The following is a 72,089-nucleotide window of genomic DNA, read 5'->3' as shown; positions in this document are numbered from 1 at the left end:
AAGCTAAGAAATTAGCTTGTCCCGATTTCAAGAATGCTAGTATAAGATGTGAGACTCATGGATCAGAGATAAAGGACACTTCATTATTCATAGCAATAGCTATAGCCAGAGTACCAGCTTTTTTTAAAACTAGTTTTCTTTAGTCCCAGTTCCTGTGGGCAATATGAAGATACCTACACACCTAACCTAGAAAATGTCTTGGAATAAAGTTGGTTTTTATGAGAAATAACTGTGTAGCATTTAGAGCTATGAAAGTTTCTTGTCATGAGAGGTATGATACATAGACTGGTGGTGACATGTTGGGGACATAGAGAAAAGGAGCACCAACACAAAAACAGACCCACAGATCAATGGAACAGAATAGAGAGCCCAAACATAAGCCTAGACATACATGGTCAATTAACATACAATAAAGGAGCCATGAATGAATATACAATGGGGAAATGACTGCCTCTTCAACAACTGGTGTTGGCAAAACTGATCAGCTACATGTAAGAGAATGGGACTGGATTACTGCCTAACTCTTTAGTCAAAAGTAATCTCAAAATGGATTAAATACGTAAATGTAAGACATGAAACCATAAAACTCTTAGAAGAAAACATAGGCAAAAATTTCTTCAGTATAAACACGAGCAATTCTTTCCTGGACGTATCTCCTCAAGCAAGGGAAACACAATAAAAAAATGAACAAATAGGACTACATCAAACAGGCATATGAAAAGATGCTCTACATTGCTAATCATCAGGGAAATGCCAATGAAAACCACAATGAGATATTATCGCACATGAGCCAGAATGGACACTATCAAAAGACAAAAAAAAAAGTGTGGTGAGAATGTGGAGAAAAGGAATCCTCCTACATTGTTGGTGGGAATGTAAATTGGTATAGGTACTGCAGAAAGCAGTATGGAGGTTTCTTAAAAAAACTAAAAATAGAAATATACCACCCAGAAATTCCACTTCTGAGTATTTGTTGGAAGAAAACAAAATCACTACTTCAAAAACATATATGCATCCCTATATTTAATGCAACATTATTAACAATAGTCAAAATATGGAAACAACCTAAGTGTTCATCAATAGATGAATGGACAAAGAGGATGTGGTACATATATACAATGGAATACTACCCAGTCATAAAAAAGAATGAAATCTTGCCATTTGTGACAACATGAATGGACCTAGAGGTGTTATGCTAAGTGAAATAAGTCAGATAAAGACAAATGCCATATGATTTCATTTATATGTGGTATCTAAAAACCAAAAAAAATGAACTAACAAACAAAACAAATATACTCAAAGATACAGAGAATAGATTGGAGGTTACCAGAGGGGAAGGGTCTGGTGGGGTGGGCAAAATGCCTGAAGGGGCTCAACTGTATGATGATGGATGGTACCTAGATGTTAGGTAGAGATCACTTTTTTAGTGTATGCAAGTATCAAATTATAATGTTGTATACCCCCAAATTATATAATGTTATATACCAATTTTATCTCAAAAAAGAAAGTTTGTTATTGTTGCAAACTAAGGAGGCAGTGTGTAGCCGTGATTAAGACTATAGATTTATAACAAAATTGACTAGATTCCTATCTAAACTCTACTGTTTAGTAACTTTTTGTTTTCTCTGTATACATCCTTAATCATTCTGTGACTTAGTTTTCTCATCTTTAAATTGGTGATAATATTAGTACCTTGGTAGCTGTAAGAATTGAATGAGTAATACATGTAAAGAGTAATACATGACCAGCATCCATCATAGTAATTACTCAATAAAATCTCAACCCCTGAGGAGGGAATTCAAGATGGCTGCATGAGAGGTGAGATGGATAACTCATTCCAAAACCACAAATAGTATGAAAATGTAGTTAATTGATACAACTAACTCTAAAACAGCAACAAGAAAGAAGGCTAAACCAGACTGCACACAGACCTCACTAACAGAGCAGACCTCATGAAAAAGGGAAACGTATGAAAACCCGAGCCCATCCCCCACCCCAGCTCAGAAACAGAGCGGGGGAGGGGGTGGAAGCCCGGGACTGCTGAACACCCAGCCTTGGAGGTCTGTTTTGGGAGCTGAAACTTAACACTGTGTGGTGCTCTGGACATTGGGGAGCTTGGGGACAAGGTGGAGTGCTTGAGAGACTGAAATTCTGGCCATTTGTGGAGGACAGGATCCACACCCAGCCACTCTGTGTCAGAGGAAAGGCAGGTGGTCTGAGAGGCTTCCTAGCAGGGAGAGGGCTGTGGAAGGGGTGGGGTTTGCATGGAGCTTGCTGTGTGGGGGAGGGGAGAGCTGGACAAGGTTGTCTGAGCATGCTTGGCCCAGCAGATTGGGAACTTTGAGGAACTTCAGGCACTCCATCCCCCTGGCTGCCTGCTCAGCTGGGACACCCCCCACTGTGACACACAGCCTGCCGAGCCTTCCTCCTGGTCTGCCGTCACCGGTTTGCAAACCAGCAGTCACTGTGCTGGCTTGAGGCCAGCCGAAGGGAGGCCCAGCCTACAACAGCTGGAGATGCAAAGCACAGAGGCTTACACCTGTGTGCTCTGCCCATTGGCTCTGACACTGGAGCTAGGCACCACAGATAGGAATCAGGAAACAGATATTTCCTCACCCAAGGCACCAGCTCCACTCCCCTACAACCTGCAACCTCACTCAAGGGGTTGAGCAGCTCCAGAGACTGGAGCTTCTGGGCACTAGTGAGCACCACACAGAAATATGAAATGTCAAAAGAACATGGTTTAGACCAAAATCTCACAATCCCCAGAGAAAGAGAAAAATGAAACTGAACTCACCTATCTTCCTAAAAGAGACTTCAAAATAAAAACCATAAACATGCTTATGGAGGTACAGAAAAATATTCAAGAACTCAGGAACGAATTTAAGTTGGAGATTCAATCATTAAGAAATTCCATATCTGAAATGAAACACATAATGGAGGGATTTAAAAGCAGATTAGATGTACTAGAAGAGACTGTAAATGGAATAGGAATCAGAGAAGACAAATATAAAGAAGCTGAGGCACAGAGAGAGAGAAAAAAAGAATCTCTAAGAATGAAAGAATATTGAGAGAACTGTGTGAACAATCCAAAAGGACCAATATTTATATTATAGGGGTACCAGAAGAAGAAGAGAAAAAGGGATAGAAAGTGTCACTGAGGAGGTAATTGCTGAAAACTTACCCAATCTGGGGAAGCAGATAGTCTCTTAAGCCATGGAGGTGCACAGATTTCCCAACACAAGGGACCCAAGGAAGACAAGATCAAGACATATAATAATTAACACGGCAAAGATCAAGGATAAAGACAGACTTTTAAAAGCAGCCAGAGAGAGAAAAAAGATCCCATACAAAGGAAAACCCATCAGGCTATCATCAGACTTCTCAACAGAAACCTTACAGGCTGGAAGGGAGTGGCATGATGTATTTAATGCAATGAAGTACAAGGGCCTTGAACCAAGAATACTATACCTGGCAAGGTTATCATGTAAATTTGAAGGAGGGATTAAACAATTTTCAGATAATAAAAAGTTGAGAGATTTTACCTCCCACAAACCACCTCTACAGTGCATTTTGGAGGGACTCCTATAGATGGAAGTATTCCTAATGCTAAATAAATGTCACCCAAGGGATAGACAAAGAGTACAGAACATGATTCATAACATACAAAGAATGGAGGAGGAAGAAAAAGGAGTGGGGAAAAAAACCCCAGAACCTTTAGGTTGTGTTTGTAATAGCACATGAACTGAGTTAAATTAGACTGTTAGATAGTAAGGGAATTACCCTTGAGCCTTTGGTAACCATGAATCTAAAGCCTGCAATGGCAATAAGTACATACCTATTGATAATCACCTTAAATGTAAATGGTCTGAATGCTCCAATCAACACACATAAAGTCACTGAATGGATTAAAAAACAAGACCCATCCATATGTTGCCTACAAGAGACTCACTTCAAACCCATACACAGACTGACAGTAAAGGGATGGAAAAAGATATTTCATGCAACTAACAGGGAGAAAAAAGCAGGAGTTGCAGTACTTGTATCAGACAAAATAGACTTCAAAACAAAGAAAGTAACAAGAGACAAAGAAGGACATTACATAATGATAAAGGAGTCAGTCCAACAAGAGGATATAACTATTACAAATATCTATGCACCCAACACAAGATCACCTACATATGAGAAGCAAATACTAACAGAATTAAAGGGGGAAATAGAATGCATCACACCACTCACTCCAAAGGACAGATCAACCAGACAGAAAATAAGTAAAGAGACAGAGGCACTGAACAATGTATTGGAACAGATGGACCTAACAGATATCTACAGAATGAATGCTCCATCCAAAAGTAATAGGATACACATTCTTAAGTGCGTATGGAACATTTTCAAGAATAGATCATACACTAGGCCACAAAAAGAACCTCAGTAATTCAAAAAGATTGAAATTGTACCAACCAGTTTCTCAGATCACAAAGGTATGACACTAGAAATAAATTACACAAAGAAAATGAAAAAGCCCACAAACACATGGAGGCTTAATAACATGCTCCTAAATAATCATGGATCAATCACCAAATAAAACAGAGATCAAGCAGTATATGGAGACAAATCACAACAATAATTCAACAACAAAATCTGTGGGATATAGCAAAGGCTGTGCTAAGAGGGAAATACATTGCAATACAGGCCTACCTCAGAAAAGAAGAACAATCCCATATGAACAGTCTAAACTCACAATTAATGAAACTAGAAAAAGAAGAACAAATGAGGCCCAAAGTCAGTAGAAGGAGGGACATAATAAAGATTAAAGCAGAAATAAATAAAATTGAGAAGAATAAAACAATAGAAAGAATCAATGAAAGCAGGAGCTGGTTCTTCAAAAAAAATAAACAACATAGATAAACCCCTAGCCAGACTTATGAAGAAAAAAAGAGAGTCTGCTCACATAAACAGAATCAGAAATGAGAAAAGAAAAATCACTATGGATACCACAGAAATACAATGAATTATGAGAGAATACTATGAAAAATTATATGGTAACAAACTGGATAACCTAGAAGATATGGACAAGTTTCTAGAAAAATATAACCTTCCAAGGCTGACCCAGAAAGGAACAGAAAATCTGAATAGACCAATTACCAGCAAAGAAATTGAATTGGTAATCAAAAAACTACCTAAGAAAAACTTCTGGACTAGATGGTTTCACTGCTGTATTTTATCAAACATTTAGTGAAGACCTAATACCCACCTTCCTTAAAGTTTTCCAAAAAGTAGAAGAGGAGGGAATACTCCCAAACTCATTCTACAAGGCCAATATCACACTAATACCAAAATCAGGCAAAGATACCACACACACACAAAAATTACAGGCCAACATCCCTGATGAACATAGATGCAAAAATACTCGACAAAATATTAGCAAACCAAATTCAAAAATACATCAAAAGGATCGTACACTATGACCAAGTAAGATTCATCCCAGGGATGCAAGGTTGGTACAACATTTGAAAATCCATCAAAATCAACCAGCACAGCAACAAAAAGAAGGACAAAAACCAAATGATCATTGCCATAGATGCTGAAAAAGCATTTGACAAAATTCAACATCCATTTATGATAAAAACTCCCATTGGGAATAGAGGGCAAGTACCTCAACATAATAAAGGCCATACACGACAAACCCACAGCCAAAATTATACTTAACTGTGAGAAGCTGAAAGCTTTTCTTTTAAGATCGGGAATAAGACAAGGAAGCCCACTCTCCCCACTTTTATTAAACATAGTTCTGGAGGTCCTAGCTACAGCAATCAGACAACACAAAGAAATAAAAGGCATCCAGATTGGCAAGGAAGAAGTTAAACTGTCCCTGTTTGCAGATGACATGATATTGTACATAAAAAACCCTAAAGACTCCACTCCAAAACTACTAGATCTAATATCTGAATTCAGCAAAGTTGTGGGATACAAAATTGATACACAGAAATCTGTTGCATTCCTATACACTAATGATGAACTAGCAGAAAGAGAAATCAGGAAAACAATTCCATTCACAATTGCATCAAAAAGAATAAAATACCTAGGAATAAACAACGAAGGAAGTGAAAGACCTATACCCTGAAAACTATGGGACACTCTTAAGAGAAATTAAAGAGGACACTAATAAATAGAAATTCATCCCATGCTCTTGCCTAGGAAGAATTAATATTGTCAAAATGTCCATCCTGTCTAAAGCAATCTATAGGTTCAGTGCAATTCCTATAAAAATACCTGCAGCATTCTTCATTGAACTAGAGCAAATCATTCTAAAATTCATATGGAACCACCAAAGACCACGAACAGCCAAAGCAGTCCTGAGAAGGAAGAATAAAGCAGGGGGAATTACAGTCTCCAACTTCAAGCTCTACTACCAAGCCACAGTAATCAAGACTATTTGGTACTGGCACAAGAACAGACCCACAGACCAGTGGAACAGAATAGAGAGTCCAGATATAAACCCAAGCATATATGGTCAATTAATATATGATAAAGGAGCCATGGACATACAATGGGGAAATGACAGCCTCTTCAACAGCTGGTGTTGGCAAAACTGGACAGCTAGATGTAAGAGAATAAAACTGAATTATTGTCTAACCCCATACACAAAAGTAAACTCAAAATGGATCAAAGACCTGAATGTAAGTCATGAAACTTTAAAACTCTTAGATAAAAATATAGGCAAAAATCTCTTGGACATAAACATGAGCAACTTCTTCATGAACATATCTCCCCAGGAAAGGGAAACAGAAGCAAAAATGAACAAGTGGGACTATATCAAACTAAAAGGCTTCTGTACAGCAAAGGATACCATCAGTAGAACAAAAAGACATCCTACAGTATGGGAGAATATATTCGTAAATGACATATCTGATAAGGGATTGACATCCAAATTATATAAAGAGCTCACATTCTTCAACAAACAAAAAGCAAATAAGCCAATTAAAAAATGTGCAGAGGAGCTGAACAGACACTCCTCCAAAGAAGAAATTCAGATGGCCAACAGGCACATGTAAAGATGCTCCACATTGCTAATCATCAGAGAAATGCAAATTAAAACCACAATAGATATCACCTCACACCAGTTAGGATGGTCAACATCCAAAAGACAGACAACAACAAATATTGGCAAGGATGTGGAGAAAGGGCAACCCTCCTATACTGCTAGTAGGAAGGTAAATTAGTTCAACAATTGTGGAAAGCAGTATGGAGGTTCCTCAAAAAACTCAAAATAGAAATACCATTTGACCCAGGAATTTCACTCCTAGGAATTTACCCTAAGAATGCAGCAGCCCAGTTTGAAAAAGACATATGCACCCCTATGTTTATTGTAGCACTATTTAAAATAGCCAAGAAATGGAAGCAGCCTAAGTGTCCATCAGTAGATGAATGGATAAAGAAGAGGTGGTACATATACACAATGGAATATTATTCAGCCATAAGAAGAAAACAAATCCTACCATTTGCAACAACATGGATGGAGCTAGAGAGTATTATGGTCAGTGAAATAAGCCAGGCGGAGAAAGACATGTACCAAATGATTTCACTTATATGTAGAGTATAAGAACAAAGAAAAACTGAAGGAACAAAACAGCAGCAGAATCACAGAACCCAGGAATGGACTAACAGTTACCAAAGGGAAAAGGACTGGGGAGAATGGGTGGGAAGGGAGGGATAAGGCAGAAAATGGGGCATTACAATTAGCACAATGTAGTGGAGGGGGACACGGGAAAGGCAGTATATACAGAGAAGACAAGTAATCACTTTATAGCATCTTACCGCGCTGATGGACAGTGACTGTAATGAAGTATGTAGTGGGCACTTGATATTAGGGGGAGTCTAGTAACCATAATGTTGTTCAAGTAATTCTACATTAACGATATGAAAAAAATCACAACCCCATGAGGAGGTGTGCCAGTTAATTTTATGTGTTAACTTGACCTGGGATAAAAGATGAGCAGATTGCTGGTAAAACAATCATTTTTTGGTGTGTCTGTGAGGGTGTTTCTGGAAGAGACTAGCATCTGAATCAGTCAAGAAAAGGATTGCCTGAGTAGAATAGAAAAGCAAGGAAGAGGAATTTGCTTTTATGCTTGAGCTGGGCATCCATCTTTTCCTGCCCTCAGATATCAGTGCTCCTGGTTCTTGGGCCTTCAGACTTGGACTGGGACTTAAACTATTGGCTTCCATGGTTCTCAGGCCTTTCTGTTTGGACTGCAACTATACCACTGGCTTTCTTGGGCCTCCAGTTCAGATGGCAGATCTTGGGACTTCTCAGCCTCCATAAGCTCTCAAGCCAGTTTCTCATAATAAATCTCTCTATATATATCTACATATACTCTATTGGTTCTGTTTTTCTACAGAACCCTGACTCACACTAATATCAAAATCCCTACTTTCTAAATGAAGAAGTTAAGGCAGAAAACAAGTCGCTCAAGAGTACACAGCTAGTAAGTAGCAGAGCTGGGATTTGAACCCAGGCACTGTAGCTTGAGACTGTATATCGATAATTCCAGAATATGAGAAATTTTGGTTAAATTTTAGTGGCACTGTCAAGATGAGGTCTAAATTGGTTAAAATATTGAGTGCTACATAATAAAAATATCTAAAATATGACCACTGCTAGTAAAAACATAGTTCAGCTGTTAAGCCTCAAGAGGAAAGAGTGCAAGTTTTCTACAATCATGTAACCTAACCCTACTTTAATAGAAAAAGGGAGAACATTGTTGTAAAGGCTGCTTTTAAGTGAAATGTGAACCAGTAGGTAAGGATGAGTGGTCTATGTCCAGTTCACTTATTTAGGAATATTAATCTAATAAAAATGAATAATTTCCTTCCATTATTTTTCTTGGCTCACAGGAAAGTCAATGAAGGTTAAAGTATAATAGAGTCATATGAGGCCAGATTGAACTGAGTGGGGGTCTTGAGGAAATCGTCTGAACTTTTGTAAATGTCTTTTTGGCTTCTCTCTGCTGGCTAGAGTTATGTTTATACTGAACTGACCATTTACAAGTTACATTTTGAAGTGTTTACTTCCTGAAACTGCTTGCTTTCTGAAGAAGCCCTTAAGCATGACACAGGACAGTGGGAAACTGCAGTTCTAACATTGTTGTATAGCCCAGTGATTTAAGAGCATGGTTGGTGGAATGGGATCAGACCAAGAGGGTTTCTGATCCAGCTCTGCTACTTGCTTGCTACATGACATTGAATTAGTTAATGGCTCTGCATTTCATTTTCATGTGCAAAAGGGAGATAGCAGCAAAATCCACCTCATAGAATTGTTGGGAGGATCAAGCATGTTAACACGTGTAAATCTCAGATGGATGACCAACACACAGAAAGAATAATGGGAAGGTTAGCTCTTGTTAATTCTACTGCTGGTGGCCTACAGACCTGCTCTGTTGACTTGGCTAATAAATCCACTACTGATGAACTTGAATGTATCTCTACTTCGGTTTCAGTGTAGAGGTTAACCTGTTTAAGTATCATGAGGCTTACTCAGATTTTTAAATTAAAATTAATAATTTTAAAAGCACATTGACTTTTTCTTTTTTTGGGTATCATTGATGTACAATATATTGGTTTCAAATGTACAGCACAATGGTTCAACTGTTAGACATATTATTAAATTCTCACCCCCACTAGTGCAGTTACTATCTGTCAACATAAGATGTTACAGAATCACTGACCAAATTCTCCAGACTGTACTATACCATCCCTGTGACCAATTTATATTATGATTGAGAATTTTCGTGGCCCTTTATCTCCCTCATCCCCCCTCCCCCCCAACCCCTCCAGTGGTAACCACTAGTCTAGTCACTTCTCAGTGTCTATGAATCTACTGCTATTTTGTTCATTCTGTTTTGCTTTGTTTTTATACTCCACAAATAAGTGAAATCCTATGGTATTTATTTGTCTTTCTCCTCCTTACATTTCACTGAGCATAATATCCTCTAGGTCCATCCATGTTGTTGCAAATGATAGGATTTTTTAAATGGCTGAATAATATTCCATTGTGCATATGTACAACACCTTCTTTATCCATTCATCTACTGATGGACACAGGTTGCTTCCATATCTTGGCTATTGTAAATAATGCAGCGATAAACATAGGGGTACATATATCTTTTTGAATCGTATTTTGTTTTCTTCAGGTAAATTCAAGAAGTAGAATTACTGGGATAAATGGTATTTCTATTTTCAATTTTTTGAGGGACCTCCATACTGCTTTCCACAGTGGAAATTCCCAATTTACATTCCCATCAACAGTGTAGGAGGTTTCCCATTTCCCCACATCCTCACCAACACTTGTTATTTCTTGTCTTTGGATAGTGGCCATTCTGATGGATGTGAGGTGATATTTCACTGTGGTTCTGATTGGCATCTCCCTGTGAAATGTGATGTGGCACATCTTTTCATGTACCTGTTCGCCATCTGTATTTCTTTGGAGAAATGTCTGTTCAGGTCCTCTACCCATTTTTAAATCAGGTTATTTGGTTTTGGTGTTGAAGCATATGAGCTCTTTATATATTTTGGATGTTAACTCCTTATCAGATGAATCATTTACGAATATATTCTCCCATACTGTAGGTTCCCTTTTTGTTCTGCTGATGGTATCCCTCACTGTACAGAAGCTTTTTATTTGATACAGTCCCACTTGTTCATTTTTTATTTTGTTTCCTTTGCCCAAGGATATGTGTCCAGGAAAAAATTGCTCATGCTTATGTTCAAGAGGTTTTAGCCTATGTTTTCTTCTAAGAGTTTTAAAAAGCACATTGATTTTATACGGAAAAATTAAATGAAAGGGATACCATCATATTTTAAGAACAGAATAAGGAAAAACAAGTGTTTAAACAAAACACCAGGAAACTCCCAGTCTCCAACCTTTCAGGATATCTTTTAAGATATCAGTTCAAGTTCAATCCCATTACCAATGGTTTCTAAATCTATTATATGATGCACTCATCACTGAAAAATTTTGACAACACTCCTCATGTGTCCTAGGTTAGTCCCTTAACATTTCTGAGCCTCAATTTTCTCATTTATGAAGCCAAGGTAGTCTTTGCCCTGCCTGACTCACCGGATAGTTGGGAGGGAGATGGGATGCTATGTGTAGAAACAGCCCCCAGTATATAAAATATCAAGCTGTTATATGTAGGGCAAAATATGGCATTATTTTAAGAATGATTATTGTCACAACATCCTCAGGTTTAAAAAAGAAAAGTAATCTAGTCCCTTAAAAATCACAAGGACAGAAAATAGACTCAAATATTATAAATATTTTCACTGTGTCAAAATGAAAAGATGTACTGATTGAACTTCATATATTTATGCCAATATTTCAGCTAGAGAAACTGTTAATTACAACTCCCGAGTTTTGTAAGACTATCACTCCACTAAAGAGGGGCTGCAAGGGTGTTAATTTATACTGGGAATTCCAGGATTCTAAGCAGGCCATGGAAAAAATGAGTTCTGGCCAGGAAGGCTCCTACGACTCTCATGCCATATCAGAAGGGTAGCCCCTTTCTCTGCCTGTGTGTCCTGAACTCCTGTTCTAGGTGCTAGACCCTGGAGAGGTAGGAGCAATCAGGATGAAGATACTGCTTCTATCTTTACATGCACAATGTAAAAATACACACTGACACAGAAATTTTTGTAATAATTGGTCCTACAGAAATACTTGCACTCACATGCATTGATATACAAATGGATCATGTAACATTGCTTGTAATACTGAGAGCTACAGATTGGAAAAAAGCTAAAGGCCCACTGATCTGGAGTTCATTAAATAAACTATGGTACATTCAACCTGTGGCATATTTATTCTGTGTAGTCAAAGCATTAAAAAAATCAAATAGATTTTCCTGTAAAGACATACAATGGTGCTCACAATGTATTAAGTGAAAACAGAGAGCTATAGTTCCATATATGCAGTATGATCCCACTTTTGGAAGAAATATAAGGCTTTTCTCTCCTTAACCATATGTAAGCATTTATACACATATATAAAAGCACAGAGAAAAGTGTTTGTGAAAAATGTACACCATATATTAATAATGGTTCCTTTTGAAAGTAGGACTTGGGAATGGACAGTTTTTTACTTTATGCATTTCTGGACTGTTTGAATTGTTTTTACAGTTAAGGGAGTGTTACTTTTCAATTAGGAAGAACATTTAAATATACAAACACACACACACTAACTAAAGCCCAGGTAAAGGCTGTAATCTCTCTCTTTAGCACCTTCCTCCCCATTATCCTTGTCCCGACCTGCAGGACTATCAACGGAGGTCGACGACCTGGAGGAGAGAATTGAAAAAAAAAAAAAAAGAATGGGGCAAGGGACACAAAGAATGACCAGCAAGACAGGGTGTCTGATCAAGCTGGCACAGTTTATTGTTTGCAGGCTCAATTTATACAGGTAGCAAGTAAGGGGTGGGTCAGGAGATAATTGGACCTTAGGTGGCGCCGGCGGGGAGGTGTAGAGGGGTGATTGGGTCTTGGTTGGCGCCGGCGGGAACGGAGGACCCGGAAGAGAAGCGGGGAGTTCGCCATTTTGGGGGTGGGGGCCCTTGGGAGGGAGGTTTTAAGGGAGGGGCTTTCCCCTGGGGCAGAGGGTGTTTCTTGATTAACAAAGGACAGAAAAAGCACATGTTGCGAGGTAGCCTAGCCACTAGCTCTAACCTAGGAGTTCACTAAATGCTTTTCTTAGTAATAGGGGAAAACTTGTTTCTAACGTGTGGATTCATTGTTGCTGACTTTACAGGAAAGACTTTACTCAAACGTTGCTGTTGTCTTAAGGCTTTTGTGACCGAGTCTGCCTAAAGGCCCACAGGTTTGCTCCCAACAATCCTTATGGTGCTTTAAATCAAAGTTCAGCTCTGGACTATGTGCACAGTAGGCTTAAGTTCTGAATACTGAACCAGGAGGATCCTTTAAATGTAGACAGGTGTGAATGAACATGCCCACCTCCTTTGTTCTGGGACAGATTTTATTTGCAGTTTGTGTAAAGGTCATTGTGACTCCCACAGCAAATTCCTTCCAACTCATCTCAGATTTTTTACCCCAGCACTCAATTTAGAATTCCTTGCACCTGCTGAGATTGGCCTTTTAATTTTGCATTTTTATATTTGTGTCTTTTCAAATTCAAAATGTTTGCTTCTGGGTTGAATTTTTGATTTTTTAAAAGAGGCAATGTTCGTATATTTTTACCAAAAATTTGCTTTGTAGCAACATGTTCTTTTGGTCCAGGTTATCAAGTATACTGATCCAGAAGTTTCGTTAGATTGGTGGGGCATCTGTTAAAACTGGAACTGTTCTATTTGCCGGACCTTCTCCAGTTTTGGACAGCCATGCGATGACTGGGCGTGCAGACCGAAAGCTGCACTACCAAATATGCTCAGCTCGCCTTCATCTCTTTCCATTTTAATACATGTCTTAAAATTTTCTCATGGTAAACAAATGCTTTTTTGGTCTAGAACCAAGAGATTTCCTGGCATTTAAATAAATAATAGCATGAACTCCTGATGTTTGTAAGGAATACATTTCAGAATGTTGTAATTCCCAAACACCATGATGGCTAACAATATCCCCCATAAGGGGGATGCGCAAGAAGGCATCACTAAAATCTTTCACAATTTCTTCAAAACCCTTCTCATTTTATAAATATGATACTGAAGTTATGTTTGGGTCATTTGAAATTCTTTACAGAGGTTTGAATTTTTGTTGTTTGCTTCTCATTGTTACAGATTTCAGAATCGAACCTTTTTATCACTTACTCAAAGTCCCTATGGACAAAAAAGACAAGTAGAGACAATAAAACAACCTGAGATGTGATTACTTGCAGACAGCTAGGCTCACTCACCAGCAAAGAGACTCACTCCCACAGATAAGTCTCAGTATCTTGATGCAAATTTGTAACCTTAGCAAGATCACAACCTGTCATGGGAATCAGAGTCACTTACAAGTGGTTAAACCATGAGGGTTAAATTTATGCGTGAAGTCCACTCTACTTAGGGTGAATTAGCCAGCATGAATCAGCCATTCTCTCTGTTACCACTTGTCATTTTGTGAAAGAAAAGCGTGTCACCATTACAGAGCTCCATCCCTGCCGGTTCCTTCAGTCTCCATGTTACCCTTCCAAACCTGTATGTGCAGCTTAGTGGAAAAGGGGGCAGATGGGACAATATATTTTCTTTGTTTTGGGGTTCATATTTCTATTGCAAACAGACCAGATTTGGAGTCTGGATATCTGCCATTTCTAAGCTATAATCTTGATCAGTTTGCTTCATCTCCCTACAGTTTCTATATTACAACATAACTTGTTAATCCAGGAGAGATTTACAAAGCTCCCATTTCAGATTTAATGTCCACTGACCTATTTGATAATTCAACTTGGGCATCCTTTGCATATCCCTTAAACCTCTCCAAGATAACATGTCCAAACAGAACTCTTAATTTCCCCATCAGACTTGTTCCTATCTTGTTCTTCATCACCTCAGTTTAGGTTTCACCATGTATCCAGGGTTTCAGACAAAAACCTAGGAATCCGACATCACCAAGATGACCGTGTAGGAGACCCCAGTCTGCATCCCCTCAGAAAGAGCACAATTAGACAGCTATCCAAGAACAAGAACAGCTCTGGGAGAGCTGTGAATTCCTCTTAAGTATCTTTAGCAGCACAGTGGAACAAGGAACCTGAGATAACTGCACAAAAAGGGAAGGTTCATTTTGATTACTCCCTTAAATGTGCAGACGTCTGTACAAGACTGTAAGATCATGAAGAATCAGGCATGCACAACTCCACCAAAGGGACACAGCAATCTTCCAGTGATTGACCCCCAGAAATCGCCTGACAAAGAATTTAAAATGACTGTTCTATGTAAGCTCAGAAGGTTCCAAGAGAACACAGATAAACAATTTAATAACAATCTTTGGAAGGTGAAAAATGCTTCTCAACCATATATTTGATAATGGATTAATATTCAAAATATATAAAGAACTCAGGCAACTCAATAGCAAGAGAAACAAGCCAATTAAAAATTGAAAAAGGACTGGGATGTTTTTAAAAGAAGATATATGAATGATCAGCAAGTACATAAAAAGGTGGCCGACATCACTAATCATAAGGGAAATGCAAATAAAAACCACAATGAGATATCACCTCATTTGCCTGTTAGAATGGCTATTATCAGAAAGAGAAGAGAAGTCAAATGCTGGCAAGGACCTGCCATATGATCCTACAAGGAACTATCACACCACCCAGCATTCCACTTCTGGGAATACATCTAAAGGAAACAGCACTGTCAGAACTACAGCTACACCCACAGGTTCATAAGGGTGGTATTCGCAAAAGCCAAAACAAGCAAGCTAGGCGTCCATCATGGATGAATGAATAAAGAAAATGTGGCACATATACGTACAATGAAATATTATTTAACCATAAAAGAGAAGGAAATCCTGCCATTTGTAACAACATGGATGGACCTGAAGGGCCTCATACCAAGTGAAATAAGTCAGATAGAGAAAGACAAATACTGTATAATGTCAGTTATATGTAGAATCTAAAAGTATCAAACTCATAGAGACAGAGAGGAGATGGTGGCTGCCAGGACCTAAAGAGTGGGGGAAACGGAGGTGTTGGTCCGAGGGTACACATTTTTAGTTCTAAGATGAATAAGTTTTGGGGATTTAATATATAGTATGGTGACTATAGCTAACAATGCTGTTTATTTACTTGAAATTTGCCATTAAAGTAGAGCTTTAATGTTCTTCCATAACAACAAAATGGTAATTATGAGAGGTGAAGTGTTAACTAATCCTATTGTAAGCATTTCATAATATATACATATCAAATCGTCACATTGATGTGTTGTACATTCAAGTACTTAAGTAACACTTAAATGTACATAATGTTATATATCAACTGTATCTCAATAAAGATGGGAGAAAAAGCCCCGAGGAGTCATCCAAATCCATTTGTTAATATTAGCTTTACCTCCAAAATACATTTGATCACTTTTTATTATCTCCACTTCTCATCATAACCAGGGCTAGCATGGGTTGTTAGCCTTCTCTTTATTCCACTGGGGTGGGAGGGATTTCCACCCTGGGGCTATAGGGATGACCATACTCACCCTGCTCAACACTGGACAAACGAGACTGACAGTAGTTTATCAATCGCATATGCTTACAGCCCAGGGGAGTCCACACACCATGCTGGGCTCCAGAAGAGTGGTCCTTGGAACAGAGTGACCAACCAGAGGCTGAGAGACATGGGCTCTGCAGTGGCAAGATGGTGGGATGTCCCCTGCTTCCCATGAGAGGACGGATTGTCTTGTTTGACTAATTATGCAGGCTGCTGGGGAACAAAAATTTGCTACTCAGGGATAAGCAGGAATTGCACCCAGTCTGTTTGATAAGGAGGAGGGTTTTTGGCTGGGGGACCTTATATATGGGAGCAGAGAGAGAAGGGAACCAGTGGTTAGGGGATTTGATGTCCTGATTTTACCAGATATTAAGGCAGCACATAATATCAATATTGGTACTTATACAATAGACACCCCGAGGGCCCAAGACACCATAATCTCCTAAGTAGAATAATGGTATCATTCTACTTGCTTATAATTGCTTTCTTACAATCATTCTACAACCTACTCACCACACAGCAGAGAGAAAGATCTTTTACAGGAGATAATCAGATTGTAACTCTCCCTGCTTAATGCCTGTGACATGCTGTGACATTTGGAATAAAATTGAAACTTCTTATTATAGTCCACAGGTTTTGGGTGATCTGGTTCCCACTTTCCTTTTCAGTCTCACACACCAAACTCTTAGGCTCTCTCCCATTACCCATGCTTGAGCACAATTTCTGACCTATGAAAATGCCACACTCAATCCAGTCCCAGGACCACACATGTGACTGTTTGTACTCGGAAAGCTCTGCACAAGGTCTGTCTTTGAATGCCTCTTCTTCATCATGCAGATCATTGTCAAGTGTCACTTCCTGAAGAACATACCTTGTCACTCAGCTGGCAGTCTTACCCGCTCCTAGCCGTCTCTGACCCAGCACCTTGCTTCATTTTTTTCTTAGCACTAATCACCACTGAAATCATCTTAACTATTTACCAATTCATTTACTTGTAAGTTCACCAAAGGCAAGGGTTTTGTTTTGTTCACCATTGAATCCCTAGTGTCTACAAAAGTGCCTGGCATGTAGTACATGCTCAATAAATATTTGCTGAACAAAAGAACACAGCTTATGTGTCTTGAAGTTTCTATTTAACACCCTAGCCAGATACTCCCTTGCAGCCTAGCATGATCTTGGGAACTCAAGGATTCTGGGAATACCAGCCCAAGAAAATAACCTTTCCTGTCATTTCCCAAATATCTGCACACCCTGAAGGTGACTCCTTTAATAGAGGCTTTTGGAGGGATAAAAAGGTTATTACTTTTTTGAATCTCACTGTTGGTCCTTTCAGTATGAGAACAATCCAGTCCTGGCACCACACTTGTTCTTTTATTGTGGGAATGCTGACTGTCCCTCCTGGACCATGATGTGAGAAGCCCCAACTGGGAAGGAGGCCTAGCTGTGGGTAGCTTCTCCAGGTCTCCTGCCCTTTTCTGCAGCCAAATATGAAACCGACCACAGCATTCCCCACTGGAACACAGCCGGCTTGCTCTCTGTGGGCTTTCCTAATTAAAAAAAAACAAAATTCAACTGAGTGAATTTTAAAGTTTTTATTGGTTTTATTCCATGATTCAAGATTGGGCAACATCCCATCTCACAGAGAGAAAGGAACTCCAAGGAGCTGTGCACAATGGAAGGCTTTGACAGGCAGAGGGGGCAGAACAAGGCAGTTATACTAGCAGAGAGCAGACTGCTTGTGGCAAGGTCGCCTGCCTTTCAGGGACAGCAGGGGTCTGTCAGGCAGATAACCTCTGTGGGGCTGACCAGGTAATTCCAGATTGACTGGTTTAAGGTTCCACTCCAGGGAGAAGCCAAATTGAGTTAAAATATGAAGTCTCAGTTTGGGGACATAGAGCTCAGCATAAATGACTCCACTTGGGACCCGCTGTCTTGCTTTTAGTAGTAGTATCCCACTCTCGGAGAGCTTGAATCAGCCTCTATTAAGAGGCGAGGCAGGGTTCTGAATTTTGCTTCACCCATGCTATGACCAAAGACCGGAGAGAAGAAAAGAAAATGATGATTTGGCACAGAACTGAATTTGCCTTGGGAGGAAAAATTGAATTTCTCTAAGAAGTTGAGACACTGTTGATGAATTGGCTTTCCAATATCATTTCCTTTATGAAGACACTTTCTCCGTGGTATATACCCTCCCAATAGCCATGGTGGCCTCAAGAAATAAGGAAATAATTATTTTCAACTTTTTAATTTTCTTTTGTTAGGCAACAAAGGATGACAGGAGAAAGAAATTTTGAAATCCAATTTTATTCCCAAAGGCTGTCTTTTTTTTTTTTAACCTTCTTACATATTCTTGCCTGAGGCAGTGATATTTTATGACCATTTAATTTCAAAAGTGTAAGAGAAATGGCCCACAGACATTCCTACCAGTATTAGGTGACAATGTCTCCATTCCTTTTATGATACTATCTACTTAGTATTTATTTAACACTCCCTTTTAATCACCTTAAATGCCTATACACATTGACCTGGAGCCATCTACTTAGTATTTATTTAACACTCCCTTTTAATCACCTTAAATGCCTATACACATTGACCTGGAGCCAATCAAGCATAAATATAAATTCATGGGTGAAAAAATAAAAGCATGGATTTTTTAAATTGCCAGTTGTAAATATAGGCAAAAACTGATCTAAGGGAGCAAAATAATTGGACCACTTTTGTGTCTATAGTGCTATTGCTGAAAAAAGATGATTTTGGCTTAATATAAATTCACATGTTTAGACTCCAACCAGTAGTTAATCAGCTGCATAGTGATTAGAATAAATTAATACTTTAGCATTGACTCAGTTTGGACTTACCCCAAACTGAAACAACCAAAGAACTAACTAACTAACTTAATGTCTGGCCATATTGGTTTTCTATCCCTGCCACAGGAAATTACCACAAACTCAACTGCTCAAAAGAACATACATGCCATGTCTCTCAGTTCTGTAGGCCAGAAGTCCGGGGGTTTGACTGATTTCCCTGTTCTAGGTCACACAGGATGAAGTCAAGATGTTGTCCAGCATGGGCCCTTACCTGGAAGTTCTGGGCGAGAATCACCTCCACGCTCACTCAGGTTGGTGGCCGAATTCAGGTCCTTGAGGCTACAGGGCCAAGGTCCCCATGTCTTTGCTGGTCATCAGCTGGGAGCATCTTCCAGCTACTTGAGGCAGCTGGTGCTCCTCACTGTGCCCCTTCCTTCTTGGGTTTCAATCTCTCTGATTTCCCTGCGGCCTCATCTCTTCACCTGCCATCACCTGTAAAAAGTGTTCCCCGTTTAGTGGCTCATGTGATTAGATTGAGTCCACCTGGATAATCCAGACTTTCTCTCTCATTAGGTCTGTAAACTTGATTGCAGCTGCAAAGTTCCACGTGCCTTATTCACAGGTTTCTTACTGTAGGGAAAATGGAAGTTCATGGCCAGGATCCTCACCTGGCCCTGGTCTGCTTGCCCACTGAGCATGCGCTTGCAGGCACAGGCTTGCACATGTGCTGGCAGTGGGCTGTCATTGACTCTATATAAAGAGCTCTACCCAGTGCCCTGGGGCTGAGACCCATTGGAGAGGCCTGGAGGCAGAGACTGGCTTGCTGCATGCCAACTGCCCTAGGAAGTAGATGGGATTCTCGCACTCAACCTGCCATACCAAGAATAAAGCTTTTACCCCAAAAACATTCCATTGTCATTTTTCATTCTCACTGAATCCAGAGTGAACTTGCCCAAGGCTGAAACTGTCAGGCAAGACACACACATATATTAGGATGTGGACATCTTTGCAGGAACATTTGGCATCCCACGCTGGTTCATAAAATTCCACCTGTATAGGACCTACTTCATTCTCTTGCCTCGGTATGGTGCATTCACACTAACCTTCTGTGTCTTGTTTGTGCTGTGTCTGCTCTGCACTGGCTGTGCCCTTTGCTGGAATGCTCTGCCTCCAGATCTTCATAAAGCTGATTTTTCTCCTCACTCAGGTTCAAGTGTAAATGTCACCTCCTCCGGGAGACAATCCCCTGTCCTTGTAATGTTGCCTCTGGGACGTTTAGTCACTCTATCCTACTACACTATTTAATTTTCTTTATAGATTATCTTTATCAATTGTCTCTGTTTGCTGTCCATCTCTGCACCATGACTTCAGCTCCCTGAGGCCAGGCACCGCTGCTCTGTTGCTTCCGGCTGCATCTCTTGTGTCAAGACCACGGCTGGAAGATGGAAAGAGCTTGCTATTTGTCACCCAGCCTTTCTTTGAATGAATAAGATTAGTGATTTTGTACCACTTTTTCTTGCAGTTAGAGCCAATACATTATTTTAATGAAAGATATAATAAATATATGTCACCTGCTGTGAAAATAAATACACGTCTAAGCCTAAAACAGCCACATTGAAACGAAGTTAGGCAGTTGACTTGTGCTGTAGGCTTAGAGAAGGGCCTCTCGACCCTGGCTGCACACTAGAATTACGTGGGAAATGTTAAAAAGAAATTAGTTTTGCAGCCCCACATCAGACTAAAGCAGAATCTCTGGAAATGAGGCGCTGGTATATTTTAAAGCCTTCCCAGTGTCCTCCCACGATTACCAGCAACTGTTACAGGAGTGCCAATGCCTGAAGACAGAACGGAAGCTGGAGAAGCATGGCACGCAGGGTCTCACCCAGAGTTCCCCAGGGGAAGGCCCGCAAGTGGAGTCAAGGAATTCATGTTGAGGGCAGAGCTGCTTGTGTCAGACTTATTCTGCTACAACAGTGTGTGAGTTTGCTAGGGCTGTCATCATAAAGTGCCATGAACTGAGTGGCTGAAACAGCAGAAATGACTGTCTCGCAGTCTGGAGGCAAGAAGCCCAAGATGAAGGTGTTGTCAGGGCTGGTTCCTCCTGAGGCTGTGAGAGGAGAATCTGTTCCTGGCTTCCCTCCTGTCTTCTGGTGGTTTGCTGGCATTCCTTGGCTTGCAGATCTCTGCCTTTATCCTCACATGACATTCTCCCTGTGTGCACATCTGTCTCCAAATTTCTCTTTTTCAAAGGACACAGTCATACTGAATAAGGGGCTCACCCTACTTCAGTGTGACTTCATCTTAACTAATTACATCTGCAGCAACCCTTTTTGCAAATCAGGCACATTGTGAGGTGCTGGCAGTTACCAACTTCAACATGTGAATTTTGGGCAGAAGGACGCGGGGCACGCAATTCCACTATAGCACACAAACAAACACAGACAGAAGACATGTCCCAGTCCAGGGCTGAGGCTGCTGAGCCATGGAAGCATAGGAAATGGGGCCTGGCACTCAGGCAGGGGCGCCCTCGGAACTCAGAGGGCAGTTGGGCAGCCCGGGAGGCACACTGTGGTCTCCCTCAGCTAAGGAGGCTAAGGGGGTGGAAATTGCAAGGCAAATGCTGAGGTGGCTGGAAATTTCAAGGCAGAGGACAGGAGAGGAGCTTGGGGAGGCAGGGCAGCAGGGGCAGAAACCTACCTGCTAGTTCCCTGCAGGCGCTTGTCCAAGGGCAGAGCTGCACCTGCATGGGGCAGGACTCCAGCAGGCCTAGCCCAGGGTGGCCGTGGTGGATCTGAAGGCTGAAAGGAGATTCCAGAGAGAGCCCAGGGCTGGCTATGCCAGCTCAGCCAGTGTGTTGAGATGAAGTACCTCTGACGTTCTACTGCAACCCCAGAAAGTTCACACCTGAAGTGTGACTTAAAGACAAAAGTAAAATACACCCACACTAACAAGAAAAGAAAGATAAACGAATCCAAGCCTGATCAAAGAATTGACTTAACTGCCTGCCATGTAACATAATGCTGATTCGAGGAAGAAGCCCAATTCAGAGCCTTCAATGCATTATCCACAACATCTAGTGTACTATGAACAATTACCAGGCATGCAAATAAGTTGGAAAATGTGACCCATAGTCAAGGAAGAAAGAGTCAGTAAGTCTTGACACCTATGTCACCCTACACAAAAATTAATGCAAGATGCACATGTAGAAGTTACAATGATAAAACATCTAGAAGAAAGAGTTGGAGAACATCTTTATGACTTAGGGGGTAGGCAAAGATTGTCTTAGAAGCACTAGCCATAGAAGGGAAAAAGTGTTAAACTGGACTTCTTTAAAGTTAAGACCTTCTGCACATCAAAAGACACCATTTAGAAAAACTGCAAGCCACAGATTGGAAATACCTATTTCCGCATATATATCTGACATACACTCTTATGGCTAGATGTATGCAGAATTCGTAAATCAATCAGAATAAGACAAATATCTCAAAAAAATTTATTTAAACAGATAAAAATATCTTTCATACAAGAATTTGCACAATGACAATTAGGCACAGGTAAAGGCAATTTAAGAAAATGAAGATCAATTCACATGTATCACAAAGGGCTAACACTTAAAAAGGGACTGGAAAAACAAATCCTGGTGAAGATGCAGAGCAAATGTAACTGTCTTACACTATATAGATAAGAGTGTTAAATTGTACAACCACCCACAAAAACTGTTTGGCAGTTTCTTAGATACTTAAACATCTCCACTGCTAAGTATTTACCTAACACAAATGGAAACTTAAAATTCCACCAATAGGAAAATGGATAAAAAAATCATGAACTATTTATAAAATGGAATAATAGGAAACTAAAAAAAGTGAACTACCGGTCCACTCACCAAAATGGATGAAATTCTAAAACATTATATTAAGTGAAAGAAGTCAGACACAAAAGATTACCTTCTGTAGGATTCCATTTACAGGAAGTTTGAGAACAGTAAAATTAACTTGTGGTCATGGAGATCAGAACGGTGATTGCCTGGGGGAGGAGGATTAAGGCACAAGGAAAGACATAAAAGGGAAGTTTCTAGCATGAAGAACAGGTTCTAGTCTTGATGGGAGTGCTGGTTTCACAAATGTAACCTGTTAAAAGTCATCACATTGTACACTTAAGCTTTGTGCATTTCATAGTATGTATATTGACTTTAATAAAAAACGTTTCATAATTGAAAAAGTTAGAAAGGGAAAGAGAAAAGAGAGGCCTCTATGGAGAAGAGCACATTTTAAAAGAAATTGTGCCCATCTCTGCTTTGGCCAGTCTCCTGGGAGATGGGTAGCTGGCCCAGTGTGAGCTGGGCTCCAGGGAGAACCCTGCGGGGTTCTCAGCAGTCCGTTGCAGGCTGCTGTAGCCATGACGACCCCATGGAACTCCTCTCAGTGGTGGACTTCGGTGCGACAGAGGGGTGCGAACCACTATGGAGCCTGGCTTTCAGCTGATCCTGGGGAAGCCACGAGAAGTCCTAGCAGAGCGGCTGCCAAATGACCTGAGGCCAGACCTTGTCTACAAGACCCTCCAGTGGGAGTCATTGGTGTGTGTGTCTGTCATTGGCTTTTTGGTGGGTCTCTTATATTTGTTTAGACTGATGCATTAGGTTAGGACCTGATACTGGCAAAAGGAAAATTTGAGCTGTCTGAACACTGGCTGCACCTAGTGACGTGAAGCATCCATTTTTTGACACATGTAGTTCGATTCAAAAGGAATATTTAGATATTGAGTCATCCTTAGATGATACCAGCAAAGACAAAGAGTCATCCAAATTCAGAGCTTGGTGAACACATATGGAAAGCTGATCCTAAAGAAGGAAATGGATTCTCTAGTAAAAGAAGAAAGTAAAGAGAAATCCAGACCCTCAAGACAAAAAGATGATGGCTGAAATTGTAAGAATGATCCCATCACCAGAAAATGCTTAGGAGTCATCACATCACAAGAAGATTTTTCCAAATGCTACGGTGGCTGGAAACCTGATTCCCTCCAGTCCTTCATGAAGGGTCTGAAAGCAGAGCTCTTTCCTTCTCTCCCCTCAGATCCCTTGGGTTAACAGTTCTGTTTTCTACCTCCCTTTTCAGGACGGTGTCCCTTGTTGTCTGTGCTTCTGGGAATTATGACCCTCCCTCCTCTACAGGCTGCAATTTTTAAAAATCTACTTTCACATTCTGGAAATGGATGTGAGCTCCTTTACAGTAATTCAAACTTCAAATGAACTGCTGGAATTCCAGAAATGCACCAAGAAACTTGGGACTCTTCAAAAAGACTTTCATTCTTATTCATTACTTTTTGAACTGATGATACTTATTTATGAGACCAAACTTGTGTTCAAAATAAAGCTTAATGGAACTTAGTTCTCAGAATAGGGTTTTATAAATATTGTACTCACATAAATTTTGTAAGTGAATTATTTTTATTATTCATTATATTTTGTCTATTATCATATACATATTGTGTTTTATTTAATATGTAGTTTAGCAAAATAAGATTTAAAATGCGAAGGCAATTTTGGGGTGCCCTGACCTATATTTACTATAGTTAGAAATCGAATGAAAAGGTTTGTTTTCCTTTTTTAAACAGTGCTTGGTTAATGAACAAGGTTTATTGTTTTTGTTTTTTTAAATGAATATACCACATATCCTAGTTGGGGGGATATAGCTAAAGTGATATAGAGGGAAATTTATAATATTTAATGTTTCTATTCAATAAGAATGAAATAAATGTTTCTATTCAATAAAACTGAAGGCTAATGAGGGAAAAGGAAAATAAAGCAGTTTATAGTTCCTTGTAGCAGTTTTAAAAATCCCTATTCTTAGGCTACCCTCTACTTAAATAAGAACACAAGGGGTGGGGCCAGGCACCGGTATTTTGTAAAGCTCTTCAGGCGATCCCATGTGTGGTGCAAGTTAAAGACCGCTGATTTGTATTTCTGCAGAGCATTATATAGAAACAATTTCCTTGTAAACCCATGTAAAACCTATCTTACAGATATTTTATCTTAATTATGTAACAAAATACTCCAACCACAAAATTATTTTCCCATATAAATAGACTAAAAAATAATTGTCAATGAAATACTCCATGTATTGATAATGAGATGGTGTGATATAGAAACATTGTTTTTAATTGGGAGACCTATTTATGGATCTGTTAATAAATTAGTCAAGACTTAAATTTTTTTCTTTCTTGGTATGGTGTGGTGTGGCTCTTATTCTGTCTTCAGTTTCCTTATTTCTGAAATGAATGAGTGAACTAAAATGATTTCCATGGCTCTTCATAGCTAATAAAATTCCTTGGTTTTAGAATGAGTAAAAAATTTTGGAGGTAAAGGTATTAAGATTGAATTTTGATCTGTTAGACACCTACATAGGACCTTATAATATATCTTAAATGTAAAGAAAGATGATTCAAATCTGTGACAGAGACATCTTTGTATATTTTCCATCTTCTGTTCTAATTCTCTGTCACTTCTCTGATGCCGGAATTTTATTTCTTCCTGACGTTCTACTCATAGACTCAGACCTTTTCTCTATGCAAATTTCCTGTTATCTGAGTTTAAACAATCACCTTTTACAATAATTAGCAATGGCTTAAAACACAAAAACATGAAACATCCTGACTTCATGCCATTTTCAGACCCCTGACTTCCCTGACCTTCCTCAAAGTCCTTCCCTGTAAGTTCAGGCCTGAGCTAGAGTTTTGGCTTATCATAAGCAGTTTCTCTCAGGAGGAATCAAACTATCACATGGCAGAGTTCAGACTTTGTCCCTAAACCCATTTTTTTTATGTCCAGGATGATACCCAGGTTCTCGAGGTGTTCAGATCTTCTCATTCTCTTTTCCTTCTCCATTTCTCTAGAACAACTAGTTTAGTCCAGCTTGTCTAGTTGGATTTCTCTGTTGACTTCCAGTCAGTGACCCACCTCTCTTTTTGATAGTCTATTCTGCTTGATCTCTTGTCAATTCTTTATTTTGGAGTTTAGGGCTTGCTCCCCAAGCTGGATGAATGGACTCATTTTTGTGTACTTTTTTCCTCAAATTCTATGTCATACTAGCCGAACCTGGCACTGTGCAGCCTCCAATGTAGAAAACTAGCTATCAATTTTCATTTTCTCTAAATTAAATTTGTTTTTCTTTTGAGAAATTGAGAGGGTGTGCATTTTAAAGGTATTTAAATCGAAGACTCTCAACAGAAGGAGCTTACAGATCTTACACCTTTATATTTGGATCAATAAATATTTTTAATATAAGATTAGAATACATCTATCTCATAGTGATCTTTAAAATATTCATTTTCTTATCTTTCAATTAACAAAAAGACAATAATAATAACAATAAGCTTATTGTCTTTTTGTTAATTGAAATAATAAATATCTTAGATATAAACATGGACCAGCAATGTTAATAAGCAGTAGCCAATCATGTGAAGTGGTGCTCTGCAAGGTTCAAATTCCTCTTCTAGAAGAACACAATATAACAAAGGTCTGAGGCTCTTGTGCCAGGTAAACATAAAACAAAAGGATGTCTTCAAAAATTTGAAAACAACAAAAATGCCAAAAAAAAATAATCAGAGGGTCTACAAATTTCCATGGCTGTAGGAGTCACCCACCTCTACATCCATCAAGAATTCAGAGTTTTCCACACTGAAACACTGCATAAAGCACCCTGCCTAATCCAGCTGATGGGGCTGTTGCAACTAGAGTTCTCTAATTGTCTCAGGATCCTAACAGAACTTGGACCTTGCTTTGTGGTGTCTTCTATGAACCAATAATCTTAGAGTCTATAACAGCCAGATGGCTAAAATCTGTCTGATAATTGCTTATTCTAATATATCATTGTCCCTGCATCAAGGGTAGCAAAAAATTTTCAGAATCATAGTAACGGAGAGCTTCCTGTACACAGGGTAAAGCCTTAGAAGGGCAGGTAAGAAAAGGACTCTGCAATATTTCGATTTTGTCTGCTTTATGCCTTTAAAGACTTCTCTTTTTAAGAGGAATTAACTCCATAAATGCTTGTTTAATTGGCCTCACTGAGATTAGGGAAGATTTTTGGAATCCCTAAGAGATCTGAAAGTACTAAATTTTTACACAGAACTTGGATTTAGCCTGGGGCTTTTCTGGAATAAGTTTCCCCAGGATCCCAAAGTAATTTAGTTATGATTTAGATTTATTTATTATTCTATACAGTTCTTCCCAATCTGAATATGTTTTATGGATCTGTTTTCTTTCAGGGAAAAAATATACTAAAAATGTTCTTACCCATGCTTTTAATCTTGTAACATTGAAAAACCGTGATTGTCTCAAATCCCATAAAACTACAAGAAAATTAAATTTTCATATTATTTATTGTAACTTTTCCAGACCCTGTGTTATTATGGCCTTATATGTATTATCTTTGATCTCAAAAAATATGTAAATAAACCAACCCAAACAAAAAACACTGAAGGTAGTTATTATGCCTATTTTACTATATGAAGAAATCAAGAATTGAAAAAGCTTCAGCAAACCACCTATTCTTAAAAAGCTAAGTAACAGAATTTGTACGTAGGTCTCCTCCATCCAAACAGTGGGCACTCCCCTAGAGCTATGGAAATGCACAGTAGGAGTGACTTTATTAATCATCTCAGTGGAGTTTCCTTGGTGGAATGTGGAAACATTAAACCTCATTTAATTAATTGTCTCAGAGTAGGAATTACAGATTGTCACTCCAAGGATATTTAATAATTGAGTTTTCTTCATGATTGAAATGTTGTTATTGACTATGTTTCATGACATTATATATCCTAGAAGACAGTTTTATCAGTCATTTGACTAAACTGGAAGAAATCAGATTAAATCAGTCCTGCTATGATTGAACTCCCTAAGCAATTCTCATATAAGAAATAAAATTATTCTCTTTTGGACTACCAGATATATACAACTTTGGAAAGTATAATAAATTTTAGCCCCTGATTTATTACTGCTATAGGCCAAGAAAACATATTTTGGGCCTTTATAAAGTGAGACTGTGTTACAGAAAAACCATTATATTTAGTCTGACTTCTCAAGGAAGCACAGTAATTCCTGAAATATTAAATAAAAAATACACATGCTAGAGAAATTAAGTGAACTATATGTCAACAGCAAAAAACCTTTGGGCTTCCATATTTAGTTGGGTGTCAGCTACCAAGTGCCTCTAGATACACTGCAATTGTCTTAATATTGTTAAAAAACAACTCCCAAAAAAGTACATGAATACACATGAAGTAAACATTAAGAAAAGTATTAGTGTATGATTGTTACATTTTTAGGCTTGATGTTTGGAGAATTGATCCCAATAAAGGTGATGTAACTTATTTAGAGTCACATAATTGTTAGAAAATAAAGATCAGAAGAAGGGACAGTTATTTTGTAAGTACTTGGTGAGCAAATGTCAGAATACCAATTGTCTGATCGAAGAGATATTAACTAAAGTCAAGGATAAAAGAGTGGCAAAAACAATATCTGAAAGAGAATTTTGTCAATATTTCAGGGAAAAGGAATTTGAAAAGGTCATTTATCATTGATGAATGAATGATATTAGGCAAGAATCCAGCCAGTCAATTGTTAGCATATCCTTTCCCACGAGAAACGGTGGGTGACTTGATCATGCTCAGTCTCTCCAGTTATCATATAATATGGTTAAATAAAGCAGGGTTTCCTTCCCTGCTGTGAGTCTTTTATTAGGATCAAGCACAGACTCTCGGAGTTCCCTCAATCTTAACTCAGCTGCTTGCACACAATACCATCATATCACTTCTGCAGAACTAGAGTATCCTGAAGTTTTACCCCTCAGAAGTAGGACAGTGAAGTCTGTATAACTGCACTGTGGCACCATCCATAATAAAAGTATTATATTCTGGGTACAGAGTATTTAACTTTACTATCAGAAAAACTGGGTAATAGAGAAACCTGGAATTTAAATAATCTTAATGGAGCATGGCAGACATTCTTAACAAGGGGTTTTAAAGGCAGTCAAGTGCTGCAGACAAAACAGTATGTTGTTAAAGATAATTTTCAAAAAAGAGCTAAAACTAGACTCTCAAGCAAATGTAAAATGAACATATGTCAAAATTTTATTTACAATGTTAATTAAACAAGGGAAGAACTGGTTCAGTGGAGAATACAAAGAAGTGATACATTTATAATCAGAGATATTGAAATGAACTTGCAAACATATCTCAAGCTTTCCACTTATCAGAGGGTTGTTTCTACTGTATGGAGGCCATTTGAGTGTCCATAGACAAGAATCACTTGCATTCACATCTGTTCTAGACAAATTTGTTTCAATTTCTTTGGACTTATTGAAAATCCTCATCAAAGACAAAGGTAGATATCCTATAGGTTCAGATAATCCCTCAAAACTCTAGCATTCCATTGAAAGCATATCCAGTGACCTGGAAGGGAGAGTGGGCAGTGATGTGTGCTGGTAAATCTTCAGCAATTGCCCCTCCAAAAAACCCTCAAAACACCAATCCTGATTTGCAGCAGCTGCCAATTTCCACAGTGTAAATTCTCCCACTATGGCTGATTCCAAGCCAACAGTGAAAGTCAAATGCGAAGAGGTGTACAGTATCACCATTATATATTATTTTCTCTATACAGGTATAATACAGGTATAATAGACATACATAAACTCAAGAACATAGATGACAGCAAAATGTAGTAAAATAATTGGGAAGTGATACGGTTTGAGTATTTATTACTTCTGCTTGTTGGTTAGTTTGCTCACTGGTGTGCAGTTCTACGAGTTTTAAAACATATGTAGACTTGTTAACTATAGTCAGGATACAGAACAGTTTTTGAAAAAACTCCCTCCTGCTGCCCTTTCATAGTCACACCTTCTGAAAACTCTTGCCCCTGGCAACCACTTATTGATTGTCTGTTACTATAGTATTTTGCTCTCCAGAATATCAAATAAATGTAACCATACAATTTATAATCTTCACAGACTGGGTCCTTTCACTTAGCATAGCACCTTTCAGAATCTGCTGAGTTCTTGCATGCATCCACAGTTCCTTTTTATTGCTGAGTAGTATTTCATTGTTTAGATGTACCACTGTTAGATGTACCACACAAACATTTGTGTTGTTTCCAATTTTTAGTGATTACGAATAGAGATGTTATACATGTTCATGTACAGGCTTTTGTGTGAACATGAGTTTTCATTTTTCTTAGGTAAATATTTAGGAGTTAGATTGCTGGGATGGAATATATACTCTTTACTATTTTGACTACTAAAAATACAGCTTCTACGAACATTCACTTACAAGTCTTTGTAAAGACATAATCCTTTATTTCTACTGGGGAAATAGTGGGCACAGATTATAGGAAATACTGAATTGTATGTTTGGTGTATGTTTAAGTTTTTAAGAAACTGCCAAACTGTTCCCAAAGTCATTGTGCCATTTCACATTTCACAATCAGCATGTGCCCCTCATCTTGACCAGTGTCTGGCATGATCAATCTTTTTAACTGTAGACATTCTAATAGGTGTGTAGCAGCACTTCGTCAGTCTCCATTTGTGTTTTTCTAATGACTAATGATATTGAACATCCTTTAGTGTCTTATTTACCATGCATATATCTTATTTGGTGAAATGTCTGCATGCTTATTTAAATCTTTGGGCCATATTTCATTGGTTAGTTTGTTTTCTTATTTTGAAATAAGATGACTTGCAAATATTTTCTTCCAGGGACTCATGTTTTTGTTCTTTTAACAATGTCTTTTGAAGAGCAGGCATTCTTAATGATTAAGTCCAGCTTATTAATTTTTTCTTTTATGGGTGATGCTTTTGGTGTTGTATCTATGAAATTTTGCCTAAACCAAGGCAAACCAGGAAATGATTTTTTGAGTGTTAAAACTTCTGGCAGAAGATTCGCCAAACACCTTGCACATTTCAGCATGAAGCAGGGGTGTTAAGTGCTCTATTCTTCTGGACTATCATTTCAAGGATGTTTGGATAGCAGTTTTGGAAGACAAAGAGAGTGTCTCCCACTGGAACAAAAATCAGATTTGTTTACTGACATTTTTCTCTAGGACACAAGTTAGGCATGTTTACTTATCGTCAATTATAAGACATTAATATTCCTTAGATTCAGGGTTCCTCAGATGTATGTAAACCTTCATGCCCTTGGCCCTCTTGGAAACAGTCTTGTAGGAGTACTTGGGAAGAAAAGAAACTGATGCTGACATGAAGCTACAATTCTTGTTCTGCAGTGAGTATTAAAGTCTTTTGACTGATGGAACAATCTTGTGTCTTGTGCTAGCAACCCTGAAACTGTGACAGGCTAACTTGTTAAATTACAGTAGGCTAGTGTCTCATAACCTTCACAAGCTTCACAAAACCAACCTTACATTTCTGGGATAATCCTCACTTGGCCATGATGAATTATCTTTTTGACGTATTGTTAGATCCATTTGCCAAAATTTTTGAAAATGATTTTTGTAACTATGTTGATAGAGATATTGGTTTGCAATTCTTTTTCTTATATTATCTTTTGTCTGACTTGGAAATCAGGGCAATGCTGACCTCATAGAATAAATCAGGAAGTATTTTCACCTCCTAAAATTTCTGTAAGAGTGTGTGTAGAATTGCTATTATTTCTTCCTTCAGTGTTTGGTAGAATTCACCAGTGAAGCCATCTGGCTATGGAATTTTATTCATGGAAAGGTTTTTAGCTACAAAGAATTTCTTTAATAGAGATAGGGCTCCATTTCTTCTTGAAAGAGCTTTGGTAGTTTGTGTCTTTTGAGAAATTTGTTCATTTAATCTAAATTATTTAATTTATTTTCATAAAGTTGTTAGATCCCCTTGTTATTCTTTAAAAACTTATAGAATCTGCATTAATGGACCTCTCTCATTCCTGATTTTATAATTTATGTTTTTTTAATTCCTGATTTTTGGGCTAGGGAGCTATGAATTTTATTTTGCCTAATGTATTAATTTTCTATGCTGCATAACAAATTACCACAAAGTCAGTGGCTTCAAACAATGCACATTTATTATCTCACAGTTTCTCTAAGTCAGGAAGCTCAGGATAGCTTAGCCGAATCCTCTTCAAGGCTGCATTCAGACAGTTGGCCTGGGCTGTGTTCTCACCTGAAAGCTTGGCTTGAGAAAGGTCCACTTGTTGGCAGAATTCATTTCCTTACAGATGTGAAACCAAAGGGGCCAGACTCTTGCTGGCTGTCAGCTGGAGGCCATCCTCAGCTCCTTGCCACATAGCTGCTTACTTCTTCAAAGCCAGCAAGGTAAAAGAGCAAGTCTGTTAGCAGATGCAGTGTTATAAAATGTAACAGAATCATGAGAGTCATAGCCCATAATCTTTGAACATGGCAATCAGAGGAGTGGCATACCATCACCTTTGCCATATATTGTTGGTGAGAAGCAGCCACAAGCCCCAGCCACGCTTGAGCGGAAGGAGTCACGAAAAGGCATGAATACCAGCAGGCAGTCTGTCCAAAGCATTTCCAAAGAAACTTTTGGTTTTATTTAATTTCTCTAATGTTTTATTGTTTGCTATTTATTTGATTTCCACTCTGGATTTTATTGTTTCCTTTCTTCTGTTACTTGTGTTTTATTTGCTCTTATTTTTCCATTTTCTTAAGGTGGCAGCAGATGTCACTGAGTTAAGATGTTTATTCCTTTTTATTATAGCCCTTTACTGCCCTAAATTGCCCCCAGATAATTCTTCTCTGGCATCTCACTGAAGTTTATTTGCTGCATTTTCATTTTCATCACTCCAAAATAACTTCTAATTTCCCTTTTGATTTCTTTGACCCCTGAGTTATTTAGAAGTATTTCATTATTTTATGAATATTTGGGCATATTTTCTAGAGTTTCTTCTGTTACGATTTCTAATTTAATTACATTATGCTCAGAGATCATACTTGAAAAGAATATTTATTCTACTGTTGTTGGGTAGTGTTCTATAAATGTTAATTAGGTCAGGTTGATTGATAGTGTTTATCTAATCTGTATCCTTTCTGATCTTTGTCTACTATTCTATCAATTATTTAGAGAAGGATGTCAAATATCTGGTTATAATTGTTCTATTATAGGCAGTTCTATTAATAGACACATAAGTGTGTGAGATTGTTATGTCATATTGATAATTGTGCCCTTTATCATCATTAAGTGACCTCCTTTATCACTGATAATATTCTTTGCTCTGAAATCTATTTAGTCTGCTACCAATATAGCTACTCCAGTTTTATTTTGATTTTTGTTAGCATGGCATACCTTTTCCAATACTTTTACTTTTAAGCTATGTGTGTCTTTATGTTTAAATTGTGTTTCTTATAGGAAACCACTAATTGTGTCATGCTTTTTAAAAATCCATTCTGACAATATTTACCCTTTAATTGAAGTATTAATTTACAGCATTTATATCTAATACAATCTTTGTCCCATCTGTTCTTCTCCCCATTTTCCTTTTTTCTGCCTAGTTCTATATACTTTCAGATTAAGTTATCCATGTTAAACTCCTGGTTGTCATATTAGTTGTAACTTTTGTTATATGAGGGGTTGGTTTAGTGTTTATAGTGTGCCCTTTCATCTTATCACAGTCTGATTTAAGTGATATTGTCCCATTTCTTGCATAGTACAAGAACCTTGCAATAGTGTGATAGATGGAATGTTTGTGTCCTCACAAAATTCATATGTTGAAACCTAATCCCCAATGTGATGGTATTTGGAGGTGGGGCCTTTGAGAAATGATTAGGTCATTAAGGCAGAACTTTCATGAAAGGGAATTAATGTCTTATAAAATGGGATCCAGAGAACTCACTACCCCTTCTTTGTGAGGACACAATGGAAGGATGGCCATTTATGAAGCAGGAAGCAGAAAGCAGGCTCTCACCAGGCATGGAATTGGCCAGCACCTTGATCTTGGACTTCCAAGCTTCTAGAACTGTGAGAAATAATTTTCTGTTGTTTATAAGCTACCCTGTCTATGGTATTTGGTTATGGTGGCCTGAATGGACTAAGACAAATAGTATACTTCCATTTAGAGCCCATCTGCTGGGCTCTCCTTGTGTTCTCCTGTCCTGCCCTCCTGTCTGGAGGCTCTGTCATGGCAGGAAGCTGGGCAGTTGTGGGATGCTCCTCATTTGCCTGGGATCACTGTCCCTCATTGCCTGAGGTCCTGGCTCTTACAAACCATTACTTCATCTATTTTGCCCATTATTTTTTGCTTGTTTGTTTCATGCAAAGGGGTAAGCCAGTTCCTGTTACTACATCGTGACCAAAAAGTTCCTACTTAATTTTCATTGAGTAGCAGACATTTCATTGAGATGAGCAGACTCATCTATGTAATATAGATGAATGTAATATCTATACATAAATATCTATACATATATGAATATAAAACTGTACAAATATTGAGAGCTAGTATATAGTTTCCCTTTCAAAGAGATTAATTTTCTTTTTTGGTAGGTGGTTTGGGGCAATAGAAATCACATTTCCCTTTTATGCAGTTTCAGGAATTGAGATGATTCTAACCTGGGCTTCATTCTTAGCAAGGAGCAGTTTATTTCTGGTACAATCACTTTTAAGGGTCACTCTTTGGGATCCCAATTCTAAGTGTCAAGACTTAGTAAACTCCCTTTCTCACTCTGGGTTTAATATTTTTAGCCCCTTAGCTCCATGAGAATTTAAAATTTTTTCTCAGCTTCTATGCATCTCAATGACCTCTATCACAATTGGCAGATGTCCTTGGATTAAGAGTGCCTCTGTGTGTTGGACTGACCTCTGAATTTCCTTCTTTTCTTGTTTCTTCACTGTGTTAGCTCTTGATGCCTTCAAGCAGAATTTAAAAAGATATATTGCACCAGTTCTCTAGTTGTTCTCAGCCAGAGGGTTGGTCCAAATGACCTAAGGAGTTAGTACTCCAGGTTAAACTGCCCTGATTCATTGTTTATTTGCTTGTTTTTGCATGTTAAATATCTCATATTCTCAATGTTTTTATAGAAAATTTTCAAATATAAAAAAAATGGACAGAATTTTGTGTTGAACATCCATATACCCACCACCTAGATTCTACATTTGTTAACTTTTTGTATATTTGCTTTATCACATATTATCCATCTCAGTTTTAAAGCATTTTAAAGTAAGTCGTAGACATCAGTACACTTGATCTGCATGTATACAAATAGAATGTTATATTTTGCTTTAAAGTAAAATTTACATGGAGCAAAATACACAAACTTTATCATTCTATGATTTTTGACATATGTGTACACCTGTGTAACCAAACCAATACCAAGATAAAGGATATTTCTGTCATCCAAGAAGGTTCTCTCAATCTCCTTCCCAGTCATTCCCCCAGCTCCACCCCAAAGGCAATCACTGTTTTTTTCATCATGATTCAGTTTTGCCTACACTGATACTTCTTTTATTTATTTACTTATTTTTAAATAATTTTTTTTATTGAAGGGTAGTTGAGATATAGTATTACATTAGTTTCAGGTATACAACACAGTGATTGAACATTTATATACATGATAATTCTAGGTACCAGCTATCACCATACCAAGTTGTTAACAATATTTTGACTATATTCCTTATGCTATACATTAAATCCCAGTTACTTATTTATTTTACAATCGGAAGTGTGTAATTTTTTTTTTTTTTTGTGAGGGCATCTCTCCTATTTATTGATCAAATGGTTGTTAACAACAATAAATTATGTATAGGGGACTCAATGCTCAATGTATAATCATTAATCCACCCCAAGCCTAATTTTCATCAGTCTCCAATCTTCTGAAGCATAACGAACAAGTTCTTACATGGAGAACAAATTCTTACATAGTGAATAAGTTACATGGTGAATAGTACAAGGGCAGTCATCACAGAAACTTTTGGTTTTGATCATGCGTTATGAACTATAAACAGTCAGTTCAAATATGAATATTCATTTGATTTTTATACTTGATTTATATGTGGATACCACATTTCTCTCTTTATTATTATTATTTTTAATAAAATGCTGAAGTGGTAGGTAGATGCAAGATAAAGGTAGAAAACATAGTTTAGTGTTGTAAGAGAGCAAATGTAGATTATCAGGTGTGTGCCTGTAGACTATGTGTTAATCCAAGCTAGACAAGGGCAATAAAACATCCACGGATGCAGCAGATTTCTCTCAGAACGGGGAGGGGGGGTTCTAAGCCTCACCTCTGTTGATCCCCAATTTCTCACCTGATGGCCCCCCTGCAACTGTGCCTGTCTTAGGTTGTTCCTCCCTTGAGGAATCTTACCCGTCTCTGGCTAACCAGTCATCTTCTGGGGCCATACAAGGAAATGTAAAGTTGGTAAGTGAGAGAGAAGCCTTATTGTTTGAAAAGGTTAGTTTTTTACTTCTTTGCAGATTTATGCCCTGTGGCTTCTATGCCCAGCATTTGTCTTGAGGTATCTTTACCACTTGGAAGAATTGTGATACAAGGTAAATTCTATATGAGGCATGAATTCTATTTAGGGGTTGCAATTAGGAAGGAAGAAGAAAAGCTATAGAAGTAGCAGGCGGAAGAAAACATGGGAAGATTGATTATTTCTTTGACATATCTTCTTGTAGAGTAACATCAGCATGTATAGGTTTTAAACTACTAATTAAATTGCACACACACATTAACATAATAGGAATACAGTTACATAACCAAAGCATACCTATAATTACCAGCCATCTCCAGTGAAACCAAGAAAACCAGTTAGGTACCTTAGGCATTTGTGAAAACTTATCTATGATATGGTGGATATTGTCCAACTGAACTTGAACAGTCTGAGAGAAATCAGACAAATTAAAACAACCCATTCCTGGGGACTGTTCACATCCCATATGTTCTTTTAACAGTAAATAGTCTGTAGTTGTAAGATTTTGGAGCACTACAATTTGCACTTCTCCTAATTCTTGGTTGAGTTCCAACAGTGTAGATCCAGTCAAATTTGTTGTTTTACTGTATGCACAGGCCAGCTTCGATATCTCCTTTTTCATTCCCATGGCAAGTCCAGGAACCAGTGGGATGAGTGCATCTACACCTGTAGCAGCGCATAGATCTTTGTTGGGGTTTTTTGATGATCATCTTCTGACATGAGTCTTTCAGAGAGTGCTGATATTGGAAGTTCTTTTTCATATCATATCTTAGTTCATTTTCAGGGTAGCCAAATTAGGCTTTGATCCTCTGTATAAGCACAAACAAACCCTTTGCCTACACTTTTATATGCCCTTTATACCATTGTGTAGAACTCATTGGAGGTCACCACACAGGAACTGCTTTTTTTTTTTGTTATCATTAATCTACACTTACATGATGACTATTATGTTTACTAGGCTCTCCCCTTTACCAGGTCCCCCCTATAAACCCCTTTACAGTCACTGTCCATCAGTATAGCAAAGTGTTGTAGAGTGACTACTTGTCTTCTCTGTGTTGTACAGCCCTCCCCTTTCTCCCACCCCCCCATGCATGCTAATCTTAATACTCCCCTTCTTCTTCCCCCCCCTTATCCCTCCCTACCCACCCATCCTCCCCAGTCCCTTTCCCTTTGGTACCTGTTAGTCCATTCTTGAGTTCTGTGATTCTGCTGCTGTTTTGTTCCTTCAGTTTTTTCTTTGTTCTTATACTCCACAGATGAGTGAAATCATTTGGTATTTCTCTTTCTCAACTTGGCTTATTTCGCTGAGCATAATACCCTCCAGCTCCATCCATGTTGCTGCAAATGGTAGGATTTGCCCTTTTCTTATGGCTGAGTAGTATTCCATTGTGTATATGTAATACTTCTTCTTTATCCATTCATCTATCAATGAACATTTAGGTTGCTTCCATTTCTTGGCTATTGTAAATAGTGCTGTGATAAACATAGGGGTGCATCTGTCTTTCTCAAACTTGATTGCTGCGTTCTTAGGGTAAATTCCTAGGAGTGGAATTCCTGGGTCAAATGGTAAGTCTGTTTTGAGCATTTTGATGTACCTCTATACTGCTTTCCATAATGGTTGAACTAATTTACATTCCCACCAGCAGTGTAGGAGGGTTCCCCTTTCTCCACAGCCTCGCCAACATTTGTTGTTGTTTGTCTTTTGGATGGCAGCCATCCTTACTGGTGTGAGGTGATACCTCATTGTAGTTTTAATTTGCATTTCTCTGATAATTAGCAATGTGGAGCATCTTTTCATATGTCTGTTGGCCATCTGTATTTCTTTTTTAAAGAACTGTCTGTTCAGTTCCTCTGCCCAATTTTTTATTTGTGTTATTTGTTTTTTGTTTGTTGAGGCGTGTGAGCTCTTTATATATTCTGGACGTCAAGCCTTTATCAGATCTGTCATTTTCAAATATATTCTCCCATACTGTAGGGTTCCTTTTTGTTCTATTGATGGTGTCTTTTGCTGTACAGAAGCTTTTCAGCTTAATACAGTCCCACTTGCTCATTTTTGCTGTTGTTTTCCTTGCCCGGGGAGATATGTTCAAGAAGAGGTTACTCATGTTTATGTCTAAGAGGTTTTTGCCTATGTTTTTTTCCAAGAGTTTAATGGTTTCATGACTTACATTCAGGTCTTTGATCCATTTTGAGTTTACTTTTGTATATGGGGTTAGGCAATGGTCCAGTTTCATTCTCCTACATGTAGCTGTCCAGTTTTGCCAGCACCATCTGTTGAAGAGACTGTCATTTCACCATTGTATGTCCATGGCTCCTTTATCAAATATTAATTGACCATATGTGTCTGGGATAATGTCTGGATTCTCTAGTCTGTTCCATTGGTCTGTGGCTCTGTTCTTGTGCCAGTACCAAATTGTCTTGATTACTATGGCTTTGTAGTAGATCTTGAAGTTGGGGAGTGAGATACCCCCTATTTTATTCTTCTTTCTCAGGATTGCTTTGGCTATTCGGGGTCTTTGGTGTTTCCATATGAATTTTTGAATTATTTGTTCCAGTTCATTGAAGGATGTTGCTGGTAGTTTCATAGGGATTGCATCAAATCTGTATATTGCTTTGGGCAGGATGGCCATTTTGACGATATTAATTCTTCCTAGCCATGAGCATGGGATGAGTTTCCATTTATTAGTGTCCCCTTTAATTTCTCTTAAGAGTGACTTGTAGTTTTCAGAGTATAAGTCTTTCACTTCTTTGGTTAGGTTTATTCCAAGGTATTTTATTCTTTTTGATGCAGTTGTGAATGGAGTTGTTTTCCTGATTTCTCTTTCTGTTGGTTCATTGTTAGTGTATAGGAAAGCCACAGATTTCTGCGTGTTGATTTTGTATCCTGCAACTTTGCTGTTTTTCGATATCAGTTCTAGTAGTTTTGGGGTGGAGTCTTTTGGGTTTTTTATGTATAGTATCATGTCATCTGCAAATAGTGACAGTTTAACTTCTTCTTTACCAATCTGGATTCCTTGTATTTCTTTATTTTGTCTAATTGTTGTGGCTAGGACCTCCAGTACTATGTTAAATAACAGTGGGGAGAGTGGGCATCCCTGTCTAGTTCCCCATCTCAGAGGAAAAGCTTTCAGCTTCTCGCTGTTCAATATAATGTTGGCTGTGGGTTTATCAGAGATGGCCTTTATTATGTAGAGGTACCTGCCCTCTATTCCCATTTTGCTGAGAATTTTTATCATGAGTGGATGTTGAACTTTGTCAAATGCTTTTTCAGCATCTATGGAGATGATCATGTGGTTTTTGTCTTTCTTTTTGTTGATGTGGTGGATGATGTTGATGGACTTTCGAATGTTGTACCATCCTTGCATCCCTGGGATGAATCCCACTTGGTCATGGTATACGATCCTTTTGATGTATTTTTGAATTCGGTTTGCTAATATTTTTTTGAGTATTTTTGCATCTACGTTCATCAGGGATATTGGTCTGTAGTTTTCTTTTTTGGTGGGGTCTTTGCCTGGTTTTGGTATTACGGTGATGTTGGCTTCATAGAATGAGTTTGGGAGTATCCCCTCCTCTTCTATTTTTTGGAAAACTTTAAGGAGAATGGGTATTATGTCTTCCCTGTATGTCTGATAAAATTCTGAGGTGAATCCATCTGGCCCGGGGGTTTTGTTCTTTGGTAGTTTTTTTATTACTGCTTCAATTTCGTTGCTGGTAATTGGTCTGTTTAGATTTTCTGTTTCTTTCTGGGTCATTCTTGGAAGGTTGTATTTTTCTAGGAAGTTGTCCATTTCTCCTAGGTTTCCATGCTTGTTAGCATATAGGTTTTCATAGTACTCACTAATAATTCTTTGTATTTCTGTGGAGTCTGTCGTGATTTTTCCTTTCTCGTTTCTGATACTGTTGATTTGTGTTGACTCTCTTTTCCTCTTAATAAGTCTGGCTAGAGGCTTATCTATTTTGTTTATTTTCTTGAAGAACCAGCTCTTGGTATCATTGATTTTTGCTATTGTTTTATTCTTCTCAATTTTATTTATTTCTTCTCTGATCTTTATTATGTCCCTCCTTCTGCTTACCTTAGGCCTTATTTGTTCTTCTTTTTCCAATTTCGATAATTGTGACGTTAGACCATTTATTTGGGATTGTTCTTCCTTTTTTAAATATGCCTGGATTGCTATATCCTTTCCTCTTAAGACTGCTTTTGCTGTGTCCCACAGTAGTTGGGGCTTAGTGTTGTTGTTGTCGTTTGTTTCCATATATTGCTAGATCTCCATTTTGATTTGGTCATTGATCCATTGATTATTTAGGAGCGTGTTGTTAAGCCTCCATATGTTTGTGAGCCTTTTTACTTTCTTTGTACAGTTTATTTCTAGTTTTATGCCTTTGTGGTCTGAAAAGTTGGTTGGTAGGATTTCAATCTTTTGGGATTTACTGAGGCTCTTTTTGTGAGCTAGTATGTGGTCTATTCTGGAGAATGTTCCATGTGCACTTGAGAAGAATGTGTATCCTGTTGCTTTTGGATGTAGAGTTCTGTAGATATCTATGAGGTCCATCTGTCCTAGTGTGTTGTTCAGTGCCTCTGTGTCCTTACTTATTTTCTGTCTGGTGGATCTGTCCTTTGGAGTGATTGGTGTGTTGAAGTCTCCTAGAATGAATGCATTGCATTTTATTACCTCCTTTAGTTCTGTTAGTATTTGTTTCAGGTATGTTGGTGCTCCTGTATTGGGTGCATATATATTTATAATGGTTATATCCTCTTGTTGGACTGAACCCTTTATCATTATGTAATGTCCTTCTTCCTCTTTTGTTACTTTATTTATTTTTAAGTCTGTTTTGTCTCATACCAGAATTGCAACACCTGCTTTCTTCTCTCTGTTGTTTGCATGACATATCTTTTTCCATCCCTTGACTTTAAGTCTGTGCATGTCTTTGGGTTTGAGGTGAGTCTCTTGTAAGCAGCATATGGATGGATCTTGCTTTTTTATCCATTCTGTTACTCTGTGTCTTTTGATTGGTGCATTCAGTCCATTTACATTTAGGGTGATTATTGAGAGGTATGAACTTATTACCATTGCAGGCTTTAAGTTTGTGGTTACCAAAGGTTCAGGGTTAGCTTCTTTACAATCTTACTGTCTAACTTAACTCGCTTGTTGAGCTATTATAAACGCGGTCTGATGATTCTTTATTTCTCTCCCTTCTTATTCCTCCTCCTCCATTCTTCATATGTTGGGTGTTCTGTTCTGTGCTCTTTTTAGGAGTGCTCCCATCTAGAGCAGTCCCTGTATGATGCCCTGTAGAGGTGGTTTGTGGGAGGCAAATTCCCTCAACTTTTGCTTGTCTGGGAATTGTTTAGTGCCTCCTTCATATTTAAATGATATTCGTGCTGGATACAGTAGCCTTGGTTCGAGGCCTTTCTGTTTCATTGCGTTAAGTATATCATCCCATTCTCTTCTGGTCTGTAGGGTTTCTGTTGAGAAGTCTGATGATAGCCTGATGGGTTTTCCTTTGTAGGTAACCTTTTTTTTCTCTCTGGCTGCCTTTAATACTTTGTCCTTGTCTTTGATCTTTGCCATTTTAATTATTATGTGTCTTGGTGTTGCCCTCCTTGGATCCCTTGTCATGGGAGTTCTGTGTACCTCTGTGGTCTGAGAGGCCATTTCTTCCCCTAGTTTGGGGAAGTTTTTGGCAATTATTTCTTCAAAGACACTTTCTATCCCTTTTTCTCTCTCTTCTTCTTCTGGTACCCCTATAATGCATATATTATTCCTTTTTGATTGGTCACTCAGCTCTCTTAGAATTCTTTCATTCCTGGAGATCCTTTTATCTCTCTCTGCATCAGCTTCTCTGCGTTTCTGTTCTCTGTTTTCTAGTCCATTAATGGTTTCTTGCATCTCGTCCATTCTGTTTTGAAGTCCTTCCAGAGCTTGTTTTATTTCTGTATTCTCCTTCCTTAGTTCTTGCATATTTCTCTGCAAGTCCATCAACATGGTTATGACTTTTGTTTTGAATTCTTTTTCAGGAAGACTGGTTAAATATATCTCCTCAGGTTCCTTCTCAGGTGAAGATGTAGCAGATGCTGAAGCTGTCTGGGTTAGTCTTGTCTGGATCATATTTTTTGCCTTTTCATGTTGACAGGTGCTATTGAGTGTCAGCTGAGAGGGCCAAACTTTTCACTTGCTACTGGCCTTTCTTTACTGGGACAACTGCGACCTCTAGTGGCTTGTGTTGGGTAATTGCGAGTAGACTGGGTCTTTGTGTCTTGCTGGCAGATATGGAGAAAACTCCCTTTCTAAGGGCGGGGCTTGCCTTAGGCTGCTTCTCTGCTTTTGCAGCGCCCAGAGGGGTAATGGAAGGGGTGGGGGTTGTTTGGCTGTTTACCTCCGTGAGGGGTCTCAGAGCTGTTGCCCAGGGGGATAGTGTACCCAGTTTTCCCTGTAATTTCCAGCCACTGGACTGTGACCTTTGTTGTTTCCGTCCAGCTGTTGTGTCCCTGTCCCTTTAAGACTTTCAAAAAGCACTCGCTTTTCTTTGTCACAGGGGTATCAGCTTCGTAACCCGCTCAGAGGTCTTGCTGCCCTATTTCCCTAGTTTCCAGCCCTTCATGCATGCACTGTGTCTGCACTCTGGTGCAGGTGGCTGGGGCTGGGTGTTTAGCAGTTCTGGGCTCCCTCTCCCTCCTGCTGAGAGCTGGGGGGAGGTGTGCTTGGGTCCCACCAGGCCGGGGCTTGTATCTTACCCCTTTCACCAAGCGCTGGGCTCTTGCACGAGTGGATGTAGTCTGGCTGTTGTGCTGTGTCTTCTGGTCTGTCTTTTAGGATTAGTTGTATTTGTTGTATTTTCAAAAATAGATATGTTTTTGGGAGGAGATTCCCACTATCCTACTCACGATGCCATGTTGGCTCCGCCTCTCACCTCTGATACTTCTTATAAATACATTTCCTTTTTCTTTCTTTTCTCTTCTTTTTTTTGCAGAGGCTTCTTTTATGTAGCAATTTTTTTTTGAGAGCCATCCATATTATTGCATGTGGCAGTTCATTTCTTTTTATTGGTGAAGTGTACATCATTGTATGAATGTACTACATTTTGTTTATCCATTCTCATATTAATGAACACCAGGCATGTTCTTAGTTTAGACTCTTGTGAACATTCATATACAAGTGCTTTTAGCGACATAGGACATATGTTTTCATTTCTCTCAAATACCTAGGAGTAGAAGTGCTTGATTATAGAGTAGGTGTGTTTAGAAGAAACTGCCAGACCTTTCTACAAAGGATTGACATATTTTTATAATGTGAGAGAAATGCATGAAAGAGTCCCTGCAGAGTTCCTTTGATTGGAGAGAGTAGAGATGAGAATATTGCTGGGGGTGGGGTGGGGGCTGAGTGGGTGAGGGTGGAGGGTGATGGTGCATATGCCTCAGGGTACAAGTCTTGAGTTAAAATCTGTTTCTCTGTCCTAGACTGCTCTTTCTTAAACCTTTCTTTAGTTATAACCACGTAGGGCCTGTGATCTAGAAGGTGAAGAAAGGGGGAAATGCGTAAGGCTCAGCCAATCCATCTACACCATCTGTTACCTGCTTTCTATACCAACTAGATTCTGGTACTACCTGTTTTCTCCAGCTCTGTCCTACTGTGCTCTGAATCACCTCCTTTCCTTTCTTTTTTTAAAATTCATGGTAGCACAGGGGCAAGCTATGTATCCCACCCAGGGCTGTGTAGGGCAGAGAAAAGAGCATGTCAAAGTTAAATTCTTGCTTCCTCCTCTATGTCCCTCTTTTGTGCTTGGCCTTCTTCTGCTCCCAGATGCTATTTTCCCCCTTACCTCATTCCTTTATCCACTCTGAGACCTAACCATATTTCTCTGGCTGAAGAAGTTTTCAGAATTTTAAAGTTAGTTTGACAGAGCCATCAACTTCTGCACTTCTAAGGTGGCTTCTGGAGTGTGTCATATTTATTGAGATATAACTCAGTGATAGAGTTATGCACAGAGTATTTACATATATATTTTTTTAATCAAATTTACGTTAGCAAATCTAAGGATCAGCAAAATTCTGGATTAAACATTAAACATTATTTAACCCAGAATTTTCCAAATTATTTAAGCTATTGAACAGCATTGTCCAATAGAAGTTTCTGTGATGATAGAAATGTGCTCTACCTGCGGTGTCTGGTATAGCAGCCATTAGCCACTTGTGGGTATTGAAGTGCAACTGAGGAATTGAATTTCAATTTAATTTAGTTTGAATCTGAATTTAATAGCTACATATGATTCGTGGCTTTGTTTCCACTGGACAGTGCAATTATAGAATCTTTAAAATTTTTCCACTGAACTATTATCCCATGCAGGACCAACTATGTAATTTGCAGGGCCCATAGCAAAATGAAAATATAAGTCCCTTTGTTCAAAAAGCAGGAAAAAAATGACATTAAATGTGCTAAAGAATAAAGCATTTTCCCTTCTGTGGTCTCTCAATTAACTTGTCAAGAGAGCTTTTTATTTGCTGTCTGATGTCATTCTAAGTAAAGTTAAAAATGTAAATTATTAACTTGAATTTTACCATTTATCTTTATATTAAGCAATGCCTGAGTAAACACAAATACAAGAGCAACTAACATTCATAAAAAATCTCTAAAATTGCATAATTCATAATTTGCAGTTTCTACATACACTTGTCTTTTGTTCTTACCAGAACAGTGAAAATGGTACACAAAACTTGACTGATTTAATTTTGTTTCTTGATACATGCACATTCTAAAAATGCTTTTTTACTTTAGGATTATAGGTGGGTAAGGAAAAACTAAAAGGAGAAGGAAATGTGGGTTGATCAATTCTTCTCTTTCCTTCTATGTTATCATTCTTAGTATAAATATTTGTCTAATACAAGGAAGTAACATGAATAAGAAGAACAGATATGGTTCCTTGACTGGAATGTGTTTCTCACAACGTTATTGCCTCCTTTGTGTTCAAAGCAAATTCTGGTTCAAGTAGAAAGCAAGGCCTTTTAGGGCTGCCAGAACCCCCGCTTACTCAGATGTAGACCTCATATGACTACCTTGTGCTTAGATGCTCTTGCATCTTGCTGAACTCCCCTGCACTGTGGGACCACCAGAATTCTGTGCTCATGGGGCATTGTGAATGTTATTTGCAAGTGAAGTGGCAAGGAATGGGGTAGACATCCATTTTGTGCCTATCTCCTTTGCTGACATGTATGCTCATTGTGCCCTTGGACTTCAAATATAAAATATAAGTTCAAAGATAAAACAGTTAAGAATTTTATGAAGCTAACAACAGAGCATTAAACTAAGTTCAGGGCCTTTTGAGTGTGATGCCCTATGTGACTGCACAGATTGCAAAATCATGTAGCTGGCCCTGATCCATTGGAACACATTTTAATAATATTGTTCTAACTCAGTACATGGTCTCCTCCTTTGTAAGTGAAGATAGTAACATTGCCCACTTCATAGGATGCTGTGGGAATTAAATGAGTTACTGTGTGAATTAGTCAGCAATTGTCAAAACAATGCTGCATAACAAACAACTCTAAAACACAGTGGCTTGCAGCAGCAAGCATTTTCTCTCACTTATAGGCCTGTGGGTTGTCTGGGTGGATTGGTTTCAGGCTGCACGTCAGCTGGGGCTTCCCGCCAGGCTTTGAATTTGGGTATGCTCCATAATTCTCTGCCTTATCTTGGAACCAGCAACTCTCAGGGCATGCTCTCCTCATGGTGGATCAGAGGAGCACAAGAGAGGTGCAAACTGCACAGCTGAGAGCTACTGTTCACTTTACATCTACAGGTATCCACTGGCTAAAGCAAGTCACATGGCTAAAGTCAGGGGATAGGGATATTCACACCACCATGAGGCAGAGGAGCATCAATATTTGCTAAATTATAACCCAATCTATCAGGGTGTTATTCTCTGGACTCACTTTTCCAGCTTGTCTTTCCTAAGCTGTCTTTCTTACTATATCCAATGTGGAGCTATTAGAAAGATGATTTGAAGTTGCTGACAAGTGTTTCGAATCTGGACTCTACTAGGGGATTGTGTGGCTTTGGGTTTTATAGTACAATATAGTAGGAGGACCTCGTTGGAAAGCTGGCAGACTCAAAAGTCCTGATATCTCCACAATACAGAGCAAAAGGGACTCTGGGAGGACAGTGAGGAAAACACTAGTACTCTAGGTCACTACCAGGCTCACTGGGAGCCTTGAAACTGGCTCCTGGGGATGCTGAAGGAGCAAGAGTAGCAACAGTCAGTCTCGGCATGCTGAGATTCAGACTTTACCACCCCTGACACCCCACAGGACCACAAACACTGCGCAAAATAGTGACTTCACTGCGCAAAATGACAAGATAGGTGGCTGTGGGGCTAAAAAGCCTCTAGGCACAGCACGACAAGAGTCACCAAGAGATATGTATTCTAAAAAAGATATTGTAAAAAAGAGAGTAGGGTTTTACTACAAAAAGTGGGGAAGATAACAATTGTCTACGCTGTCTATGAAGAGGTGTAAACTTTCCAATTCAGAAACCCTTGGGGAAAGTCTGCCCTTTAACAGAAACTCTTCTGGTTCTCAGATTCCTTAGAGAAGAGAAGTCTAAGGAAAGAGAGTTACACAGCTAACTGCTTCATGTATGTAGTCTGATCCTGAGTATAGACACCCCTGAGGTATAAGCAGCTAAAGTGTTGCCCAGATGTCTCTCTCGCTTTAGCACCTTCTCAAAGAGCAGCAAGAGTCCTTCAGAAATGAGGCAAGCATCTGCCCCAGCTACAAAAGGTACACCCCTCCTCCCCAACCCCACAAAACCAAAGATTATGGCTTGCATCCTGCTGAGGTAGGAATACTATCATGCTATCAACTTACAGCTTCACTGCGGCAGCTGCCAGAATGTTGATCTGGAGCTGGCATGGTGCTGGTGTCCAAAGGTATAATTACAAAGGCATTGTTTAATATGTTGTTATAAATGGTGGCTCCATCTTCAAACCATAGTGTGGAAGTCTATTTAATTCATTTTGTAGCCATGCAGTTTAGCATTTGAACTAGCCTGGCACCTGAAAACTGAAGTTCTTAATTGGAAGGGCTTCAGCAGATGTGTGAAAGCCCTAAATGTGTGTGAAAAATGAGGGCACATGTGCATATGTGCACATGAGAATTTTTCTGGGACGTGTGTCCACAGCTTTCAATAGAGTCTCAAAGGGGCTGATGACACAAAGAGACCACAAACTACTAATTTAGAACATTGTTTATAAGGGAAATGGATTTTCAGATCTAGAAAAACAACTTGCAGACAAACTTTTGGAAGCCAGCCTGTTGGGAAGTTGACAGCTACAAATATATCTTGTTATCATGAATCATACTAAAATATGATCTTGTGAAATTTTCAGTAAATGCTTTGATTTTGCTGTCAGTCCAAAATGATCTAAAAGTCTTTCTTACCCACTTTCACCTTCCCTGAAATTATCCAAGGAACCTAGGGGTGCAAATATCAGCTATATCCATGAAATTGTTTAACTAGGTTTTTGTATTTCTTATTTTGCATCTAAAATATATCTAAGATCTTAAAGGCCCTTTGTCTCAATGGGTCAGTAGCAAGAGAGAGAGAGCACAAGGTTGCAGCTGAATGTGGAAAATAGAAGTTTGAAGATAAGGAGACCATGTAGGAGAGTGACATTGTTGATCTTTAGGGATTTGTAGATAATTCTAAACAAACTCAGCCCTGACCCAAGCCTTTCTAAGGTTAGAAAACCGAGGGCTAATTTTGTGTGTTCTTGCTGAATTTTCACATGGTCCACAGTGCCTGCTTTCAGCTAGAACTGCACATGGAAATACTTATACTGAAATAACATTAGGAAGGGAGCCCCTGTGAGTTTCTGATCAAGCCAGAACCAAGAAAAACTGAAAACCCCAGGAGACTACCTCATTTATTATTTTCATCTTTTCTTCTACTTCATCCCAAAAAAGTCTCTGGGCTGACAAGGACCTGTACATAAGAAACATTTTGTGAGACATATTAGCCTTAGATCTCTTTAGAAATCCTACTTTTAAAGATGCTTACAAAAGAGTTTACCTGCTTGTGAATTGCTCAAGAAATCTTCCTTTCCAACAATGTTGGCATTACTGAGGACTGCCGTATAGTTCAGTTAACTTTATTTGCTTGATTTCTGACAAATGAATTAAGTGAGCTTTTTTTTAGGAGCAGCCTCCTAGTTCTAGTCAGATTATGTTTCTAGTATCTCTCAAAAAGCAATTTATGTGTTTATTTTTGCATATAGAGTCTACTAAGATTACTAAGAAGCAAAACATGTACAAACATTTAAATATTGATTTTATATGATCCAGATCAGATGTTTATATTCTATTGTCTATGTATTATGCACTAAAGCCAATAATCTCTTAAGTAAAGCTGTGTCGGCAAGATGGGTGCGTCTGTCTGCATGTGCAGGAGCAGGAAGTTTTAACAGGAGCAACAGAAGCAAAGAAGATGGATCTGGGCATTAGACTGCTGAGCTCTTTTCTTCTGCATTTCCCTGGCAGGAGTGCTTTAGCAACTTCTCCGCAGACTTAAGCCACATGAGGAATAATAGAAGTACCCCCTTCCCAATTCTGAAGTCTATTGTAGGCTGGAATCAGTTTGTCTTTGGCTAACAGGGGGTAGGGCAGGTCTACATTCTGCATTTTGCTATGTGTCATGCTGTGCTGTTTACAGAATACAAAACCATCTGACCACATTTTCACATTTTGCAGCAAAATTGTGCTTTGAAAATATAACTCTTTTGAGGGAAGAAATAGGAAGAGAAGGATGTTCCCAGAATTCTCAATAATTTCCAAATCTTAGCTAATGGGAAATGCTTTCTCATACCTTCATTTTCCTAACAGATACTGAATTAAACAAAAAAAATTCCTGAGTTATCTCAGGTAAACAAACAGAATATTCTTTCTTGAATGTTTGAAGTTGAACTATTGTATCATACTGTGAGTTTCTCATGGGTAATCACTAGATCTTATATTCCTATCACTGCATTTTAAAAATATTCCTCAGAGCCTGGCATGGTGACTGGCATGTAAGAGAGGCTCCATGAATGTTTATTTCATTTGCTTAACTTGTTCAAAAGGAGTACAGAATTTTAGGGTTTAGGCTCAGATTTGAAGCATGAACATCTTTGAGCAGAATTGTTAAATGAACAAATGATGTGCCTTCGGAATCCATCTACTTTCCCTTTCACTGTGTACATCACAGGTGCCAGTGTAATTTTGCTGTTCTCTGTTTAAGATTACACATTTCCACTGTATCACTGTCACCAGGACTGTTTCTCTTGATTAAACTCTTTCTTGATAAAATCAGAGCAAGTCATGGTGATAGAATGGGAGGGTCTCTGCATAACTTATTGCTTTGAGCCCTGGGAACAATAGATATTCATGGAAATGGGAGAGACAGGGTGTGACATCCTTGCAAAACCTCTCTGACCACGGACCACATCAAGCTGGAAACAGCCCTAGTTTCAGTCTTAATTTTAAGGATTGGAGAGGAAGCAACTAAATATCCCCCTGAGACAACACAGTCTCTCTCCTTATTTTGCAGATGGGAAAATTGAAAAATAGAGCATAAATGACCACTCAATTTGACATTATAAGTCAGGGTCAGAGCTGGGAATAAAAACAAGGGGCCATGCTGGATTTTCTATCATGTTAAGCCTTGATTTAACAAAAGATGTATAATTAACTTCATCTACAACTCTGACTCTTTCTTTAGAAAGTGGTTCATTATATCTCCCCAAACTGTGTTTTAATATATGTAATAACAAAAATCCTCCTCATGAGATCCTGGCATATTCAGTTTTTTGTGTCAGTATGTATTGTACGCATAAAGTTCAGTAAACGCCTTACATGCCATTTTGAAGTAATTCAAATATAGAGTCAGTTTTTTCTTTGGAGTTAAATCATATTTGCTGTGTACTTAAATTGGATAAAGTGTTTTTCTTCCACATGTCTGCCATTTCAGCTATATGTTGAAGATTAGGTAATAAAATTTTTATTTCACTGTGGCATTAATATAATATATATATAGAAGTCTTCTTGATTTTAAAAAGCTATTTAAAGCTATTTTTGCAACAAATCACAATCTTTATTAAATTCCTTTTGCACAATTTTGATGTTCTAGCACTTCCTCAAAAACAGAGTAAAACAAAAATGACTATTAAAGTTATTTTTGAAGTCTTCAACTCTGGGAGGCAAGCAGCCTTCTTCATAAATAAACTATCTTGTTAATTAGGTTTTATCAAATTTATGTAATAAATTTATTTAACAATGCAATTAAGGCATAGCAATATTCTAATCACATTTTGAGTGTGTGAAAAAAACAGAATATACTTCCTCAGCCCATTCCACATAGCAATGGCAAATGGTTAGGGAGCCATGTTGAATATTTTGGGCAAGAAGAGTATGTTTTTAAGCTCTGCATTAATAAGATAAATATCTGGGTCACCATTTAGCACTCATTATTAATGACTATCTGCATACTGTGGCCATGCTCACTAAGTCAGTAGATTTTGCCACTTACTGACTAGAAATTCAGAACAGAAAACATAGCTTTCTACAGACATCTTGTCAGTGGGAAATTCCAAGTGCGGTCACTGACAGTTTATTTAACATATAACACCCTGTAATTATTTCACATTTTAAAATATACAATTTGTAAGACAAATTTTCAAGTACTTAGTGGATAAACCCATGCCAATGGACTGATTCATCGAGGTTAGCTTTTTTATGCCTCAAGCAGTATTTGATGCTCTGTTTCACATAACTTTCAGAAATGCTAAATTACAGTTTTGGAGTTCATGGACCCTCTGGGAAATTAGGGCATTCTTCTCTCTTTAATTTTAGACTTCAGTAAGAAATCCACTTGCATTCTGTGTCTCATCAGATTCTGCACTAATGAATCCCATATGCGCCAGGCTGTATATGAATTCAAAAGTAGGCAGAAAGAAAATGATAGCTGCTGGTGAATGAACTTCCTCAGTTAACTGAAAATGCAATTATTTTTATACGCCACAAATTATAGCACTGTTTCTAGTTGATGTAATACCAGTCTATGGTCTTCAATATTCACTTGCTTATTGAAACTTTGTGAGTTTTGTGCTAAGATACCAAGGGAACACAAAAAAGTGAGCAAGAAAATTTGTCTGTAAAGTCTATATCATAGTACATCTCCCATGTAACCTATTAACAAGTATTCTCTGGAATATTTTAAAAAATTAAGTATGAAATATCCACTGCCGGCAAATAGACTTGAGGCACTACCTCTGTTACGTCTAAATTTGGAAAATTATGAAGTCTATGTTGGATATTAAAACAAGTATTTTTCAAAACTTGAATTCTGGATCCACGGGGAGAAAATGGCGAGTAGGAAGGCAAGGCAGAAACCTCCACTCCCCTCCACACACACACCAAGGAAGCAACTACAGCAAATACAACTCACCTTGAAAATGACCTGAAGACTGCAGAACAGACCACCTACAGTACCTGGTGAAGAAAAGAAGAACACACTGGGAAGGATAAAATGGCAGAGCTGTGATCAGGCAGGACCCAAGCCCTTCCCCCATTCCAACCCACAAGTGGGAAGAAGAAGAACAGAGCAGGAACTCTGCACACCTGGCCATGGAAATCTGCTCTGGGAACATGAGTCCACATTGCATTGGGTTTTGGAGATTAGCTGGGCTGGATGCCAGGGAGAGTTGGAGCACTCTGGAAGGCTGAGACTCCAGCCACTTGTGGAGGATGGTACATTCCACTAGTCCACTGAGACCCAACACAGAGGCAGCAGTCTGAAAGATTTACCATCAGTGGGAAGGGTGCCAGAAGGGCTAGCCTTGGATGAAGCTATTTCTGCAGAAGAAAGGGCAGGAGTATAACACCTCCCCAGCCCTCCAGAGCCCCAAATGCTCCGTCCCCCTCTCTGGTGGCTCTACCTGAGTCACTTCCCTGTGTGCCTGCCTGCCTGCCCACCCAGCCTGTTCAGCCTAGCAGTGTCACACTTTTCTACCTGGCAGGCAGAGTGGGGTTTTACCAGATTTTTCAGTCCTATCAGATCAACTGAGGAGGTACCTGCAAGAGCCAGCTGCAAACATTCTTTCCTCCTTGATGGCAGCCTGTGGATGTGACCACATGCCTGCCAGTGCCCCCACCGCCTCCCACCTGCTACTGGTGCAGGACCATACACCCTTGCAAACCACCGCTGTGTACCCACCCCAGAGCTATACAACTGCCATGCCCACCCTGTTAGCCCAGCAGCACTGCCATCATTTCAGGGCAGTAAGAGGGGGGCCCCACCCACAGTGATCTCAGCAGAAGCACTGCTGCTCTGCTCATAAAAGAGTAGCTGAGGCAAACTGCCATACATAGCAGACTGAGATAGACCACTGCTGGCTGACAGAAAGGCAGCCATACCCATAGCCCACCAACAGCAATGAGACTCCACTGGAAAGGAGAACCAGGTACTGAAGGGTAAATGGTCTTCAGCTTCTGGGCACCACAGGGCACATTCTTCTTAAAGCCTATTCTCTAGAACAGGAAGTATAGCAGGTGCATGCAATACAAAGGAAGAAACACAGAAACCCAGACAAAATGAGACAGAGGACTATGTTCCAAACAAAACTACAGGATAAGACACCAGAAAGAGGGCTGGATGAAATGGAGATCACCAATTTTATTCATGAAGATTTCAAAAAACAGTCACAGATATGCTCACTGATCTGGGGTAAAGTATTGATGATTTCAGGGAGGACTTTAAAAAAGAGATAGAAGAATTGAAAGAGAGACACTCAGAGCTGAAGAATACAGTAACTGAAAAGAAGTATACAATGGAGAGAATGAATAATAGATTGGTGCAAGAAGAGGACACAACCAATGAACAAGAAAACAACTAAGCTGAGGAACAGAGAGAAAAAAGAATCTCTAAAAATGAGAGGCTACTAAGAGAGCTGTGTGTGATAACTCCAAACAAAACATATTCACATAATAGGGGTATCAGAAGGAGGAGAGAGAGTCAGAAATGTAGCAAGTCTCAATAATTGCTGAAAGCTTCCCCAGTTTGGGGAAGGAAATAGACACCCAGGTCCTGGAAGTGCAGAGAGCCCATAACAAAAGGAAACCCAGGAAGACAACACTAAGACATAAAATAATTAAAATAACAACAATTAAGGATAAGGAGAAGGTACTGAAAGCAGCCAGTGAGAGAAAAAGATTACTTATAAGGGAGATCCCATCAGGTTATCAGAAGACTTCTCAGTAAAAACTTCACAGGACAGAAGGGAGTGGCATGAAACATGTAATGTATTGAAACAGAAAGACCTTCAACCAAGATTCCTCTACCCAGCAAGATTATCATTCAAAATTGAAGGAGAGATTTTAAATTTCCCATATAAACTAAGGCTGAAGGAATTTATAACTAAACCAGCATTACAGAATATGTTAAAGGGACTTCTGTAGATGGAAATGTTCCTAACCCTAAATAGTTTTCATTAGTGACAATAAACTCACAGAACAGGTGTAGGTCAATTACTTACCAAGCAGGTTTGAAATTAAAACAAAACAAGTAGTAAAACCAACTACATACAAAATCAGTCAAGGGATATACAAAAAATGAAGATTATGACATCCAATACATAAAGTGTGGAAGAGGAAGAAGAATAAAAAAGTACTTTTAGATTGTGTTTGAAGTAGAGTGACCATCAACTTAATACAGACTATTATTTGGTTAGGAAGCTATCCATGAACCTTAAGGAAACTACAAACCTAATGCCTATAATAGATACACGAAACACTCAAAAAGAGAAATACAACCACAACACTAAAGAAAACCATCAAATAATGAGAAGATTACAAGAGAGGAAGAAAGGAACAGAGAGGAATTACAAAAACAACCTAAAAACAATTAATAAAATGGCAATAAGTACATAACACTCAATAATTACCTTAAATATAAATGGACTGAATGCACCAATCAAAAGACATAGAGTTGCAGAATGAATAAAGAAAGAAGACCCATCTATATGCTGCGTTAAACAGTCCAAACTTACAATTAAAGAAACTAGAAAAAAGAGAGCAAATGAAATCCAAAATTAGTAAAAGGAGGGACATAATAAAGATCAGAGCAGAAATAAATAAAATAGAAAATAACAAAACAATAGGAAAATATCAGTGAAACCAAGAGCTGGTTCTGTCAGAAAATAAACAAAATAGAAAAACCCACTAAGCCAGACTTATCAAGAAAAAAGAGAAAGGACACAAATAAACAAAATCAGAGCTGAAAAAGGAAGCGTCACAATGGATACCACAGAAATACAAAGAATTATTAGAGAATACTATGAAAAATTATATGCCACTAAATTGGACAACCTAGAAGAAATGGACAACTTTACAGAAAAATACAAATTTCTAAAACTGGCCCTGGAAGAAACAGAAAATCTAAACAGACTAATTACCAGCAATGAAATCAAATTGATAATAAAAAAACTCCCAAAAAACAAAAGTTCAGAACCAAATGGCTTCACAGCTGAATTCTACCAAACATTTAATGAAGAGCTAATACTTATCCTTCTTAAAGTATTCCAAAAAGTAGAAGATGAAGGAATATTTCCAAACTCATTCTATGAGGCCAGCATCACTCTAATACCGAAACCAAAGACACAATGAAAAAAGAAAATTATAGACCAATATCTCTGGTGAAAATAGATGCAAAAATCCTCAACAAAATATTAGGAAACCAAATACAAAAATACATCAAAAGGATCATCCATCATGACTAAGTGGGATTTGTTCCAGGGATGCAGGATGGTACAATAATCATAAATCCATCAACATCATACACCACATTAACAAAAAAGGTAAAAAACGTAAGATCATCTCAGTAGATCCTGAAAAAGCATTTGACAAAGTTCAACATCCATTCATGATAAAAACCCTCAACAAAATGGGTAAGAGGGTACATACCTCAGCATAATCAAGGTCATATGTGACAAACCCACAGCTAACATCATACTCAATGGAAAAAAGCTGAAAGCTTTTCCCTCTAAGATCAGGGACAAGACAGGGATTTCCACCTCCACCACTTTTATTCAACATAATCCTAGAGGTCTTAAACATGGAAATAAGACAACACAAAGAAACAAAAGGCATCCAAATTGGTAAGGAAGAAGTTAAACTGTCACTATTTGCAGATGACATGATATTATACATAGAAAACTCTAAAGACTCTACCTAAAAACTATTAGAAACAATAACTGGATTCACCAAAGTTGTAGGATACAGGATTAATACACAGAAATCAGTTGTACTCCTATATACTAACAATGAACTAGTAGAAAGAGAAGTCAGGAAAACAATTCCATTCACAAATGCTTCGAAAAGAATAAAATACCTAGGAATAAACCTAACCAAGGAGGTGAAAGACCTTTACTCAAAAACTGTAAGACACTCATGAGAGAAACTAGAGAAAACACAAATAAGTGGAAACCTATCCCATGCTCATGGATAGGAATAATTAATATTGTCAAAATGGTCATTCTGCCCAAAGCAATTTACATATTCAATGTAATCCCTATCAAAATACCAATGGCATATTTCAATGAACTAGAGCAGATAATCCTAAAATTCACATGGAACCACAAAAGACCTCAAAAAACCAAAGCAATCCTGAGAAAGAAGAACAAAGCTGGAGGTATTATGCTGACTTCTAGTTACACTGCAAAGCTACAATAATTCAAACAGTGTGGTACTGACACAAGAACAGACCCATAGATCAATGGAACAGAATAGAGAACCCAGATATACCATTAGCTGTATATGGTCAATTAATATACAATAAAGGAGTCATGAATATATAATGGGGAAAAGACAGCCTCTTCAAAAGTGGTGTTGGCCAAACTGGACAGCTACACGCAAGAGAATGAATGATTACTGTCTAACTCCATATGCAAAAGTAAACTCAAAATGTGTCAAAGACCTAAATGCAAGTCATAAAACCACAAAATTCTTAGAAGAAAACAGACAAAAATCTCTTGAACATAAATATGAGCAATTTTTTCCTGGACACATACCCTCAGGCAAGGGAAACAAAATAAAAAATTAACAAGTGGGACTCCATCACACTAAAAAGCTCTGTACAGCAAAGGACACCATTAAGAGAACAAAAAGGCAACCTACAGTATGGGAGAATATATTTGTAAGTGATTTATCCAATAAGGGGTTAAAGTACAAAAGGAAGAAAGAACTCATATGCCTCAACATCACAAAAAGCAAATAAATCTGACTAAAAGAGGCCTAAACAGACATTTTTCCAAAGAAGAAATGCACATGGTCAACAGTCATGAAAAGATGCTCCGCAACGCTAATCATCAGGGAAATGCCAGTCAAAACCACAGTGAGGTATCACTTCACACCAGTCATGGCCACTATCCAAAAGACAAGAAACATATGTTGGTGAGGATATGGAGAATAGGGAACACTTCTACATTGTTGGTGGGAAAGTAAATTGGTCCAGCCACTGTGGAAAACAATATGGAGTTTCCTCAAAAAACTAAAAATAGAAATGTCATATGACCAAGTCATTCCACCTCTAGGAATTTGTCAGAAGAAAACAAAATTTCTGACCTGAAAATACATATGCACCCCTATATTTATTTTCTCATTATTTACAATAGCCAAGATATGAAAGTAACTAAAATGCCCATCAGTAGATTAATGGATAAAGAAGATGTGGTACATATGCACAATGGAATATTATCCAGCCATACAAAAAAGAAATCCTCCTATTTGCAACAACATGGATAGAACTAGAGGGTATTATGCTCAGTGAAATAAGCCAGGCAGAGAAAGACCAATACCATATGATTTCACTTGTTTGTGGAATATAAAAACAAAACAAAACAAAATGAACAAAATAGCAGTAGACTCACACACACAGAGAAGTGACTGGTAGTTACCAAAGGGGGAGGACTGATTGGGTGGGTGGTTGGAGGTTGAGGGGGATAAAGGGCACAAAGTTCTCCATCATAATATAAGTTTGTCATGGGGACAATAGTACAGCGTGGGGAATATAGTCTATGATTCAGTAACATCTTCCTATGTTGACAGATAGTAACTGCACTAGTAGGGGTGAGGATTTAATAATATGGGTAACTGTTGAACCACTGTGTTGTATACTTGAAATCAATGTAAGATTGTATATCAATGATATTTAATTTTAAAAAACCTGAATTCTGGTGTGTTCATTATTTAGAGAATACATTTCCAGTGTCATCTATACACAAAGTGCAGAGAGAATTTTATTTTGGCAATCAACTTAAAAGGCACTCAGCTTCCTATATTTCAAGAGCAGATAATCTGTAGAACAATATATTCCAATAAATCTGGAACTCATATTTCTTAACATTGACAATCTTTCTATTTAACCCTCTGTTGGACATAAAATTTTATTCATTCTTAGTGCAGAAGGAGCAGCAGAAAGAGAAAGCCTTATTAAAGTATTTAATTATCTTTTCAAGCTAGAGAACTTGGTTAGTTTCGAGGGGTTCCAATATTTAACATTTTATTGTTTAAGAAATGTTAACAATCCAGAATAATCTCCCTATTTTAAGGTCAACTGATTAATAACCATAATTTCATTTGTAACCTTACTTCCCTTCCACAATCAATTATAAGTGTTGTTAAACGTGAAAGAGGGAGGTAGATGAGGAGGTCAGAGTGAGTCCACGTGAAAACTTGGCCCCATTGCTGGCTTTGAAGAAGCCAAAGAATATGGGTGGCCTCTCGAAGCTAGAAAAGGTGAGGAAATAGATTCTCCCCTTAAAGTCTCCAGAGAGGGATGCAGCCCTGCTGACACCTAGATTTTAGTCTAGTTGGACACATTTTGAACTTCTAATCTACAGAACTAGTAAATGTAAAATAATAAATTTGTGTTGTTTAAAGCAAAAAAATTTTTTTTAAAGGAAAAGGGAAAAAAGAGAAAAAGTAAAGGAAAGAAATGAGTGCCACTTATTAAGGAAGTAGAAAAGCTTCTACTCTTCGACTCCAGTTTGGGACACATAGGCAGAATGGCTGCTGAGGCAATTAGTACGTCACCAGAGTCACAATCAGCCACTGAGTCAGAGTGGGCTTTCCCTTTCAGGAACACAGTTCCCTTTCAGGGAACACAGACACACAGTGGTATTTGTGGCTTTGTGTGTATGAGCAGGTGGTACGGAGTGAATCCTATTACTTCCCACGGTCTATTAATAATTGTCTTTCTCTTGGCTTTTCAGTATTCCTGTCCACCAGATTACTTTTTTCCTTAGCCTATTCCTAGTATCCCCTTCCCCCCCAAAACATGTATCTACTCTAAAATTCAAATTTTAATCATTATATTTTCTGCTTATTTATTAATTTTCACAAACTGTGTGACTAGAAAATATCGACACTCAATTTAATGAGGTCACAGCAACTTGGTTTCATTAATTCCCTAAGGATGCTACACCAAAGGGAGAGTTGGGAATAAGCACTTACAGCAATTACCAAATAGAGAAAAAGCCTAGATTTAAAAAACTTTTAATTATTTAAATAATTACTATATCAAATAATAATCTATGTCACCTAATTTCTTAAAAAATACAAATCTATCTACCTATTATAACAATTCCATTATTTAAGCATATACTTTTGCTTTTAATCCATACTATGCAAGTATGAAGTCTCTTGGTTATAATTTATTTAAACTGCAATATTTTAATCAAGCCAACTTACTCTAAGCTTATTGTGAACATATGTTATAACAGTTAGTGAAACAAACTGAAGGAAGAAGAAAACCAGTCAAGTTTCAACAATTCAGAATATGTAAGAGGGATTAGAATGCAGTGGTTCATTTATGTGCTTTAACCTAAGCAAGGGTGTTTGAATGGAAAGCAGTTCAATAAAATACACTTAGAACAAAGTGAGCATGACCGGATAATCCAGACTTTGGGAAATAGACAAAATGTCAGAATATTGGAAGGCCCATGGGTGAAGGCAATGCCTCTCCTGCAGGGAATCATTCCACTGTTCCTATGCAGAGAAGTTAATTCTGGGCAGGAAATAAATCGAGGAGCTATTCCTGAGAAAGGAATGGGAGAACAAAGTTTTTCTCTCTCTAGAGTAGAAATAGTTTGTTCCAGACTTAAAATTTGGAGTAACATGGACTGGAATTTGAGGAATGGGGAGATAATACTAGTAAATATTTATAGATAATATGAATGCATTTTTAATGTCTTTTATTAAATGGGAGCTGTATCACTCACATCATCAGGAGCTAAACTAGACAAAAGAGACCTTTAATATATTTTGTAATAAGAGGGCAGACTAACAACTCCTTTAAAAGTTGATCAGGTCTCACCCCGGGTGGGTTTCTTACCTACTTGGCTACATGTCACAACTTGACAAGAGTTTTCTCCCATTTTCACACCTGCTTTTTCAAGGGAAGTAGGGAAGAGAATAGATGAAAAGATTGTCCTGAATGAGCTGAAAATTACTGAAGTTGGGTTAAGGGTACATTTGGTATATGTTTGAAGTGTTCCATGGTAAGTAATAAAGTTCCAGTAATAATAATGATCATAGTACTGGCACACAGCATGGGCACCCTGAAGCCTGGGCCGGGACCTGAATCATCACGGGGGCGCCATAAAAGCAGAGCCCTCTCACGGTGCAGGATCCTTCTTCAACAGTGCTACCATGTGGCATGAGTGGCCAGCCCAGGCTCCATCCATTTGGAGTTTTAGAAGCTAGACTAATGCACTGTGGACTGAGGTATGCCCCTGAGGTTCTTCGATAAATTGAGGCGTAGGACGAGCTTCCAGAAGCATATCCTGAAATTCTGGTCAACAAGAAACAGTGGGGGCTCCAAAGTAGATAGGTCTGATAAAAGAGTGCAGACTGGTTTTTGTACATGCAGACTTAGTAAAATAGTTACACTAGTTAAATAAGACCACACCACTAACAGATTTTAAGCCTCTTATTTTTCTTACTTATTAAAAAACATGTTTTCTAAAACTTCTGGAATTCTATGTCCCAATGCTGATCAAGAGATAAAATAATTTTAATGTAGCTATTATTCGAACAAAAATTAAGCTGGCTTCATTTGCTCGCCACAGAACTTTCCATTGATCTTGGGATCATATCTTAACTTATTAACACAATGTAATCAGCCAATATCCTCCGACACCATACTCCAGCTTTATTTGCCTTCTTCCAGTTTCTCAGTCCTCCTAAATGACTATCTTGCATTTGACGTTCCCTCTTCTCCGAAGTCTTTCTCCATCCTCCCACCCCCGGGATTGCTTTAATCAATTCCTACTCATTGTAAGGCCCAGATTAATGTCTCCCAGGAATGTTGTTAGTGATACTCTGTGTGGTCCCCTTCATGAACATTAGCAGGGGACCTGCTCTTTCCCTTTTATAGAACTTTCATTTATATGTAATACATTACATAAATACTGGTATTCATTATGCTTATTGTCCATCTCTGTAACTAGAATGAATGCTCTAGGAGACTAGGACCCTGGCCTGTCTTATTTACTGCTTTATCCCCAGCACCTACCATAGGTTACCTTGTTGCCTAATAAATATTTGCTGATTGAATGAATGAAATCATCATCAAGCGATTTTTTGAATTAAAATATCTCTAAAGCCATTTCTTCATATTTGGCAACCTACTCTTGGGATATTTATCAAGATCTGTTTTATTTAAATTCTTAGCTGTGTGTCACTGGCAGGAAAAACACTTCTTACAATAATCTATTCTTTTGCTTCATCTAGTGACAATGTTTTAATCAAAATGTCTATTGTGTGAGTACTATTTTCAGTTTTAAGTAAAATGAGAAAGTAAACAGAACAGTTTTGTCTTTTTTCAGACAGGAATGACAAACAATGAAATTGTCAGATATTTAAACACAGATGTGTTGGCTCCAAATTTAATCTTACTGTCTCCAGCCTCCTATCCATCAATTATGCTAGCATTTCTTATTGTCATCCAGGGTCATGAGATTCTTACATCTAGGTTTGTAGAACAACTTGGTTGTCATTTCTATAAACAAAAATAATCTGTCTTTAAAGTTGCACAAGAATACATTTATTAATAAACAATCACGAGATATAAAGAAGAAAAAACTCACTAACATGTTCACTACCCAGAGATACCCTCAATTTATATTTTGTTTTATCATCTATACATTTTTTATCTCCACAAAATGGATCCTGGGGCATGTACTCTTTGAAATATGATTTTTTTTCACTCCAACTATATCACAAATACATGTACCACATGTACATTAGCTAAGCAAAAGCTCACCTTTTAATTCTAGGAATGGGAGGTTTTGTGGTGTGTTCCTCCGATTAGCACCATGTTCCCTGTGGACATTCAGGGGATGCCTGCTGGCTGAGTCATACGCCCAACTGCTGCTTCATTTTTCTACAACATGGAACCTGTGAAACAACTTTACCAGTAATTATGATGATCCAAATGTAATACACAGTACTCTGCTCTTTGTGGAAACATGTAAACCTTATTGTTCCTACACTAGGACTGACTGATTCCTCAGCAACTTCCCACAGAACTGATCTCAAAACACTATTATCTGAAAGTCATTAGCCCTCAGTGTAACTTTTGTTAAAATTACAAGGTTTTGTCCTCTAAAATTCCTCTTGGAATGTTCCAACACTCAAACTTCCCTGTGAATTTAATGCATTTTAATTGTCTAGTCCTAAACCTGTTTAATATATTTCCATTTGCAAGGCTGTACAACTTCTGGTTGCAGTTATTTCACTCAGCTTGTGAGGAATACCCTGCTCCTACCACTTTGCCTGCAGGTAAGCATAAGAAAACATAAACCCATTCTTACATCAGTAATACTGAGATATCACTGCTTGTCACATTCGTATATTAGTACTTGCTTGTCTTCTCCACACCAAGCCAAATCAAAACAGCAGAGACTTGTTTTCTGTCTGACCATGTGATTATCCCAAATGGCTGAGAAGTTCACCATTAAATTATTTATGTAATTTTTCATTTATTGGTTCAACACTCTAACATCCTTTTCATGTGATAGCTTTATCTCTTGTGCTTCTCCAAACAAACCATGTGACTCCAAAGTAAACACATACTCTTAAAGGAACACGATGACTTACATTGTATAATCACTATGTGATTATAGGAATATAGAAACACTGGGAAAAAATGGGAAAATGAAGGTCATTCTGGACATCTTTGTTTAGTCCAGTCCTTGGACCCTGGCCACACAATTTTCGAAAATGTACTTTTATCCACATCTTCTGAATATTTTCTGCTGTGTTTCACTAGACCAAAATCCCTAAAGTAAAAGCTCAGGGGAAACTACAGACATTATCCAGGCACCAAGTAATGGAAATTTCATTACAATCACATATTGGCACATTGTGCATTTAATTGTTTCCACAGTGCACAGAAGCAATGCAGAATAACCATGCACTTGAATCCTGAAAGCTCTAGAAGATCTCCCTCTGTGTCATCTGAAGGTAGTGCTGGTTGCCACAGAAAAGAGAAAGAAGGCCTGGCATTACCAGGACTCAAAGTTGCTTTTCCTGATACTCTACTTCCATTCTTCTGTTGGCAGTGCCAGACTGCTGCCCAAAAATGTTGATTGCCATTCACAGAAACAGAAGGAAGAACTGTTTGACTAATATGAAGGGAAGCAATGGTCTGCTGATGGGGTCCCCATTCACTTGAAGCATTGGCCACACTGTGGACTGGAATTGCACAGCTCTGGAAAGCATGCTGAGGGGGGTGCGGAATGACAACTGACATCTAAAAAGAAGTATCCAAATTCTATGGACACTGATTCCAATAAAGAAGAATTGTGACATGTACATGTTTCCATAGCAACCTCTTCTGCTGTGTTGAATCCATGAGACAGAAATTACAAGAACAAACACAGCTAAGTATGTGTGCAGGTAGATAGCAAATATAGAGTACATTTTCTGGGCTCTTCTGTTCCACATTTATTGCTACTCCAGCTGTTTGTGCATTAATAATAGCACCACATATGCTAATAGTTTTAGTAATTAGTTTTAGAATTGGGCTAAACCCTTCATCATTTTTGTGAACTCTCACAATAAGCTTATGAGGATAGATAATTTTATTATCCCTATTTTACATAAAAAGAAACAGAAGCAGGCAGATGGTAAATTCCTTATCCAAGATTATTCAGCTAAGAAAAAAGCAGGAGCAGGGCAAAATCCTAATGTCAGTTCCATTTAACTCTGAAACCCATGCTTTATATTGGTAAGTTCGGTTGAGAAGTTGCTCGTGTCTTCTTAGGTATTTTGGCTAAAATTTAGGAGCACAGCTGCCAGGGGTGTTACCTCTGTTAAGGTGATAGGTTTGTACCTACTTAACAGTTTGGGCCTTAGGTATTTTTTACTTTACTTTTGTTTTGTTTCTATGCACTGACAGGAAGCAGTGCCACCAGGGACCAGGGAGGACTTGGAGAAAGAAGCGCTGGTCCCTTTCACCTACCCCCACCCCCTCTTGTGCCATAGTTGTACCAGCAGCCAAGAGAGAATCTGGCTCTTCCTAGAGCCCCGGGAAGACACCAGAGAAGGTACAATAAAGTGGTCCTAAAGAAGAAGCAAAACATAATGTGACTTTGGCACAAAAGCAAGTCTCCAGTACCCTCGGCCTGAGGATGCTTCAAGAGGCATTCGAGAGAGAGAGGAAAACCGGAGGGGGACTGAGCTGCTTCTCATCAGACAGGTGGGGATGTCCAGGCATGATTATTAGGTAGCTAAAATAAATGTGAACTTATCTCACTGACTGGCCAGAAGCCTGGATGACCCTGTTCCTCCTGCAAGTCCTCCCTTTAAAAAGAAGACAGAACGGGACTCCCTACCATGGAATGCCGGTTTTAAGGCTATTTTTAAAACATGGAATGTAAAGCAAAGAGTTGAACTTACAAAGCAGTACCTTTCTCATCCATCTCTAGTTACTGTCAATCACTTTTTCCAACCCGAGGCCCAAGTACTTTTGACAGTGATAAAACCAGACTTACCACATGGACTAGGATTGAGAATGGAGCCAGAATCTTGGGCAGAATAATTTATGCAGTACACAGGCCCAAGAACACAACAGTTTATGTAGGCCATGTGTGAAGCTCTCAAGAGTCCTGGAGCAAGCCTAGGTCAAACTAGAGTGTGACAAATCAACCTGGCGGATGCGCAGATGTTGGAGATTTGACTAGCTAGACTGTGGTGAGGATTGGGTGATCTGAGCAGAGTAGGGAATGCAGGCAACAGAAGGGTTATGCTATGAAAACTAGAGCAGTGGTCCAGAGTTCCAAGCAGGGCAGTGACACAGGATGAAGTGCAATGTAAGCTGAAAGTTTGAGCTAGAGATGAACTTGAGAAAAAGAGAAGCTGTGGTAGGAAAAAATGCACTGGAACTCAGCAAAGAGATATTTGCCTGCATTAATCCATAATCAAGACTGCTGACATTTGGAAAGGAAATTTCTGTCTTCTGAATTGATATGCAGCCACCTTTCTCTTTTGGACAGGTATAGGCAAGATTCACAGATACTCATCAAAAATTTTGGTTTGTGTTCTCCCTAAAAGAATTATGAAAAACTGCAGTTGCTCATATTTTTAAATTGGTAGCCAAAGTTGTCACCCCTACCTTTAAATAATTGCAATGGATGTAATCCCTTTGCAGTACAAATATTGACAGTTTAAAATGAAATTGTTACATCACACTTTTAAATGGAGCCAATGAAATCTAAACAACTAAATAAGTGGATGCTGATTGTAAACCTGTTTTAAAAATACGTGAAAGACTTCTGCTATAACAAATTTTATATTGCTCCTTTTTCTCCTTGAACATACATTTCCATTTAACTTCCACCAAGAATTTCATTTAAGATGTTGTATGTTTGAAACTCTTATTATTAATTACTTTACCATACTCCACTAAATTGTATATGATATGTATACAATATACTATATATTATAAATATTTACATATATAATAAATAGTTACATATATAATAATATATATAAAGCATATATTTGTATATTATGAAATTGAGGTCAAATATCATTAGACTTTATAAAATTTTTCTGAGTTAGATTATAATTATAATTATTTTTAGTACAAATTGATCATAAAATAAATGCAGCACACATTTAAATAATTATTAACGATAGTAAAAATTTAACAAAATATGTCCCTTAACTAGGTAAACATGCTCTCTCAAAGGTTTATGTATTTTTTGGATAGTAATTATTACTCAAATAAAACAGGGTTCAGCATCAATTCTATTGCAATATTTCATTTTGTAAGTATTGAGAAACTTTATTCAAGTAGATGGGAATGAGCAAGTTCATGTATATTGTCATTCAAATTTTTAAAAATTTGATTTTTATTTAATCTCATATATTAAACTACTAACAAAAATATTTTTAAACAATCTTTCATCTCACCACTTTGATTTTGTTTAGAGAAAAATCCTATGGCTCACAATAATATTTGTTACTTAACTTTTACTGTCATTCCTTTTCTCAACACTGACATCACTATTTCCAAGTGTCCCTTTGGTGAGAAGTCTTCTATATAGAGGAAAGATGGCAATTATGAGAATGTAGGTAGGAAAGGAGAATCTAATTGCTTTGCTCTTCAATCAGAGGAGGATTCTCAAGCACATCAGCTGTAGGAAAAAGTATACTTAGAATTTAAAAATCTAGAATTGGTTTACCTTAAAACTACCCATGGCCACAAACCTTTTGGGAAGCCTTCTCACATCCATTGGGGTTTCAGTATTCAGGTTTGAGACACTTTAATTTTAACTGAAGAATAGTTGATATACAATCTTATATTGGTCTCAAGTATAGAACTCAGTGATTCAACAGTTACCTATATGATTAAATCCTCACCCCAACTAGCACAGTTACTATCTGTCAATATAGAAGATGTTAGAGAATCATTGGTTAACTTCTCCATGTTGTACTACCATCCTTGTGCCCAACTTATTTAATGATTGGGAATTGTGCCTCTTTATCCCTCTTACCCTCTCCACCTATGCACCCCATCCCCTCTCCCATGGAAACCACCAGCCACTTCCCAGGATCTATGAGTCTACTTCTATTTTATTCATTTTGTTTTTAGATTCCACATATAAGTGAAATCATGTGGTATTTGTCTTTCTCCAGCTGGCTTATTTCACTTAGCACAATACCCTCTAGTTCCATCCATGTTGTTGCAAATACCAAGATTTCTTTCTTTATGGCTGAATAATATTCCAATGTGTATATGTACCACAACTTCTTTATCCATTCATCTATTGATGGACACTTAGGTTGCTTCTGTATCTTGGTTTTTGTAAATACAGAGATAAACAGGGTTGCATATGTCTTTTGAATCAGGGATTTAGTTTTCTTTGGAATTAATAGGTTCTGTGGTATTTCTATTTTTAGTTTCTTGAGGAATCTCCATACTGCTTTCCACAGTGGCTGCACCAATTAAAATTCCCACCAGCAGGGTTCCCATTTCTCCACAACCTTGCCAACACTTACTATTTCTTGTCTTTTCAATAATTGCCATTCTGACTGGTGTGAGGTGGTATTTCATTGTGGTTTTGATTTGCATTTCTCTGATCATTAGCAATGTGGAACATCTTACCATGGCCTGTTGCTCCAGTTCTTCTTTGGAAAAAAGTTTGTCCAGGTCCTCTGCCCATTTTTTAATCAGGTTATATATTTTTTTGGTGTTGAGGCATATGAGTTCTTTATATATTTTGGATGTTACTCCTTATGGGATAAATTGTTTATGAATATCTTCTCTCATGTGTCCTTTTTGTTCTGTTGATGGTGTTCTTTGCTGTACAGAAGCTTTTTAGTTTGATGGAGTCCCACTTGTTCATTTTTTATATTGTTTCTCCTACCTGAGGAGATGTGTCCAGGACAAAATTGCTCATGATTATGTTCAAGAGATTTTTGCATATGTTTTCTTCTAAGAGTTCTATGGTTTCATGTCTTACATTCAGGCCTTTAATCCATTTTGAGTTTACTTTTGTGTATGGAGTTGGACAGTAATCCAGTTTCATTCTCTTGCATGTAGGTGTCCAGTTTTCCCAACACCAGTTTTTGAAAAGACTCTTTTCCCCTTTGTTTATTCATGGCTACTTTACTGTATATTAATTGACTATATATGCATGGATTTATATCTGGGCTCTCTATTCCATTCCATTGATCTGTGGGTCTGTTCTTATGCCAGTACCAAGATGTTTTGATTACAGTAACTTTGTAGTAGAGCTTGAAGTCAGGGAACACAATACTCTAGTTTTGTTCTTCTTTCTCTACAATAAATTATATTTATTGTTTGACTTTTTGGAGTCTTTTCTGGTTCCATCTGAATTTTAGAACTATTTGTTCTAGTTCATTGAAAAATGCTGTTGTTATTTTGATAGGGATTGCATTGAATCTGTAAATTGCTTTGGGCAGAATGGCCATTTTGACAATATTAATTCTTCCTATCCATGAGCATGGGATAGATTTCTACTTATTGTTGTGTTCTCTAATTTCTCTCATGAGTGTCTTATAGTTTTTAGAGTACAGGTCTTTCACCTCCTTGGTTAGGTTTATTCCTAGGTATTTTATTCTTTTTGATGCAATTGTAAACGAAATTGTTTTCCTGATTTCTCTTTCTGCTGGTTGGTTATTAGTATATAGGAATACAACAGATTTCTGTGTTTTAATTTTGTATCCTGCACTTTTGGTGAATTTGGTTATTGGTTCTGATAGTTTTTTGGTGGAGCCTTTAGGGTTGTCTATGTATAGTATCATGTCATCTGCAAATAGTGACATTTTAACTCCTTCCTTACCAATTTGGATGCCTTTTGTCTCTTTTTCTTGTCTGATTGTTGTTGAGACACTTGTTTGACTACATCAAAGGACAAGGACCTCTGGGGGATCCCTTTACTTTCTAACACTTCAGCCTCATGTCCAGGTACACTCCCTTATAACACTATTTGAATATGAGGTTAGGATAAACTCCTTCTCTTAATTAGTATAAAATGTTGACACCCCTGTTAAACTTACAGCTAGCATTCTTCCAGAAGCTTAGCTGAGAGGCCATTATCTTCCCACAGTCACTCTATTATACAGTGGTTTTTCAGCCTTTACTCAGCAAGCAAATCAGTGATGAATTCCACTGGGATCAAACATATATTTTCAAACAAAGGACCAATTAATAAGAAGAAATTCACCTATGGTAGTGAAATTTCATCAAGAGCACAAATATCCTGAAAAGTGGCTCTGTTAACCTAGAAAGTTTCCTCATTTTTTCATTATTTTTAGAAAATTTTATCCAGTACCTTCCTATAGCTCTACACTCTTTTAGTTGGCAGTAGCTAGCCAGATACAACTCATTTAATATCTAACAGTATTAGTACAATGTTAAGTTCAGAACCTCTTAGGTAGAGATTTTGAAAACAAATAAAACTTGTATGTAATATAACTTTCTAAAATTAAAACTAAAAACTAAAAACAATAAAGTGGACATTAAAATGCCTCTATTCTAGTACTTATGGATTCCATTTTGTATCATACATCGACTTTCCTTCTGTCAGATGAGGTGGACTTCTGGCTTCTGAGGTTTTCCAAACTGCTTTGAGTAAGAGCTAAGAATGGGCAAGATTGTATTTATTGTTGCCATGTTGGACTTAGGTGCCTCTGCATGGTGTCACACTCTTAAATATTGACCAAAATGTGCAGCAAGAAAAAGTAGAATATGGAAGCAACAAATGTTAGCACTCCAGTGGGCCTTGGATGACATCTAGTCGAACCTCTGCATAGCTCCCTTCCATTTTATAAACAAAAAACTGAGAAGTTGAAGGGACTGTCTCTGGATTACAAAGCAAGGTAGGAGCATATCCAGGATTTGTTTGCATGGACCTTATTTGTTTGTTCAGTCAAAAAACTTGGGTCAGAAAAACAGAACCACTCTGGGATTTCAGTCAAGATGTGATTTAATACAGGGCAGTAGGTGCTTTCAAAATAATTGCAAGTGCTAAAGGAGCAAAGGTCATGGAAAACTTCCACCAGCTACCAGAAAATCATAAGGTTGCTGAAATTGTAGAAAACAACCAATAACAATTTCAGGTGTTGGAGCCTTGAAGCAGGTCATTTATAGGAGAATGCCTGAGGCCAGTTCAAAACGTCACCTCCACTCTCTGCCAAAGCACCATGTCTATCTGCCAATGCCAGAAAAATAATGTTGGCTCAGACTCTCTTTTTCCATCTGAATTTAACATGTGTACCTTTTATTAGCAAAATCTAATGAGGAACACAGTTGTCAAGGTGTTCTAAGAATTATAGTTTCTCGGTTTCCAATACTAAGAGAACTTGGAAGAACTGCCAACAGAAAATCTAGCGCAATCATGCTCCTGTGAAACTGCAGTCTCCCCTGAGTTACTCTTACCTTTTGGAATGAGTGTGTGGTCCACTGAACCATTTCCCTCTCAGGTCCATTACTATGGGTTGTACTTGGATGATGGGCAGGGGTGGAGGGCAGCTGGGCAGAAGGTTGAGGGAAATTGTCCAAGCTTCTTGTCTGTAAGGATCATAAATATGTTTCTAGACATATGAGGAGATGAAAACAATTACATTCACTAGAAACCTTTGCACAGAGGGTACATCATCTAGGACAAAATCCTTGTAGGTAAGAGGAGCTTTAGGAGGTAAGATACTAAAGGGGCTGCTAAATTTCCAAGATTAGATAGGCAGAATGAAATCACCAGCCGAAGACCAGTAGGCACACACCAGTATTCATAAATTGATTTCTTTGTTATGTTTAATAACTTGATGCACTAAGGGAGACTATAGGCCAGGGAATTTTAGGTGTCTTAGTAAGAAACACTTGAGAGGCACTTCTTACAAGGTTTGGGCCTGTGGTGAATGATTTTGGAAGGAAATTAGGGAATCAAGGGCAATTCTGGGGTGGATGCTGTCAAGATATAAGAGCAAGTTTTATCTTATAACTGCTCTTGACTGGTTATCTCAAAAATTTTGGTTCAGAGGCAGCAAAATTAAGAGTTAGGGCTAGGGTTCCCATTGATAAGGAAGCCAAAATTACTCAAAGTGGGATGTTAATAAACCTTTGGTAACAGTTTGGCCTTGCTATGTTGTTAGGAACTTTTTCTTTTCCTGGTAATAACATTGACTATGTTGGCTTTGTTTGTGCTCTGTTGGAAGCATCCAATTTTGTCAGGAACATTGCAGTGTGATTGCCAACAAGAGAGATTCTCATTTCTTCAGTAGTTAACTGTCCAGTTTTTGTACTGCTAAGCAGAGCAGGTATGCAGAATCGGAACCAGAGCTGAACTGCTCAGGAAACAGATGCTCATCCCTGTACCACTAGCAGACCTCTTCTCTGTCTTTCCTCATAAACAGCATCATTCTGACATCTGCACTAATGCTGAACATTTCAGTGGAGGGGCCCTAAGATATTAGATCTGCCTGGGGCACTCCACATGTCTCATCTCACTTATGTGGAGGGAATAGGGTTTATTGGCAACAATACACAATGAGCTTTCAATATTAATAACAACTCCTCCAACTGATCCTTCCAAAATGCTGTGATAGGGAAACCAATAAATGGGATGCTGGTATTGGTGAGTGCAAATGTAACCATGCATATAAACCATGTCAGAAACATGTGCTATGGATCATTCCAGAAAATGAAGCATGTATGGTCACCTTTTTAATAAAAGTGCTGCTGTTCTTTATGACTGTATCCCTCCTGTAAGAGTAATGCTTGTATGCTTAGTTTAGCAGGGTCTGCCCCCCATTGTGTTGGGGTGGGATAAAGGTAGCTAGGAGCAGCTTGGGTGGGGGACTATGATTAGAGTGGCAGACCCAGAGTCAAAAAACTGTTTCTGTCCTTTTTGGGCTCCCTGGCAGAGCTGAGTGAAAGCCTATCCATATATGCCCACTCCATCTTCATAGGAGCCAAAAATCAGAAAAGCTGGACAAGCTCTGGGAATTTGTTAATCCTAATTAGGATTGGAGCAGCCCAGTATATTGAGTTAGGCACCCTACTGGGGAGTCTGCCTTCACTCCCAGTGAAGAGAGAGAGAAGCTGTGCTTTGGAGGGGGCTTGTATTCTTATTTGCTGAGTTTCAGCTTTGTGAAAAAGAGGTCACCTACAACAGGGTACTTTGTGTTAACTTTTGACTCAAGAAATTAAACTGCATTTGACTAGAGAGTGTTCTTTCTTGAGCAGAGTAGAAGAATATAATTATATCTTGGGACTGACTTCATTTTGAATGAGACATTCTGTTCACTAAGTAGTCCTCAAATTGAACAATTGTTGGGAATGCGTTGTTCTTGCATGAAATTTCAATAATACTAGACTTGTTGCTTTGATTATATTCATTATGTGCCTTGCGTGGGTGCCCTGCAGCTATCCTTTTAAGGGGAGTCAAGCAAGAATAAGACCTGCACCACAGAATGTCGTTGCACACACAGAGGCACTACTTTTCCATTTTCCCATTAAATGTCAGCTCTTAGCAAAACTGAATGAGAATGAACTTTGGATCAAATGAATATCTCCGATAAACCCTCTACCTTGCCATTTACTTGCTGTATGATTTATTCCATGGAGAATGCAT

General features: G+C 38.2%; 1 long non-coding RNA gene across 1 annotated transcript; it reads left to right on the top strand.

Moving 5' to 3' along the window:
- Positions 1-33,852: 33,852 nt before the first annotated feature.
- On the top strand, positions 33,853-63,288 carry LOC140843742 (uncharacterized). Its single transcript, XR_012121756.1, has 3 exons — positions 33,853-33,953; positions 62,192-62,265; positions 62,873-63,288. It is a non-coding gene; the product is annotated as an uncharacterized lncRNA (long non-coding RNA).
- Positions 63,289-72,089: the final 8,801 nt, after the last annotated feature.

The sequence above is a fragment of the Manis javanica genome, chromosome 10, assembly GCF_040802235.1.
Source record: "Manis javanica isolate MJ-LG chromosome 10, MJ_LKY, whole genome shotgun sequence".
NCBI classification, from domain to species: Eukaryota; Metazoa; Chordata; class Mammalia; order Pholidota; family Manidae; genus Manis; species Manis javanica.
Note: the sequence above shows the minus strand (reverse complement) of the source record. Positions and strands in the feature narration are given on the sequence as shown.